Here is a 72089-nt window from a genome sequence, read left to right as displayed (position 1 = left end):
CACTCTCAAATACAGTTGTTCATAACACTAACCACGTTATTGAACAACTATCGAAGGATAGAGAGACAACCGACATATGCTAGGCACTGCATTAGGCAGTTGACCTTCTTTCGCCTAATTTACAAGAGTGACTTGGCATGTCGTGAAAGCACCCGAATGGATAGACATACCTTTATGATTCTACGTAATATGCTACGGTCGATTGGTTGTTTGGAACCAACAAGATGTATGGACGTCGAAGAGATAATTGTGATATTCCTACACATTCTTGCACACGATGTCAAGAATCGAGTGGTACGCCTGTCTCTTATACACATCTAGATGTGTATAAGAGACAGTTCAAAGGGTATTATAATAACTGTATACATTATTTAAACATGCGTACATGCCACAACACATATGCATGACATTTCGAAACGTGTACAAGATACTATTACCTATGTGATGCTAGAGATCCCAACGCTCACTAGAAGAAATTCGGGCTTTAATGTCAGCTTTAAACCGACATTAAAGGGCTTCAATAACACAGCCTTCAATGTCGGTTACAATCGACATTAAAGACCTTAAGTGAAATTTCCAATAGACATTAAAGACCTTCAGTGAAATTTCCAACCGACATTGAAGGCTGTGTTATTGAGGGGAACTGAAGGATTCTTGGCGCCGTATAGAGGGGAATGATACCATCTCTTCGATTGGCGTGGAGCAGGAAACGCACCGACAACTGCAAGAGAATTTTTTAACATGAAACATTCTTCAACAAGGAACGTTATCGAGCGAGAGTTTCGGTTGCTAAAGAAGCGGTAGGCTATTCTTAGGGGAAAATCATTCTACCCAATACAAGTCCAATGACGAACAATAACTGCATGTTGCCTTATTCACAACTTGATCACAAGGGAGATAGGAATCGGTGCAATGCTTGACGTGCCCGATGAGGAGAATTCTACATCAGTTGGTCTTGATGGGGATCATATTGAATTTGTTGAATCATCGAAGGAATGTACCAAGTTCAGGGATGACTTAGCGGTTGAAATGTTTACTCAATGGCAAAGAGCCTGATTATTCAATGTTCATAGCTTACTTTTCTTTTACTACTGAATGGAATTTAATTATGGAACATTCCAAGTATGTCGTGAAAATGTTTTGTGCCAAGACTCTGTGTGAACAAGTTAAATTGGAACATATAATTTCAGCAGTTTATCCTTTGTTTGTGTATGTGTTTAATTTATAGCATCTTTTCATTCAACAAACGTATGCATGCAACATAATGGCAGGTAATGGTAAGAGGTATAAACACGTATGGTCGAAGGTGGAGGACGCTAAGTTGGTGGAAGCTCTATTGTATTTGGTGGAGACCAGTTGAAGGTCTGACAATGGGACGTTTCGACCAGGATACCTACAACATTTAGAGCGAATTTTGCATGAGAAAGTGCCCGGGTGCGCACTGAATCAAAACACCATTGAGTACAAGATGAGGAGTCTGAAGAAACAATACAACGCAGTATCAGAGATGTTAAGTCAGTTGAGGTTCGGCTGGAACGAGGAGTTCAAATGTGTCTGGGTCGAGAGGGAGATTTTCGATCTTTGGGTTCGGGTAAGATTCTAGAAAAAAAATGTACGGGTACGTGTTATAATATAAATATTAATAATGTGTATGTGTATCAATGCAGAGTCATCCCAATGGAAGGGGATGTGGAACAAGCCATTCCCACATTACGATGACCTCTCCACCGTATTTGGGAAAGACAGAGCAGTAGGGCAATCAAGTAAGGACCCATACGTGATGGCGACGAATGCATTCAGAGAGTTTGAAGATGAGATTCGATTTGGATCACAGGACTATCACAGCCCTGACGTTCGCGAGACAGAATTACCATTAAATCAAGATGAAATAGATGAAGACCCAGCAGAGCAATCTACAGGTAGAACGAGTGTATCTGCCGAGTCATCTCGAGGCAGTAAGAGGAAGAGGCCATCATTCCAAGCTGAAATGATCGACATCATGAGATCGACTGTTGAAATGCAGAGCACACACATGGGTAGACTTGCATCGTGGCAAAAGGAGAAGTATGAGCTAGAGTTCGGGCATCTGAAGGAAGTAGTAAATGCCATATACAACATTGATGGCCTGGATGAGGATGATCAGGTCACCCTTATTGACCTCGTTGTCACAGACATTCAGAAGATAGATTGCTTCCTTGCAGTATCAGAACACATACGGAAGAGGTACTGCCTCCGTCTACTAGGAAGAAACATATAGACTGACCACACCCCTATATTTTGTTTATAGTTCTTTTGAATAACAGCAAATGGACAATGGACTGTCATGTCGAAAAGAATGATAACTTTTGCATACTTGAAAACATGTAATTTTTGTGTTTGTAAATATAACTAATATTATAAGTATCGAAAAGAACATATATTTTGTGAATTTTTTTTTGGATATATATACATACAAACATTCAATATGAAATATATATACCTTCAACATATATACAAACATTCAATATATATACATACAATATACAATATACCAATTAATTGAGTAGCAATATGAAATATATTTTGTTGGTATGTTTTACCGTTTGAAGAGAATTAGAATTATTACAGTTTTTGAAAAGAATATATGAAAAATAATCTATTATGTTCTACAAATTGAGAAAAAAATTGAGATTGTCCAGTTTATGTCATAAATGATTTGAGAAAATACGTGTATATTTGAAAATTAATCAACAATAGCAAAGCATAAAACTAAAAAAATAAAAGAATGAAATAAAAAACAAACAGAAAAAAAATAGAATTAATCTCATTCACAAAAAAACTGCATCAGATCCTCCAACTCAACTCTGCACAACAAACACAGACAATTTAACTCCCCATATAATTTAACTCTCCAGATAATAATTACCAACTCAACTCAACTCAACTCTATACTTTTATCACATACCAAACACCCTTTTACTGACTTGGAAGTTGTTCCAAATATGTCTTTGCCAATCACACTTTATTGTGATAACGGTGGTGCTATGGAAAATTCTAAGGAACCTAGGAGTCATTGAAGAGGCAAACACATTGAACGGAAATATCACTTGGTTCAGGAGATTGTGCATCGAGGTGACGTGACTATCATGAAGATTGCTTCGGAGTACAACATTGTTGATCCGTTTACAAAGGCTCTCACGGCTAAAATGTTTGAGGGTCATCTAGAAAGTCTGGGTCTACGGGATACGGGATACGCGGAAAATTATCTAGGGCAAGTGGGAGATGTTACTGGGGTATAGTGTTGGTGGGAATGTCCTAAAACTCACAGTTCGTAAATTTTTGTGTTAAACATTCTATTTATCTAAAATATTATTGAGTATTTTATTCAATAAAGTTGATGATATTACATTCTATAATGAAAATCCAATAAACATATCCATGGCTATAGTATGAATACTTTAACTTTATGTAGTGACATAAACATGATCAAGTTAATAGTATATAGCCTAAATGGTCTATAAGTATATGGATGAAATTGGGTATCTCATCCTGGTAACACTATTGGATGTGGCCCATTTTTGTATAGGTAATATAAATGATGTGATCCACAGATCATTCATGTAAAGACATGTGAGTGGAGGCATCCTATGCAATGAGTTTGCGTAAAGATTGGACCACGAAATAGTCACTTTTCTTTATAACGACCGTTTACTGTTAAAACTAACTATTTCATACTAAAGTAACCTAGGATAACTCGATTTTAATCTTGAGCTAGTTATGAACTTCTGTTTATTCGGGATTGCCCTTTGATCCCCTTGGGTGAGAGTTGTCCAACAATACTGCTCAATAAGCCCTCCATTTTGGGGATAAGACCGGATAGATAGCTGGGGACATAGCCTTGCGAGATGGAATTCACTCCTATCTATTTTAGGGTTAGCAGATAGGTTGTTCTCTTAAGTGTTGATTCTAGGTCTTGAACAATCGGGGCCCTGCCTGCTCATAATAGAGAGGGACATGATTCATAAGTAGTATTATGAATCAATTGTTCATTAGAGAGTTAGCGGGAACTTAAGGAACAAGATGTGTTTACAATGGTAAAACGGTAATTTCGACCCAACAATAATTACGAACGACCTGTGAAGGATCGACTTACTAATTATTTTACATAGACATAAATACATCTACAGTGAGGAGAGTGCAACTATCGAGCTATAGTGGTATGCCTTGATAGTTAACGAATAGTAATTAATTCGGTTTAAAGAGTTTAATGAATTAATTACAAATCGTTGGAGCTCATGATCTATAGGTCCATTAGGTTCTCTACTAGCTCATAAATTGGAATAACAAATTGAGTATTGATGTGTGAAACTAAGGTTAGGAATTTGAAATGTTCAAATTCAATTTTAGGGTTTCCATTTGATTTTATTTGATACAATTAAAAACGTTTAATTTAGTTAAAATTAAACGAAATTGGAGAATCAATTAATATTTAAATTATGATTTAAATATGGAATTGAATCATATTTGTGGAATTGGTGTTTTATTAATTTAATATTAAGATATTAAATTATTTTTTTATTAAAAGGTTTAATTAAAATAAAATAAAATCAGTATTATATAAACTAATTTTATAAAACACAATTTAAATAAAATAGTTTTATTTAAAATAAAAATAAATTTTGAGAAAATTGAATATAAAACTTATTAAAGAGAGAGTGGATTTTTTTTTCCAATTTTGGAAAAATCCACTATCTCTGTAAAGTGGTAAATCATCAAATTCCATCTAAATTTTCATTAATTCTCCAAGTTGGAGTTTCCCACCATGCAGTCCTATTGTTTTGCATGATTTCTATCTATATATAGAAGTTTCATGCAGAAAGATTATGTAGAATTCTGAGTTTACTTACTAAAGTGCTAAAAAATTGAAAACCCTACTCCATCTTCACTAGTTCATCCTCAATTCAGCTTGATTTGAGTGTTTCTACCACACATTCCTTCTTGAGCATAGTGGAGAAGATCTTGGTGGTGGTCTTCTTGAAGAATCAAGCTCAATCTTGGTGAAATTCTGCTGAATTCGTGGAAGAGATCTTCATTGGTAATATTTGTTTCAAACCCTCTTATAAATGTCATATGAATAACATGTTTAAAACTCAAATTAAATGTAGTTTAAGTGCTTATGATTCTGAATTCTTCCGTTGCATTTTATATTACTCCTTAAATAGTGTATGCCCTAGTTAATTGTATTTTGTTATTTATACATTCGGCTCCCTAAGCTTTAGGACAAGTGGGAGATTGTTGGGATTGGTGTCCTAAATCTCTTGTATTCTCGTAGTTTGTAAACGTTGTATAAACAAATTGTTATTAATAAAATAATTATTATTTTATGAGCATACATTCAATCCAATAAACTAAGATCCTAAGTTATTTTATGTAATTTAAACAAGTATGTAGAGATATATAGGTGGATCTTGTTTAAATAATAACCTAAATGGTTTGTAGTAGATGGATAAGGCTGGGTATCTTATCTTGGTGACACTACGGATACGACCCACTTTGTAGATGTTACAAGTGTTGTAAATGTTGGGGTTGATGCCCTAAATCTCGTAGAATCCTATAGTTTGTAAACATTGTTGAAAAACTCATAATGTAATTAATAAAATATATGATATTTTATTCATTGTCTATAAAATATATGATATTTTAGTTGCACTAACCACAAACCAATAAACTAATATCCAATATTATCTTTGTAACTTAAACATGTATGTAGAGACATACGGGTGGATCATATTTAAGTGATAACCTAAATGGTCTGTAGTAGATGAATAAGGTTGGGTTGAAGGAACTTGTATTGAAGAGATCCTTGAGTGGAAGCGGATTGTCCAAATTCCATTAATTATTGAAAACATAATTTATAGTAAACAGACAAGATATGCATTCAAAATAAATTACAACATGCTTTTTACAGAAAAAGATGTTCAAGATACATTACCCTTAAAAAACCTTTCTTCATGAAACTCCCTCGAACAGAAACAACTTCTTGAAGACCTTCAAGATTTTCTCGAACAGAAATAGGTACCCCAAAGAGCTTTTGATTTTCTCGGGGTGAGAACCCAGAAGTGGTGAGCTCTGACTATTTTGGTTAGGAGGGATAGTTTGGGTGTAGGAAAGAGATTGAAAGAACACACAGAACTCTGCAAATCTCTCAATAGAAAATCGTGTGTTAGGAAGAAGAAAAACTAATTTTTCTTTTATTCCTTTTACCATAAAATGATAACTACCCACTAAGATAGTTAGAGAGAAAAGATGGAAAGTTATTATTCAAATAATAATAAAATAATATAAATATATATGATAATTAACTTATCATATTATATTTATATTAAATTATATGTTATATCAAATATAACATATAACCTATAGTTTTAATATTGTATCATATACAATATAAACTATAGTTTCTTTTCTCTATTTTATGGCATTTAGTATAAATCATATTTATATTAAATTTAACAACTATGAATCACATTCATAAAATAAATATATTTGAATTTCATTCAAACATTTATTTCCTCCAATTAAACTATAATGTATCAAATACATTATCACAATTATATCATACATAATTGAAACAATTTAATTATATCATATATAATTAAATCCCTCTAATTAATTTGAACAATTCAAATTAACCCAAAAACTGATTCTCAACTAAATCATTTTTAGCTACCAAGGTGACCTTATGGACCTGTAGCTTGAAGCTCCAACGGTACATGAATAATTAATTAAACTCTTTAATTACATTATCCACCATCCGTTAACTGTTGGGCACTTCACTAAAGACCGACAGCTGCACTCTTCGCATTACAGATATATTTCTGTGTCCATTTGATATAACCAATCAACAGTACGATAACCCTTCACAAATTGCTCGTAAGTATAGCTGGGCCAAATTATCGTTTTGCCCCTATGGTTACATCTAATTCTTTAAGTACCACTGATCCTTTTAATAAACAATAGATCATAGTCCCACTATGACTAAACCCCTCTTGGGCCAGGAGAGGGTGTGGCGTCATATTGTTTAAGACCTGGAATCAGCCCTTAAGGGAGTAATTTATCTACTTACCCCTACTTCGAGGAAGGAGTGAATTCCATCTTGTACAGTTGTGTTCCTAGCTCCCCAATCAGACGAATCCCTAAAATGGTAGGCTTGTTGAGTCGGTGATCTAGCCACTCTCACCCATACAAATCAAAGGGTCGCCCTCATAGCCAAGTGTTCACAACTCACTCAGGATTCGAGTCATGTTACCTATGGTCATTCTGGTGAAATGTAAGTCCCTATTATGAACAGTGTTATATAAGGAGACTAAACATTTCATGGTCTGGTCTTATACAAACTCCTTTGTATAGAATATCCTTGCTCGCATGTCTAATACATGAATGATCAGAATCAGATCATTTGTAGCACTTTACAACAATTGTATCACCTACAAAGGGGGTCATACTCGTAGTGTCACAAGGATAATGTAATTAAAGAGTTTAATTAATCATTCATGTACCATTGGAGTTTCAAGCTACAAGTCCATGAGGTCCCCTTGGTAGCTCAATAAGATTTAATTGAGAATCAATTTTTAGATTAATTTGAATTATTCAAATTATAGAGAGATTTAATTATATATGATATAATTAAGTTGTTTCAGTTACATGTAATATAATTGTCATAATGTATTTGATACATTATAGCTTAATGGGAGGAAATAAATATTTGAATGAGATCCAAATATAATTTCTATGAATTGGATTCATAGTTGTTAAATTTAATATAAATATGATTTCTATTAAATGTCATATAAAAGAGAAAAGAAACTATAGTTTATATTGTATGTGATACAATATTAAAACTATAGGTTATATATTATATTTGATATAACATATAATTAATATATATATATATATAATATGATAAGTTAGTTATCATATTTATATTTATATTATTATTATTATTATTTTAATAATAGGAAGGGAGTTAGAACTCTCTTCCCTTCTTTTCTCTCCACCCACGTAAGTGGGTGGTGGTTATTTTTGGCAATGAGAATAAAAGAAAAATGTTTCTTCTTCTTCTTGTTGGTTGTTAATAGGGGTGAAAAAAAAGCTCAAACGAACCGAATTGCAAAACTGAACCGAACCGAACCAATTTATAAGCAAAACTGAATTTTTCGGTTCGATGCAGTTCGTTAGGCCGTTGAAACCGAATTTAAACGATTCAATTCGATTCAAAGCTTGAAAACCGATTTTCTAAATCGAACTGAACCGTTTATATATATATAATATTAATATTTATTTAATAATAATAAATAACCTAATTTAAACTCACTGTCACTTTACCTTCAGCAATCAGCACTCGAGGCTTCGAGCGCCCCTCCACCTTCAGCTATCGATTTCGCATTTCCATTTTGCAACTAGGGTTTCTACCGACTACCGCTGTTCTTCTTCGTTACTAGACCGCCGCCGTTCGTCTTTGTTATATTGTCTGGTTCTTCTTCGTTGACGACTCGACCAGACCATCTGGTTCTTCTTCGTCGACCAGGCCGTTCGGCGTTTACTTCTTCTTTCGTAGAACCAGAGTTCACTTCTTCTTTCTGCATCGTTTCTTCTTGTGCCAGAACAGAGGTAAATTGAACCGCCGTTCACTTCTTTGACGACTCGAATAGAGGTAAAAAAAAAAGCTCAAACCGATTCTTGAAACCGAACCAAACCGAATCGAACTGGTTTGGTTCAGTTTCATGTATAAACAAAAGCGGTTTGGTTCGGTTTGGCCATCAAACCAAACCAAACCGAACCGATTCCACCCCTATTGGTTAAGAGATTGAGAAAAAGTAAACGACAGAAGTGTTTTGTGTCTTTAAGTTTTTTTTGTGAAAATTCTCAATCCCTGAAAATCCAAAATAGCTAGAGCCCACCACTCTTGGGTTCTCACCTTAAGAATACCATTGTAACTTTTGTTGTAGTGTTCAGTTTTGTTTGAGGTTAATCTTAAAGAAGGTTTTCAAGTTGTTTGTAATTTGTTCGAGGGCAAACGTAAAGAAAATATCTTCAAAGGTGAGGTTTCTTGAAACCCTTTCTAAAGCATGTTGTAAGTTAGAATTAAATGCATATCTTGTTTGCTGTAAACTTTGTATTCAATGAAAATGGAATTTAGTCGATCCGTTTCCGCTCAAGGTTCTTTTCCTGTTAAAGTTCCTTCAGTAAAATGCTACAAATGATCTGATACTGATCATTCATGTAGAGACATGTAAGCGGGGGTGTCCTATACAAAGAGTTTGTATAAGACCGAATCACGAAATGATTAGTCTTATTATATAACACCGTCAATAATAAAGACTTACATTTCACAAGGATGACCATAGGTGACATGACCTGAATCCTGAATAAGTTGTGAACTTCTGCCTATGAAGGCGATCATTTGATTTGTATGGGTGAGATTGACCAAATTTCCAACTCAATATGCCAACTATTTTGGAGATTTGTTTGATTAGGGAACTAGGAACACAGCTACATAAGACAGAATTCACTCTTTCCCTAATGTCAGGGTAAGTAGATAAATTGCTCCCTAAGGGATGATTCCGGGGCTTGAACAATATGGCCACATACTCTCTTGGCCTGAGAGGGACTACGTCATAGTTGAACTGTAACTTATTGTTTATTAAAGGAATCAGTGGTACTTAAAAGAGTTAGATGTAACTACGTGGGAAAAATGGTAATTTGGCCCAGTTGTACTTACGAGCAATTTGTGAAGGGTCATCACACTATTGATTGGTTATATATAATGGACACAGAAATATTTCTGTAGTGTGAAGAGTGTAGCTATCAGTCTTTAGTGGAGTGAACGATAGTTAATGAATGCTAGGTAATTTAATTAAAGAGTTTAATTAATTATCCAACTACCGTTGGAGCTTCAATCTATAGGTCCATAAGGTCCTCTCTGTAGCTCAATAGAGTTTTAATTGAAAATTAATTTTAGATTAATTTGAATTGTTTAAATTAATTGAGGGAATTAATTATATATGAGATAATTAATTAATTAATTAATTATATGTGATATAATTAATATAATATATTTGATATATTATAATATAAAGTATTTTGAGAGGAATTTGAATATGATTCAAATACTAATTATATGAATAAGATTCATATAATTAATTTATGTTAAATACCATAAATAGTTGAGAGAAATTAAAATATTTAAATATGGATATTAATTATAAGGATGAGATTCATACAATTAACTTAATATAAATATGATTTATATTAAATGTCGTGCATTGTTGAGAGAAAATAAAACTATAGGTTATACTGTATTTGATACAATATAAAACTATTGGTTATGTGTTATATTTGATATAACATATAGTGTATATATATATTAAGGTGGTTATTATATATATATTATTTATTTCAATTAAATTAAATTATATTCATATTTAATTTAATTAAAGGGAAGGAGTTACAATTCCCTCCCCCTAATTTCTCTCAGCCAAAAAAAACGTGCAGTGAGTTGAATGATTCAGAAGTTTATCCTCTTCCTCTGGATCATAGAGAAGAGCTCTCTAGAAAAATCTTCTCCTCCCTCTCATCTTTCGTTCCTTTTCCAAAAAGTTTGTGTAGAGCCCACCACTCCTGCACATTCTCATTCCCAAAAGAATACAGAGGGTTCTCAAATGGTGGTGCCCAATTAGGATTTCGTATTTTGGAGATCGAGATCCATAACGAAGGATTCGTGATCTGTATCGAGGGATTTACACGAAGAAGATGTTCTACAAGGGTAAGTGTCAATTTCTTCCTTAATTCCTATGTAAAAGCATGTTGTAATTTTATGTTCCTTAATGCATATTTTTCTGTTCTGTAATTTTAATGAATTATGTGAAAATTGAATGGGAACAATTCCCGCTTCAGAAGGTCAACAAGCTCAAAGGCTGACCATCCAAAGAGATTAACAAGCCTAAAGGCCGATTATCAAAGAAGATCAACGAGTTTGAAGATTAAAATATATTTTTTCGAGAAAAAACATCAAATGATCATGTATTAAAGATTGTACTCACTGTACTATACTGAAATTAATATAATGCAATGTTCAAATTCCACGAATTAAATTCCTTTAGAAATCTCGTGTGAACAATTTGGTGAAGGAACCCTAAGGTCCATAGCGGAAGCGGGATTGATCCCAAATTTTATTTTCACATAAATCAAAATTTACAGTACTAAATTATGCATTAAAACAAAAACTACAACATACATTTAACAAAAGAATTTAGGGAAAAAGAAGTGCATACCCTTGAAGAACAATTTCTTCACGGATTCCCTCAAACCAGTCACGAACCTTCTTGGAAACACGAACACCCAAGGATGACACCACCAAGCGGAGCCTTCTGTATTCTCTTTTAGGACGAGAATTTCTCGGGAGTGTGTGGGCTCTGATTTCTTTTGAGAAGAGGGAAGAAAAAATTTGAGAAGAGAAAAAGAAAATTCTTTCTTTGTATCCTGTGGGAGAGAAAAACAAAGATCTACCTCCTCTTGTGTAAGACACTGGAGAGAAAAAGATCATCTCCTGGTAACCCCTACTCCCATGTCTGATGAGAGAAATTTAAACTAAAATTAATAAATTTAGTTTAATATATATATATATATTATATATATATATATATATATATATATAATATATATATATATGTTTTATTCTTTCATTAATGCGTGGTATTTAAATATAATTCATTTTACTAAATTTAATTATATGAATTCAATTCACATAATTAATATTTTGAATTATATTAAATATTTATTTCATCTCCATTAAACTTTATATTATAATGTATCAAATCACTATATAATTATATCATAATAATTAAGTTAATTAATTGTACCACAATAGAATTAATTCCTTTCAATTAATTTGAACCAATTCAAATTAATCCAAAATCGATTCTCACAAATCCTTGTTGAGCTACAAAAGGGACCTTATGTAACTATAGATTGAAGCTCAAATGGTACTGTGAATAATTAATTAAACTTCTTTAATTAAATTATTCAACATCCATTAACTGTTGGTCACTTCATTAAAGATCGACAACTGGATTCTTCGCACTACAAATATATTATCTATGTCCATTGGATATAATCAGTCAACAGTACGATGATCTCTTCACAAATTGCTCGTAAGTACTTCTAGGCCAAAATTATGATTTTGCCTCTACAGTTAACATCTAACTTCTTAAGTATTACTGACTCCCTCTAATGAACAATCAGTTATAGTCCAACTATGACCAAACCCCTTTCGGACTAAGGAGGATTGTGGCGCCACATTGTTTCAAGCCCCGAAATCAGTTCTTAAGGGAGCAATTTATCTACTTATCCAGACGTTAGGGAATGAATGAATTTTGTCTTGTGTAGCTATGTTTCCAGTCGCCTAATAAGACAAATCCTTAAAAATTGGTAGGTCTTATTGAGTCCGGTGATCTTGGCCCACACTTACCCATACAAATCAAAAGACCGCCTTCATAGGCAGGAGTTCACGACTCAGTTAGGGTTCAGGTCATGTCACTTATGGTCATCCCGGTGAAATGTAAGTTTCTATTATGAAGGGTGTTATATAATGAGACTAGTCATTTCGTGGTCTGGTCTTATATAAATCTCTTTGCATAGAATACTTTCACTCACATGTCTCCACATGAATGATCAGGATCATATCATCTGTAACATTTTACAACAAAAGTAATATCTATGAAACGGGACGTATTCTTAGTGTCACTAGGATAAGGTACCCAATCTTATCTATCTACTACAAACCATTTAGGTTATCACTTAAACATGATCCACTTGTATATCTCTACATACATGTTTAAGCTATAGAAGATAACCTTGGATGTTAGTTTATTGGTTTGTGAGTTAATTATACTAAATGTTGAATAAAAAATCTCATATTTTATTAAATAAAGAAAATATTTGTACATTACAATTACAAACTATAGAATCCACGATATTTAGGGCATCAACCCCAACAATTAGCACGTCTAGTGGGACCATCTCTACCTTTCATCCCTTTCTCTACAACAAAAAGAAGTCATGACATCTAAAAGCAATACTTCCAAAACTTCAAGCGATGTTTACACGAGAATAATTACTCGAAGTCGTTCCAAGGAAATTCAATGATATAAGGAGCTGCCACCCTTTAAGGTTGAGAAGAATATATGGGAACAACTATCAAAATCAACAAATAGTAAGATTGTCATCAAGGAGAATCCATTGTCTAATGAAGCCACTTCATCTTCTGAACATTCAAGCAAAAAAGCTTCAGAACCCAATATAATGTTAGTCATGATGACAAGCGTGGGTACAAATGAAGAAAGAATGGTTGAACTAGAAAAGAAGGTAAGCATGCTAATGAAGATGATCGAAGAAAGAGATTGTGAAATCGTGCCTCTAAGGAATCACATCGAAAGACGTGATGCTGCTGAATCAAGCCAAAAACCTGTTGTCAAGGATAACGACAAAGGTATGACAATCCTGTAAGAAAACCAACAACAACAATCAACTTCAATTGCTTTGTTGTCTCAACAGTTGTAAGATATGATCACAAACTCTATCAGGGCCCACTATGGTGGTCCTTCTCAAAGTTCCCTCTTGTATTCTAAATCATATACAAAGAAAATTGATAATCTAACAATGCCAACTGGATACTAGCCACATAAATTTCAGCAATTTGATGGGAAGGACAATCCAAAACAACATGTTGCTCATTTTATCAAAACATGTGAAAATGCTGGAACATGAGGGGACTTATTGGTCAAACAATTTGTTCGAACATTCAAAGGAAATGCCTTTAACTGGTACACTGACATGCAGTTTGAGTCAATTGACAGTTGGGAACATCTTGAAAAAGAGTTTTGAAGCTGCTTCTTCAGCATTTGACGAATAGTTAATATGTTCGAGCCCACGAACACCAAGCAACGAAAAGGTGAACTCGTTATTGATCATATAAATCTCTGGAGAGCTACGAGTCTAAATTGCAAAGATCGTCTCAATGAACTTTCTGCTGTTGAGTTGTGCATTCAAGGCATGTATTGGGGACTTCTTTACATTCTTCAAGGTATAAAGCCTCACACCTTTGAAGAGCTAGCAACTCACACCCACGATATGAAGTTAAGTATCGCTAGCCGAGGAGATGAAAATATTTTAGTCTCCAATATAAAGAATGAAGAAAATGGTGTCGATATGACTTTAGTAGAATCTATGGTTATCAAGACAACACCTCTTAAGTCATCTTTCAAAGAAAAAGACAAGAAACCCGAAAAATATCGAGAATATGAATTACACCGCTTAACTTTGAAAGAAAGACAAGAAAAAGTCTATCATTTTCCTAATTCTAACATTCCTGACATTTTAGAGCAGCTACTGAAAGCACGAGTGATAAACTTCCCGAGTCTAAACGACCAAAAAAGATGGAAAAAGTAGATGATCCAAGCTACTGTAAGTATCATCGAGTCATGAGCCACCCAATGGGAAAATGCTTCGTTCTAAAACAAAGCTAATTCTAAAATTAGCTAAACTTTGATAAAATAACTTAATCAAATCATGTTGTGGTAACAACAAATAGTTGCAATCAAATAAACTTTACAAATTCATATCATATTAATGTTGAAGAAATCAACGATCCAAAAGAAATCAAACAAAGAACTTCTGTCTTCGATCGTATTAAGCCTTCAACTACTCGATCTTCATTTTCCAAAAATTGAGTATGGCCACAAGAAAAGAAGTAAATTAATGTTTAACATCCATTTCCATATCAAAGAGAGATTGAACTTCGTCATCTATTTTTTATCGTCTCAAAGTGACAAGCGATCAACATGAAATAAAGATGAAAACCTTGAAGGTAAAACCATTTCAGGAAGCAAACAATGAATTCTTAGTCTTGTCCCTTCAGGCATGAAGAGGAAGTTATCTATTGTCATAAGTACAGAAGGTTCCTTAACAGTGAAGCCAAAACTTAGTATTGAAGAATCCTACAAATGAAGAAGAGGATCAAAGCCATGATGAAAGTAAAAGCTTTTAAAATAAATAAAAAAAAGTAATAGCTCCTTAGCCCCTTAGCCCAAGAGCCTAAACTACATATTGCTTGACCCATATGAGCTTAAAAGGTGAATGAAAAAAAAAAAGAAAAAAAAAGAAAAAATAAACTACATTATGACTTTATCCCTTACTTCAAGGATACATAGGCAACTTAAAGAAATTTAAGTTCCATCCATAAAATATTATCACAAAAAGTAAGAGTGCCATAAAACCTAGCTATGACATTACAAAATTAATATTGTTCATCTTCAATGCTAAATGAAACTCCAAGTTGAAGATTTTTATCTTTAATGAGGGCATCCCAACAAATTGAGAGTATCCTAATAAATTGGAAACATCCCAACAAATTAGGGCAGAGCAAAAAATTTAAGATGTCAATCTCTAGTAAGACGAGATATAGTAAATTGAAGAAGTACGTTACTTTGCGTGAGACTACACAAATAAGATGCATACAAAAAGGGGCCTTCACTAAAAATATCAATCCTGTCTTTGTTATCTTAAATAAAGAAGCTTCAAGTGTTGAGCATCGCTTGCTTCAAGTTCAAGTCATCGTTTGCCTAAATTTCAACACTTCATCTTCAACATTGGGGCTTCCCTCACTTGAAGCAGCATTCCATCTTCAAAGTTCAAGATTGGAAGTTGCTTCACTTCATCTTCAAATTCAGTGTAGATGAAGATGACTGCTTCATTTTCAATTTATGGTATGGTTGGCTTCGCTTCGTTTGCTCAAGTGTGGAGGCTTCAACGACACATCTTCGAAATCAAGTACAGAGGATTCGTCGATGCTTCATCAAACTTATCATCAAAGAGTTCGTCGATGCGTCGATGCTTCATCATTATCATTGAAGAGTTTGTCGATGCTTCATCAAGCTCAAGTTCAGAGGATTTGTCAAGGTTTCTTCAAGTTCAAATGCGAAGGATTCGCCACAAAGCCAAGTCTGATGCGGGAAGTAGAAAGTCAAGGTTGAAAGTTTAAGACCTCTCTAAGGTCGAATTAAAATATTGGTGCAGTCGGTAAATCATTTAGACCACCCTTAAAATATTGGTGCGGTCGGCAGACTTTTCTGGGTCGAAATAAAATATTGGTGCGGTAGGCAGATAATTTAGACCTCTCTACGGTCGAAATAAAATATTGGCACGGTCGACAAATCATTCATACCTCTCTAAGGTCGAAATAAAATACAGTTTCGCTCCTCCATAGGAGAAAGTTATTAAAAAAAATGTAAAAAAAATGCAACAAAAAAATCTTCTAAAAAAAGAAAAGTGAAAAAAAAATATTATAGAAAGAAAAAAAAGGAAAACAAAAGAAAAAAAGGTTAAAAAAACCCAAAAAATAATAAGAAAAAAAGAGGGGAAAAAGGATAAACAAAAGAAGGATATTAGAAAAAAATTTGATAAAAAAAATTTAAAAAAACATGAAAAAAAAAAAGTAAAATAAAATTTAAGGGAAAATACCTTTTAATTGATTAATAGAAATTGACGATTGAAAGGATTTAATGAAAAAATGAGATTCAAAATGTAAAATCTTGAAATTTATGGACCAAATTGAAACATTTTGACAAAAAATTGTAACATTTTGACAAAAAAATGTAAGGAGCAGATGGAATCCCCCGAGAAGGGTTAGAATGACGGTTCCTGCTCCTTCGAAAGTATCAAATAAATTATTACATTATTTGAATCGGGGTTTTGAGCATAAAGATTCCAATTACTTATAAAAAGTGGTCCTAATCCTTGGAGATACGGCAATACATCTAAGACGAGCATATTGATATAGACTAAATGTCATGTCCAAGCCAATAACATCCGAATAGAAACTAGAGTCAAAACTTAAGGACCAAAAAGTCCCTAAAATTTATGTGTATTATATTTTTTTTTAAAAAAAAAAACCCTAAAGTTTCGCCATCTCTCTTCTTGCAGCCACCCCCTTCCACACGATCTCCGTCCCTAAACTTTCTCTCACTCATCCAACAACGATGACTCAAAGACGGCAACGTAAAAAAAATTGGCAGCACCCAAACAACCGGCGGATTGATTCCACATTGACCCATGATGGCGAACTCCTGCAGCGGTTCCATGCCAACCCACACAAACATGGATCGGCGAATTTTTTCGGTGACGAAGCTTCCAGTGGCTGAATCAACTATCTGACAACACGACAGAAAATCGAACAAAGTTCAACTTTGCGACTCTGCACCTTACTCCGACGATGTTCCACGACTTCCAGCATAGCAGCAGTGGACATCGAAGCACAGAATGTCGGAGACTACAACGCGTAACCCACAATTGAAGCGGCAGCGAAAACTCCCTATTCTGCACAAGCACCATCTCCAATAGCAACTCAACTGTGATTTGCAACGACGCACAACCTACAAGGGACGTGAGAACAAAAAAACAAGAAAATCAGAGCACGATTCCGAGATGATGAAAACGGTGTGTGTTGCCTAGTATATATAGTTAAATTTTGACAAGGTTCTTTCCTAATCTGTTAAGATTTGATGAGATCCTGTAGTATAATTTGAAATCTAACTTCACCTTGGATTTATTTGAATTCAAAATATTAATGGTTGGGTTGGGATTCCAATTCTAGCTAAAAGTTCGCTAAAATTCAAAGAATCTCAATGAGGTGTGTTCTATTTCAAGGTAGAGAATTCCCGAAGGACAACTTTGTTATTCGGTTCAAAATTCGATTGGAACGAAATTCAAGTTAAGATCCTAGCAAACTAAGAATTTTATCTCAAACCATATTCCATCAAAAAATCAAGGTTGGAATAAAATGTAAATTTGTCCAACTCTCAAGTCTAAATTTCAGACAAAGTATAATTTATTCAAACTTCAAATTAAATGTAATTGAGATTGAAATTGCATTCAAATTTAGAGTATACCAAACTTCAAATTATCCAACTATGGATTTTTTATGCTAAGCCAAATTGAATTGTGATAAGACTTCATTTATCTTATCATAAACTTTGACAAATTCCAAAATTTATCCCAAGTTCAAATTGGTTCCTTATCTTCGAACCAATTTTAAATTGAGTGTAAGACTTTGAATTTATCTAATATTTGAACATATTCTAAATTTTTATTTCAAACTAAAATCGATCTAAATTCAATTTCACTCAAAATTCAATTTGCAATAGAAGTAGAATATAAATTCTACTTTAGTTTGTTCCCAAATAAGTCAATCGCTAAAATTCATCTTTTGTTTACCTGACGTAAAATGTGTCAAGTAAACAAAGTTTAAATAAAAATTTTGAGCTAAATTCATATTTTGTTCAAGATGACGCATCAAAAGAAGTCAAAATTATACTTTGATTTTAAATTATCTTTTTCTAGATTCACCTATATAGACGTGCATAAATCTCGAAAAGTGGGACATTTGTTGAATGAGAAATTTAGTTCGATTAAATTTTGCCACATCATCATAACAAAAGCTTAGGGGTGTTCAAAAAAATCGAAGACCCGAAAAAATCGAGCAACCCAACCCAGCTGGTTTGGGTTGGTTAAAGAAAATGGTTTGGTTTGAGTTTTTTTTTAATGAACCCGAATAGGTCGGTTTGGTTCTCGGATTCGTAGGAAAATCGTTCGGTTCGAACCGAACCAACCCAAGAAGAATAGGCTATACGATCGCCTATCCAATACTATAATAGTTGAGCTCCGCTACACGATCACTGAGTAACAAAATGCTATACGATCGTCTACCCAATGCTAGATGATCGCCTACCAAATGCTACACGATCGCTAAACTCGGCTACATGATTGCTGAGCTCGGCTAAAGGATCGCTTAGCTCTGCTACACGAACGCTGAGTAATAAAATGTTATACGATCGCCTACCTAATGCTATACGATCGCTTACTTAATATTATACGATCGCCTACCAAATGCTACACGATCGCTAAGTAACAAAATGCTATACGATCGCCTACCCAATGTTATACAATTGCCTACCAAATGCTACACAATCGCTAAGCTCGGCTACACGATCGTTGAGTAACAAAATGTTATATGATTTCCTACTCATTGCTATACGATCGCCTACCAAATGCTATACAATCGCTGAGCTCTGCTACATGATCGTTGAGTAACACTAGACGATTGCCCACGAAGACCCCGCGATCACTTACCCAAAACTACCAAATGCTATATGATTCGCCTACTAAATTGGAGGCTTATCAAATATCCGAAATATTCCGTCAATCTCCGTTTTTTTAACCCTTTTACTTAACACGAAAAAAATGTCAAGTAAGAGCTTCTTATACTTGACACGTGAAACATGTCAAGTAAGACCTTATATTACTTGACACAAAAATCGTGTCAAGTAAAGGTTCGCGTGAAAATATCCGAAATATTCCGTCAATCTTCGCTTTTTTAATCCTTTTACTTGACCTTTTTTTGTCCAAAATTATATTACTTGACGTTTTTTCCACATAAATATCAAGTTATTAAAAACTACAAGTGTCAAGTAATGAAGATTTTGTAGTAGTAGTTTTTTTTTTGTGATTCCAAGCTTTTTTTAAGGGAACCGATGGAACCGAACCAACCCAACCCATTTTTTTGGGGTTGGTTTGGTTTGGGTTCATAATTGAACAAAGGTTAATTGGGTTAGAAAAATACACAAACCGAAGCATAGGGTTAGGCCTAAAATATCCCTAAATCCAACCCAACCCAACCCACGAACACCTTTAACAAAAGCTCATACCCAATATGGAAATTATAAATGGATTGAGTAGACCTAACTCAATTCAAGCCTATGATAGAAATTTAGGTTAGAGGAAAGATTAGGTCCAAGCCCACCTTTAGCCCAAGCTCAAAATTAAATAGGCCCAAGCCCATATAAAGCTATAAGGAACCATTGTAAATAGATGTCTTACTTCTTCATTTGGAGGGATTGGAAGCTCGGAGGATAGGAAGCTCTGAAGATCGAGGTTCTGAAGAATTAAAGACCGAAACTCTTAAGATCTAAAGAATTGAAAACTGAAGCTCTTCAAGCTCTCAAGTTCTCAAGCTCCCAAGTTCTTAAGCTTCAAAGACCGAAGTTTTCAAGATCTAAAGAACTGAAGATCAATGCTCTTTAAGTTCTCAAGTTCTCAAGCTCCAAATACTGAAGTTCTCAAGCTCTCAAGCTTAAAGGCTAGAAGATTGAAGCTCCAAAGGCTGATCTAAAACAATCAACAAGCCAGAAGTAGATCCAAGTCGATAAACAAGTTAGAGGTCGATCCAAACTAATCAACAAGATCAACAAGTCAGAGACTGATCCAAACTAATCAACAATATCAACAAGTCAAAGCTCGATCATCTAAGAAGATCAAAAAGCCCAAAAGCTTATCCTCCAAGAAGATCATCAAACCCAAAAGTTGATCCTCCAAGAAGATCATCAAACCCAAAAGCTATCCAAGATCATGGCTAATCATCGAAGAAGGTCAACAAGCCCAAAGGTCGACCATCTAAGAAGGTCGAGATGGTCAGCAAGTCTAAAGGTCGATCATGCAAAAAGATCAACGAGAATGAAGATTAAAGTTTATTTTTTTCGAGAGAAAAGATCTTGTATTAGATCTTGTATTAGATCTTGTATTCACTAAATTGAAATTAATATAAATGCAAAGTCCAAATTCCACGAATTAAATTCATTCGAAAATCTCCTGTGAACACAAATCATAATTGAAATCACCTTATTTGATTCCTTTGGCATCCAAACAAATGAGTTCATTTCAATTTGATTTGAAATCTTCTCAAATCTAGTGGCTACAAGCGGGGATTGAAAGCTTGAAATTAACTGCTTTAGAAGGGCAAAAGCTTCCTTTGGTAGAAAGGAAAGGAAGAGAGAAAATGATAAGTAGTTGGACTCTGGGCCCTACAAACGTCCAATACGTCGTCGTTTAACGCCACCGACAGAGTCCCTGACGAATTTCAGATCTTGAATTCCCCTGATTTATCATTTCCGATTAACGGCTACTAATTTGCTCAAAACTGTTTTTCCCTTTTCCATTCCAGCTTTTCTTCACACAAATCCTTGTTTTCTGGTGTTAATGGAGAAGTCCGATTCGTCTTCCGACGAAGACGACGATCGAGAGAATCTACTCCACCAAAATGAGATCAACCACTCTCCTTCACCTCACTCCGCCGCCTTCCACGTCGGCGATGACCTCGATCTCCGTTCAACCTTCCCTCGACGTCGTTTCTCCTTCAAAAGGAGGTATCTCTTTGCCATTTTTCTTCCTATCTTCCTTCTACTCCTCTATTTCTCCACCGATATTAGGAATCTTTTCTCTGGTCGGCTCTCTTCGTCGTTCAAAGTCTTTGATTCTCTCGGTAATCGAATGAGGGAATCTGAATTACACGCATTGTTTTTGTTGAAGCAGCAGCAGTTAGGTCTTTTGTCAATTTGGAATCATTCTTTTACTTCTCACTCCAATTCCACATCCGAGGACCTCACCTTATCGTTACTTATGCAGATTTCGCTGAATAAAGAGATTCAAAACGTTCTTTTATCTCCATATCAGTCGGGGAACTCATCCAATGAAGTAAAGGATGACGGCCTCGATCTTGTTGGTTCTGGTTTCGATAGGTGTAGAAAAGTGGACCAGGAAGTTTCCAATAGACGGACTATCGAATGGAATCCGAAATCGAATAAGTTTTTGTTTGCGATTTGCGCATCAGGACAAATGTCGAACCATTTGATTTGCTTGGAGAAGCATATGTTCTTTGCTGCCATTCTTAATCGAGTTCTGGTTATTCCTAGTTCCAAAGTCGATTATCAGTATAGTAGGGTGTTGGATGTAGATCACGTCAATAATTGCTTGGGTAGGAAGGTTGTCATTTCTTTTGATGAATTTTCCGAGATTCAGAAGAAAAGATTGCAGATTGATAAGTTTTTCTGTTATTTTTCAAAACCCGATCACTGTTATTTGGATGAGGAGCACGTTAAGCAGTTAAACAATATAGGGGTTTCCACGGCTAAACTTGAATCTCCTTGGGATGAGAATATTAAGAATCCGATTGATAGAACAGTTCAAGATATTGAGTCGAAGTTTTCTTCCGATGCTGATGTTATTGCCATTGGGGATGTTTTTTATGCTAATGTAGAGAACGACTGGTTTGTGCAACCGGGTGGTCCTATTGCCCACAAATGCAAGACCCTTATTGAACCAAGCCATCTTATTATGGTCACTGCCCAGCGTTTCATTCAGACGTTCTTGGGGAGCGATTTTATAGCTATTCACTTTCGTCGACACGGATTTCTGAAGTTCTGGTATTTCATCCATCCCCCAGCTCCAATTTGTATCAAGTTAATGTTTTGTTTTTCATTCTATTTCCTAGCTAAGAAATATTATGATACACATCTTAAATTTACTCAACATTATCTGCCTATATCTATTATGTTGTTGCTGTTTGTGCTGTTCTTGGACTGCTTGATCTATTTTTAACTTTTGTATTGATGTTCATAATGCTGCAACTGTTTTTGTTGTTTTGTCCTCATTATTATTATTTGGTATATACGTTTACTATACCTCCTCCTAGTGTGAAATATTACAACATTTGTGCTTTATGAAAGGTCTTTACGCTGAGGAAACTCATAGTTTTTCTTTCTTGGTTATTTCCAGTAATGCAAAACGGCCAAGTTGCTTCTACCCTATTCCTCAAGCTGCAAACTGTATTGCAAGTGTAGTTGAACAGTCCAATTCACCCGTCATTTATCTTTCCACAGATGCTGCAGACAGCGAAACTGGATTGCTGCAGTCACTTGTTGTAGTGAATGGAAAACCCATACCACTACTTAAACGACCTCCTCGAAATTCAGCTGAGAAATGGGATGCTTTACTTTACAGGCACGAGATTGAGGGAGATTCTCAGGTAACTTATCTTTAATTATTCAAATCTGAATGATCTCATGCAATTATGTAGAAAATTTTATGCATCCTCACCAAGCATTGCTCATATTAAACAACTTCATTAGGCATCAGAGAATCTTCTCTGGTTAAAATTGTTGATGTGGACGTCACGAATTGATATTTAATCCAGAATATGGTTACGAATCACTGTTCATAACTCCTTTTTGTTCATTCTTTGGACATCAAATAGTTGTTACTTTTTTTTTTTTTTCTTCATTGTACTTTAGTAATCCCCCTGTGAATAGTGAGTAGGTTATGCTGAAGTATTCCATCCTATTGGGGTTCAAGTTTTCCTATTAGTTCTTCTCATTTTTTTCTCAATGCAAGTTCATAAAAGTTCATTTTTTTTTTTTTTTTTTTTTTTTTTTTTTCATAAAGAAAAACGTTTTCTTCTTGATTCTTGAAAGAGTATGCATAGAAGAAACTATGTGGGAGTTGCATATAGTGTTCATGCGTTATGTCTAGCATTTGAATTTTGCCAACCAAGAGGGTCTTACATGAGGAAGATAAGTGGTTAAATCTTTGGAATAACCTTATCAAAGTGAGTACAGCTCAACGATAATTGGCATGTATTTCGATGTTGGAGGTTCAGGTCCTCATAGCCCCACGTGTACGATCTTTGTATCAACCTTGGTAAACACATATATAATATTACTTACTGGGGTTTTTGTGTTTTGAAATGATGTTGAAGGTGGAAGCCATGCTAGATAAGACCATATGTGCTATGTCGAGAGTGTTCATTGGAACATCGGGTTCGACTTTTACTGAAGACATTTTGCGTTTAAGAAAGGATTGGCGATCAGCATCTCTTTGTGATGAATATCTCTGTCAAGGTCAGGACCCAAACTTTGTTGCAGAAAATGAATGACCAACACAGAACTTCATTGCTTTTGTTTTTTAGAGAAAAGAATTACAAACCGATTCTTTGATTCAATCCATTTTTATTCTCTGGATTTGATTTTCACTTGAAATTCCTCGGCATGTATCATACATAATGTTAGATCTTTGTAGGATTGAGAGTGTGCCAAAAAAAAAAAAAAAAAGTCTTGAAATTGTAGTGTTGTGTATCATATTCAGTTTTTTTTTTTTATTATTTTTTGAATGGATGGAGAATGCAAACGTAGGATATTTGTAATGTTACTTCTTACTTCCTATGAAATTTGATCGTTGGTGATTGTTGGATCATTTAGGGACGCGTTTCTGTTTTATTTTATTTATTAAGGATGGATAGGGTTGAACATGAAATCATGCGTTAGACATAACTGATGTGTTTGCTCCCATGCATCTGAGGTCATGCATCGGAATGATGATACGTTAATCTTAGCATGCAATGACCACGCGTTCCTATCACAAGTTTTCTTACACTTGCGCCAAGTATAACACAAACGCAAGTTTCTCGGGTAATCCGAGGTCGAATACGGGGACTTGTCACTCAATAATGTTTGTGAGGTGATGCGTTTGAGGCGATAAATAAGAATAAAAATAAAGCGAAGAAGGTTTAAAATGATTTACACACTACTCTACTCCTAACTAAATAGATTGAGCAATAAAAGACTTGCAATGAGAATGGGTAGAGACACAACAAGCATTAACGCATAGTAATGTTTACTATCTTAAATCGCCCTAGTAATCCCAGCTCGTTGCACTAACGTATCACACCTCTAGATGGTCAGTCGCATGACTATATCTCTATAGTGCATGGTTGCGTTGAGCATAAGATTGTGCCTATCTCTAGGAACAATACAAACCTTGCTTAGTGCGTTCTATCCCTTACCTTCTCAGGCAGTTAGATGCGGCTATTTAACTTATGGACAAACAATGCAACATCCCATAGACAGCCTTTCACCAGGCAAAGAAGATTAACTTACTTATACTTGCACAACGCACACCTCTCGGTGGGTTGCTACATGCGTCCTATCTCTAGGCTACACGATTAAGCATGCGATTGACTTTGATAAATAAACGCTGAAGAAAAACTATGATAGAGATGAAGATGATGAAAAAGACGGTAATGAAGGAATTAAGATTTGCATTGATCACAAAATATCTTAATATCTCAAGCTAAAATGTAATACAATACAGAGATTAAAAGGGAGATGAAGGACTCTGCGTCAAGGCTACCGGTGGTGCCATGGTTGAATGGTGGAGATGTCTCTCTCGAGCTCTATCTCCGGCGAATGCTCCGATCGTCACTCGGTCTGGGCTGTGGAGATGAAGAATTCTCACTGGAAATCTCTTTCAAGTTCTCATATGTGATCACAAACTTCTACCTTGAGGCAGAAGCTCGGATGTCTCAAAATGAAGGTCTCAAGGGCTATTTAGAACTTGGACACCGACAGCTGTAATGATGGAGGTATGGCTCACTACTGCTTTTGTCGCAGTATGGGCATTGTCACATCGCCTTAACTTGTTGATACTCCCAAGGTATGTGTCTGAGCTGAATTTAGCTGAAGTTATCAGCACATTCTACCCATCTTGCGTTCTTCTATTATGGCTGTCACTCCGTGGCCGCAATCTCTATTTGTTCACCGCGTTCTCCATGCGTTGGACGCATGCGATTACTGCAACTTCCATGCGTTGGACGCATGGGGTTACTGCAACTTCCATGCGTTGGACGCATGGGATTGCCGTATGTGTTCGTCTTTTGCGGTCGTCTGGCTTCAGTGCATGTGTTTGTCTGTGATTTCTTATTACAAACGCATGTGTTTGATTCCTGTGATAGCTCCAAAAATAGACACTTTAGCACGGAATAACTCATAATATTGGGTCAGTGAGGTTTTAGGTGCTTATCGACGCAAAACTTCAATTTTTCACAAATTCTAAGTATTATCACTGCGTACTCTACCTGTTAGCCCTCATAATTCTAAATAAAATGCTTATAATAACTGGCATTTCTGCCAGTTATCAGTGATGTTTCAACAGACTGATTCTCGACACTTCTAAGTGAATGTATGTGTTCTTGTTTGGGTGAATTTAGCTTAACGGTAATTGGAACGGCCTTCCTCTCTAAAGATTGAAATTTCAAACTCTCACCCCCTTACTATACTAAAAAAAGTATGTTTTCTTTAATAATAATAGAAAAAAAATTGTGTTGGATTTTTTAGTACATAAGAGTAGAGAGATTCAAATCACAGACTTCGTGGTCGCTAATACAATCATACAATAGTTGAGCTACGCTCATTCATTTTGGCCCGTGATTTGAAATCATTGGAACTAAAATAAGTGTGTATTTTTTTTATACAATATATGAGGTGGGAGAATAAAAAATAAGCACCCTTTTAAATACTTTAGGCATCTTTAGGTAAATTGAGAGGAAATAGACTTAATTTTTAAAAACAAAAAATAAAATGATTATCAAACGAGGTCTTAGTCTTTCATACTTAGTTTCCATTGAAAATCTCTATTGTAATCATCTTTGTGTGCTTATTTATTTCATTCTATCAATGAAATGTTTCTTATCCAAAAAACTATATGTGGGGTAGGAGAATCGAATCTGAGTGTTGCAATTATAGGAAGTATTGCTGATTATACAACTTATAATAATAATAGTTCTCACTAATCATAATAAAAAAACTAAACTAATATTATAGTTTTCATTAAAAAAACTAAAAACTAAAAACTAAACTAATATTATAATTACACCATTGCAATTTGCACATGAATTTTTCTTATATGCTTAAATTCTAAGCAAGACTTTGTTAGGATTGTTCTACCTTTTAAAATAGATACGAGTAATTTTACTTTTTTAAACTAATATTTGGTGAATTGCAGTTTTACGGTAAAATACGAAAAAAATACGAAGTTCCCTTTCTTACTTTCTTAGTAGTTTTTTCAAAATAATTTTACTTTTTTGTATTTTTTTTTTTTTTTAAATTGTTCTTCTTGTTGAGACTTGAGTCTAGACCTTATTATTATGGTATGACTTTCACTCTATTAAATTTTAATTTTGGAAGTGTTGATCAGTTCTTTTAAATTTTTTATTTTTCTTGAACTTTTTTAAAAATGTCTAATAAGTTCTTAAGCTCTTAATTAAAATTAAGTATCATGGATTCTCAACTTAAGTCAAGACCAAGTTCTACGATCAAATACGGAAAAAAAAAAAAAAAACAAACAAACAGAAAGTCCAATGATAGAATGAAGATAGAACAAGTATTTGATTTTTTTTTTTTTTTTTGGTTAAAATATTAGATTTTGTATTCAAGTTTGTTTCAAAATATAAAAAATCTAAAATTATTTTGACAAAAAAGTTCAACGATTAAATGGAAAAAAAAAAATATTTTTTTCTTTTTGTTAAAAGATTAGTTTTTTTTTATTCAAGTTGTTTTCAAAAATATATAAAATCTACAATAATTTTGATAGAAGTCTAACGATGGAATGACTATCACAACTCAAAATTCTTATCGAATTTTCTTCATCTTGTCTAAGTGTTGAGACATGCTTGTCCCCTCCGGATTCTTTCATTTTCATGTAAAGACCCTTTCCTGAATGAGTACGTTCACCTACTCCTCCAAATACGGATACACTTCCATGAGCTTTGGCAATGTTGTTGATCAATTCCATAATGAGTATTGTTTTACCCACTCTAACCCCTCCGAATAATCCTAGAGTTGATTACAAAATTACTAGTTTGAAAAGGCTTGTGGAATTGATCCACTACGGGATTCATTTCCTTCGACAACCCTTACTTGATAGTACCCCATCTCAAGTCAAGCTTCGTAAACCAGCTAGCTTCCCCAAGTGAATCGAACAAGTCCACAATAATCAAGAAGATAGATACTTGTTCTTCATTGTTATCTTGACCCTATAGTTTTTACATCTAAAACGATAGCAACTCATGAACGAAGTGCTCGACCATTTGAAAACAACTTAATCTTATTTTCTTTGCTTCACCGATGGGTTAACCCTTTCTCTTGAAATTATAAGATGAAAAGGGTTGTATTTGCAGTATTGGGAGATAGAAAATGTGTGTGTGTGTGTGTTTTTTTTTTTTTGTTAAAAGATTAGATTTTGTATTCAAGTTATTTCAAACTAGATTAGGTATTTTTTTTATTATCTTCAAATTAGATCGTGTATTTTTCATTTTTTTTCAAATTATATTTTCAATTTTAAAACTTTTGAAAATTATTTTTTTTTAATTTTCTATTCCCTACTAATTAGATCATGATTTATATATTATATATATATATATATATATATATATATATATATATATATATATATATTATATATATATATACCTTTTATTATTATTATTTTGTTTTTGTAAAATAGATTTTATGTAAATCTATGTGAACTCATTTATGTATTTTTAATATTTATATTTATTATTGAAAAAGTATTGATAGGATGGTTTTTAACTATTTTTTTTTATTTTGAGACATTTAGAAGGTAAATTTAGTATTCTATTGTTAATGTTTTGGCTTATGTATGAAAAATATATTTATATTATTTACAGATATGGATCATCGTACTTTGAGATTGATGAATAATATCGTGACAATGTTAATTTTTGGTATAGAATAAATAATAAATTAATAAAGATTAATTTGTTGAAAAAAAATAACATATAAAAATGAATTTCGATTAATAAAAAATCAAAATATGTATTATAGATTCGAATTATATTAAATTAATGAAAAAAATTGCGTGAATAGACGTATGGGCATTATTGGAAAAGTATATAAATTTAAGACATTCTCATGTACAAATACTGCAAAACAAACATAATTATCAATAATTCTCAAGCATCTATAGAACATATTCCTACGAAACAAATATTTCTTTCTAAAGATTATGAGCATATGCAATTTCAGCTATCTAGAATTTCGAGCATCTAAAGATTCCGATAGTTTATATTCCCAAAAAACAAACGGTTCCTTAAGAAAATTCCTATATCAACAAACTTCACATTGGTTCCTCAAGAAAGTGAAATATATATATATATAATATATATATATATATATATATAAAAAATGGTTGATTAATTAGTCAACTTTAAAAATGAGATAGGATTTGGTTTTTACAAAAATAGATGTCCATTGCTTAGTGTCCCAAAGATCATGTTGTCCATGTGTCTCATAGCTATTCAAATATATTCATGCTTGGTCTCCATGTACCACATCCTACTTGCCACTTTGCCTATAAATAACGCATTTGGTGGATCTTAAAATCACACATACATTCATGAGAATTCCACTTCCACTAATCTTCATATTATCCAATTCATGATTTTTGTTATTTTATTTTGTATTTTTAGTTTTTATTTATTATTATTATATAAAAAATATTATTATATTATATTTTTCATATATATATTTTCGTTGTGCTCCTCAATTTCATAACACGTTATCAGCACGAGCTCCTGTCGTTTTCCCCACTAAAGGTAGGTCCTAGAAGTATGTTGGTTTTTCCCTCTTCGTTATGATTAATAAATTTTATGTTTATTTGCACATTCAATATCTATTAAATTTCTAACATAAGTATAATATTTTATGATAGTGCGTGCCATGCAAATCCTCACAAAATTAGAATTTCGTCCTTGATACTAACAACAATAATTATTTGTCATGGGTACTTGATGCCGAAATCCATCTGGATGCTATGAATCTCGTGGAGACTATTAAAAAAGGAAATACGACATCCAATTAGGACAAAGAAAAAGCTATGATTTTCCTTCGTCATCATATCCACAAGAGATTGAAAATGGAGTATCTTACAATAAAAGATCCCCGTATCTTGTGGAAAAATTTGAAAGAGATGTATGATCATAAAAAACAGTTATTCTTCCTAAAGCCTGTTATGAGTGGATGTACTTGAAGCTAAAAGATTTCAAATCAGTAAGTGATTACAACTCTGCATTGTTTAAAATCAGTTCAAAACTTTTGTTATGCGGAAAGAAAATTATTAATGCTGATATGTTAGAGAAGACATTTTCTACATTTCATGTCTCAAATATGTTCTTGCAGCATCAATATCGAGAGAAAGATTTTAAACAGTATTCTGAATTAATTTCATGTCTTCTCGTGGCCGAACAAAATAACGATTTATTGATGAAAAATCATGAATATCTATCCGCTGAAACAACACAATTCCTTGAAGTGAATGGTATGAATTTTAATAAGAATTATGGTCGAGGTCGTGACGGTGGCAAAGGAAGAAAAAATTATTATTTTCACGATGGTAGTTCTAATCATTAAAAGTTCTATGTGAACTTGAAGTTCAGAAAATAAGCTCCACAAGATAAAAGTTCAGAGAGTGTTGAAAATAAATGCTTCTGATGCGGAATGACTAGACATTGGCACGTATTTGTCATACGTTAAAACACTTAGTTGACCTCTATCAAACCTCACTGAAGGAAAAAGATAAAAATTTGGAAGCAAATTTTTCATACCAAGATAATGACATATTTGACCCATTCCATATGATAAATTTGGATGTGTGGGACTTCTTTGAATCTCTTGAAGAGATGATTGACACAGTTGGCGGCACATTAAGTGTTTCTTTTGACTTTGAGAATATCTAGATTTAATGTTGTTGATTTTTTTTTTTATTTATCTTCACTTTTTTTAGTAACTTTTGTATATTTTATGTGTTGTTTTTCTTATTATAATTATTTTCTTTTAATGAAGAATCATAAATCATTTTCATATGTTGGGTAACTTAAAAATGAGCAAAGAAGATCTATGTGAACTTGAAGTTCATAAAATAATTCCTTTACAAAATATAATAAATCAATTACTAGATGCATTTATAAATGCAAATAAAGTAACTAAGTCACATATACCAGCTGCAAATGTTCCATAAAAAACCTGATATCCCAACACAACAAGTTGTCACTAATGAGTCTGGAACACGCTAGAAGTGCGGTAGACCAATGGGTTCCAAAGAAAAAAATCCTCGAAAATGAAAAATAATTAATAGTGAAAAAGATTTGGTTGAGGATGTAAATACCTATAAAGAAATCCTCGACATGCCTAGCGAGGTGAAATACCTAAAGATAATAATGAGATTTCAATAAACTATGTCATTACAGGAAAAAGATGGAATAGAACTAATGTAATTTTTAATAACATTTTTACGTATAATGTTGCTATTGATATTATATCTGAAAATGAGGATCCTGAACCAAAATCTATCGAAGAATGTCGACATAGAAAAGATTGGCTTAAGTGGAAAGAAGCAATCAAGGTAGAATTAAACTCACTTTCAAAATGTTAAGTTTTTGGACCTATAGTTTGAACACCAGAAGGTGTTATGTGAGATACAAATGGATATTTGTGAGGAAAAGAAATGAAAATAATGAGGTCCTAAGATAAGTAAGACTAGTTGCACAAGGTTTTTCACAAAGATCTGGTATTGATTTTGAGGAGACGTATTCTCCGGTGGTGGATGCAATTACATTAAGATATTTAATTGGCTTGACTGTGTATAAAAGTCTGAATATGCATCTTATGGATGTAGTCACAACATATTTCAAGATTTAAGGTACCTGAAACATATACATCAAATTTTCGGGAATGGTATTCAATAAAGTTACAGAGATCACTATGGATTGAAACAATCAGGACGGATGTGGTACTATCGCTTGAGTGGATATCTATGGAAAGAAGGATATCAAAATAATCCAATATGTCCATGTGTTTTTATAAAGAAATTACAATTAGAATTTGCTATTATAACTATAAATGTTGATGATTTGAATATAATTGGAACTCTTGAAGAGCTTTCAAAGGTAATAGAATATCTTAAGAAAGAATTTGAGATGAAAGATCCCGTAAAAACAAAATTTTGCCTTAGTTTGCAAATTTAACATTTGGCAAATGGAATATTTATTCATCAATCAACTTATACAGGACAAATTATGAAAATATTTTATATGGACAAAGCACATTCATCAAATATTCCAGTGGAAGTCCGTTCATTGGATATAAAGAAAAATATATTTTGACCTCGAGAAGATAATGAAGAATTCTTGGTCCTAAAGTACCATATCTTAGTACAATTGGTGCACTTATGTATCTTGCTAATAATACAAGACCGGATATTGAATTTTTAGTAAATTTATTAGCTAGATATAGTTTTTCTTCTACAAAAAGATATTGGAACAAAAGTAAGCATATACTCTGTTATCTACGAGGAACAATCGATATGAGTTTGTTTTATCCAAATAAATCAAATTTTGATCTACTTGGTTATGAAGATTCTGGATATTTATCTAATCCACACAAAACTAGATCTCAAATAAGTAATTTGTTCACATGTGGAGGAACTGCTATATCATAGTGATCGGTGAAACAGACAATAACGGTTACTTTCTCAAATCATGCTGAAATTCTTGCAGTTCACGAGGCTAGTCGAGAATGTGTATGACTAAGGTTAATGACTCAACACATTCGTGAAATGTGTGGCTTGTCTTCTAATAAAAACCTTCCAACAATATTATATGAATATAACACAGTTTGCATGGCCTAAATCAAAGGATGATATATTAAAGAAGATAGAATAAAATATATTTCACTGAAGCTTTTCTACGCTCTTGATCTTGAAGTAAATGACGACATCACTGTACGACAAATTTATTCAAAGGATAACCTGACAGACTTATTTACAAAGGCATTATCAATCGCAACTTTTGAAAAGTTGGTGCACGACATTAGAATGTGATGACTCAGAGATCTTAAAAGTGATGTTTTCATGAGGTAGAGTAAATATATTGTATATTTTTAGGAGTATGTATTATATGAAATATGTACTATTTTTCCTTCACTTAGGGTTTTTCCCAGTGGGAGTTTTCCTAATAAAGTTTTAACAAGACATATTTCATATATATATATAGGCATCTAAGGTATAGTATTATGAATATTATAATAGAAAATAGATGCTCATTACTTATGTCCCATGGGCCATGAATCACCATTCATGCTGTCCATGTGCCTTCTAGTTATTCATGCTTGGTATCTATATAAGTCCACATCCTACTTGCAAGCCTATAAATAGTGGCATTTGGTGGATCTTAAAATCACACATACATTGGTGAGCATTCCACTTACACTAATTTTCATATTATCTAATTTCATGATTTTGATTATTTTATGTTTTTAGTTATTTTATTTTATAATTTTAGTTTTTATTTATTATTATTATATAAAAATATATTTATATTATATTTTTCATATCTATATTCCCGTTGTGCTCCTCAATTTCATAACAAAATTAATCTCAATTTCTTGTTTGAGTTTACAATAGGGGTCGGGAAATTTGAGTTGAACCACAAACTTAGTTATATACATATAAATGCCCATTGATTTATGTTCAAAATTGAAGATTGAAAATTTGTTAGTCAATAAGCTAAGGTCCCATTTGGTAATCATTTGATTTTTTTGTTTTTGTTTTTAAAATTAAGTCTATTTCATCCATATTTCTTATAATAATTTGTATTTTTCTTAAATACAATGGTTAAATGCTTAGTCAAATTCCCAAAACACAAACAATTTTTTTAAAGCTACTTTTTCTAATTTTCAAAATTTGGCTTGGTTTAATTTTTTTAAACCATTGGTGAAAAAAGATAATAAAAAAATAGAGGTAGAAATAGTATCGATAAACTTAATTTTTTTTAAAAAAAACAAAATGGTTAGTAAACCGAGCCAAAGTTAGTTGGAAACCAATTTTAAAACATGAGTTCTAATTAATGAATTCCTTCCCAATTAATTTTACCAAATACAAAAGTAAGATTCTCGTACAATAACTTTTTAGAGCAAATTTGGGGACTAAAAGCGAATTTAATAAAGTAGAAAAACTAAAAGAGAAGATTCAAAAAAAAAAAAAAAAAAAAAAAAAAAAAAAAAAAAAAAAAAAAAAAAAAAAAAGGGTCAAAATGGAATGAATATAAAAATAGAAGGGCAAAAAAAAAAAAGAAAAAAGAAAAAAGGATTTCAACATTTCATTCATAATCAAAGTGAGTGATGCGGCGGAATTTTTCTCCATCTGCGTTCTTGCATTACTCGCAACAGCACGTATTTAACTCTCATTTCCTTCACTTCTCAGTTCTCTCGATAATTTTTCCACATTTGATTCAGAGAAAACCAATTTGCTTAGGGAATTAGGGTTTATGTGAGAGAGAAGGTATTTTCTCCATTGGAATTTTGGAACGATGAGAGCCAGATTGGTAGTGTTTCCAATCCGAGGAAGAAATTGGTGTTTCAGCAGATCCATCGACCCTGCCGCTTCGGATTCTGCTTCTGCTCAGACTCCTTCCACTTTCAAAGATCTTTGGACCAAAATTTCTTCATCTTCTTCCTCCAAATCCGACGCTGTTTCCAGCAATGCGGAGATTGTGACCGATTTCATCTCTTTTAAGGTTCTTCATATTCTTCAAGTTTCGTTTCGCTTCTTTGTTCTGGTATTCGTTTCGTTTGAATCAAATATGGCGATGCCATCGACGTTCTATTTGTCAGATGAATAAAGCTTGGACTGCTCTTGAGAAGGCTCCTCATGGATCGTTTAAAAATAAGCTTCACGGGTAAAATCTCCTCGCCAAGATTCTATTAGTCTATGGCGCATATCTAGTGAAATTAACCAATGCTGATCTCTTGATTTTCTGCTTGTAGGATCGGATTGAAGCTTTTGTCTCGAGTTAAGCCGTCTGAGATATTCTTGAAGTCTATAACTAAAGATGTTACGAGCGTCGAAATAACATATCCGTCGAGGTTTCATCTCTTTCACTTTGTTAAAACGTTTTTATAACAATTTCACGTTACCGCTGCTTATTTTTCGTCTTGAAATTCATTTGCCGATGTCTTTTTCAATACGTAATGTTATATAAAATTGGTTCCAAAACTAGTAGGAGAAGTCGATAAGGATTTGTTATGATTATTGCAATTTGTTATGTTATTTCACTAATTTCTTGCGACATTACAGTTTGAATCCACGGCTCGTTCGCAGGAGGTTACGACATATTGCCCTCAGGTGCATTTTCTTCTTTCATCCGCCAAGTTTGTTCAAGTATAAATATCGAATTTTTTTTACCCTCTAGTAATGCATCGATGATTCAAGAATGTGTTATTCTCTGCACCGAAGGATTTGAATAGACGTCTATAGATAATGTATTTTCTTTGGACGCTTAAGATCTGGTCATGAATCACGATCTTAGTAAGACCTTATCAGCACAGCCTCCAACAATACCAGTCTGTGGTTCCATGACAGAAAGTTTATTATGATCTCGAGTCCTTTTTGTTTCCAGAAAGCTATTCTTGTTACAAAAGTTAGAACTATGTCCCTTACTGACGTGAACTCTTTGTCTCGTGACCAGGGGAGCTGCCATCCACAGGAAATACTTCTATGGTTCAGTCTCGATGCTTCCATTAACAAGTGCATTTACTGTATGTTTGTGTTTATTTTGGTAAATCAGCCATACTTTTTTCCTGCATAGTTTGTTTTTCCATGTTGATGTTCTCATGAGTTGTATGCCTTTGACAACACGTCGTGCGGTTGCTACATTTCAATTCCCATTTCACTTAATGCATCAAGGAAAACTATAGGACTTATCTTGATTTCTATACTGGTTCACCTTATCATAGGTTTTACCTCTGCCAAACATTCCTTTCTTTTGGGTTTTGTTTCGCACGTATTCTCATTGGCGAGCTCTGCAGGTACATCGATTTAGTAGTTGTCACTTGACCCCAGGATTTTATTAAATTGTTTAAGAGTTCATCACACGTACTTAATGTTTCTGCATTTTTTTCGTTAAACATAAATATATATACTTCTAGGGAAGTGAAAAGCTCCTTCAGTTGGTCTCGGATAGATCTTACCCATGTGACTCATCCTCTGATGATAAGAAAACCGAGCACAAAGTCCAACAATATCCAGGTTCAGCACTGGTAAGTTCAAATTATTCTTATCTTTGAAGGCCTTAACAGGTTCACACTTCTATTCTTGATTGGAGTTGGAAAATGATCTTCTTTGATTTATCTTGTTCTCTTAGATGTCTTGGCAACCAGATAAATTTCCTATAGCAATTTTTTTACTCGATCCATGGTGTGCCTCCTGTGTAAATAAGCGTCTTTGGTAATCAAATGAAAAATTCATTTTGCATCTTAGTTATCCCAAGCTGTAAATTTATGAAGGAATAAAATGACGAGTACTATGAGTGAAGTTGGCCCCTTATTATTTCTAATTTCTAAATTTCATAGGCTATCATGTGAATATTTCCTTTGTTATTTTACATTTGATGATCCAATCCTTTTTTCTTTGGTTGATTATTATCTTCAAAGACATAGCAAATGCCATATTTTTCAGTCAGTCCTTGTATCATGCTTTAAAGGATCATGCATGCAACTGCAATCGCTCTAACTTGGATAGTGTTAATTTTATTTTATCTTTATGATTAGGACATGGAGCCATCTAAGGAACTCGACAAATTTTTGAGCCAAATGGAGGCATCTGGTGATATAACTGCAATTAAAGATATCTGCAAGATGTTTGATTTGAACATGACTAATGTTTTGAAGTACAAAGATACATTGTGATCAGTGTTCCCATCTTCAGACGGTGGGAAAGAAGGTGCAACATTCAATCAAAGGAGAGATGTGCTCATTGATATTCATGGGGTGAAAGAAGATCGACCAAAATCGTGGAAGATGAAACATGAGGCCGGTGGTTTGTTATGCTTCTTCTCAGTTTTTACATTGTTCTACCATTATAAAAGGAAGTGCATAGCTTGATTCCCCCGTTGGGCGGGGTGGCTTTTTAATGTGTTGGCTAATGTGAACTTATCCATTCCCACGGACAAGAATCGGAACCGTAGAATGCAACTGAAATGTCGTTGGCACCAGATCCCATACTGGTCAGTAACTTAACTAGCTTTCTTTGCTCGTAGAAACGAAGTCTTCTGTTTTATTTTTTGTTTTCGTGTTTGTAATTTAATAGCTTATCCTTGCATATCTTATTTTTGCAATAAACTATTTGATCTAACATTGAATGTTTAGGGAAAATAATGTATTTAAGGTTCTTTTGAGCCTACTTGTCTTCTGGTTTCCTTTTTCTCTCACTCCATTATTATCCTTAAAATTTATTTGAGAGTTGCATTCATTAAAATTCTTTTTTTTATATATATAAGAACCGATTTAGACAGTCCATTAGATTTTATTCTAGAACTATTAATATATAGTTCACACACATATATAAAGGCTTAGCAAAATATTATTGAGAAATGCTAGAATTAAATTGAGTAGCTGGGTTTTTTCTATAAAAAATTTAATGTGTTTCTTTTAATCCTTTCTACATCGATTTTTTTAATGAAAGATTATGAAATAATTTGTCATGTTACTGTAGTTAGATTATGGGAGAACAAGGGATTTTGAGTTTATTTTTGAATTAAGTAAAAATAGGTTATTAATTCTCTAATGTTCTAAATTGATAAACTTATAAAAGTTTAGAGTTACACCATAACTTGCTTGAAGTGGATGTTTGAGATTGATTTTGAAATGGTTAAATCACTTGTCATATTATTAAAATAGTGCATGTGCTATTTAATAAAAACATGTGTATTTTTTTCTTTGTAATTAGAAGAGAAATAATAGCTTGTCATGTTCCTTTCAAGTGTGTTTGTTTTCCTTCTGGCAGAATAGTTTGTTTTTTTTAGAAAAAACACCAAAACGGTTTTAACTTGAGAACATCTTGGTTCAAGTTAAAACTAGTAATGTGAATTTGGGATGAAGGATTGTTTTTAACCCAATTTAAAAGATAGCATTTGACAATAATTAAAAGTGGTTTTTCATAAGAAGATGACGATACTTGGACAAAACGAATCTTAGTTCAATGGACATGCTCAAGTACGTTTAACTGAGTATGTACTTGGTGCTTTCAGCTACCAGATATGAAAAGAACGAAGAAAAGGTAAGATTGAAGGTTTAATTCACCAACTCCAAAAGTTACTCGACAAACTTTCAAACAATAAATAATAAATTAATAATCAAAAACAGCAAGTAGAATACAACAGATGTTCATACAGTAATCACCGCCAATTATTTCTTCAGAATAAATGTATGTTGAAAATGAAGGGAGTATTTTACTGATTTCTATCAAAATACTAAAAAAAAACCTATGGAATATGAAGACCTAAACATCAAACGTGTAATATTAACAGACAAACATTATTATCGCCATTAGATAGCAATTCCTGGTTTCCGCCTCCTCTTTCTATATTAAGAAAGAATTACCAAGAAGAAGGTAAGATTTTGGCCTTACAAACGTGTCTCTGTTGTTTATGGCGTGTCCTCCCCACCCATTTCACCTCTCGGAGATGTTGCATTATCGTTTCCATATGTTCTCTTACTCATGTTTGCTCGTTGCACCAAACGGACCAACGCTTCCACCACCTCTGACATTGGAGGTCTGAACTCAGGTTCCGTCTGTTGTAAAATAGAGGAAGAGCCATTAAAGGCGTCGTATTATTTTAAATTNAAAAAAAAAACAAACAAACAAACAAACTTGTATAATATATACCATACCTGTACACAAAGTGCAATCACATCTGCAAATCGGGAGAGAGATTTAACGGGATAAAGACCTTTGAGTTCGGGATCAACCATCTTGGTCAAAGCATCAATGTCATGAAGCTGAGGTGTTGCCCATCGAACCAAAGATTGCTCCAACCTCGGCCTTGAACTGTAATTATAACAACCATATCATATTTCAAACGCACTTAAAATGTCTTGTCAGAAAATATGAGGAACAAAGACAGAAATGGCAAGTGAAGTAACTAGATGAAAGTGCATTAAAATATTCACCTATCGAATGGTTTACGTCCAGTTAGCAGTTCCAACATGACTACTCCAAAACTGTAGACGTCGCTTTTCACAGTATATTGACCGGACATGGTAACCTCCGGGGCAGCATATCCTGAACTTGCACTCCCATCCACTGCCTGCACATTATAAGGTACCAGTTAAGTTCATTAATAAACTGACCGCACACCATCTGATGATACCTTTATTTTTCCTACCCATTTTAAGGTTCTCTAGTTCGAAACCCAAGTGCTTAATCTGTACATATTTCTTTACAACTTCACAGAAATAATGCCCTCACATTATGAAATGACGAGTGGAGTTGTGAACTCCTGAGGCCCATAGTATACGAAGTTAACAAAACATAAAATTCATGACTAAAAACATGGGGTCCACATATTCCTTAGCCAAACAACCCAATTCCTCGGGCCAAACACCCTCGGGAATTTTTTTGATACAGATTCTGTTCTTGAAAGACGTGTTAAGAATAAGTGGGCATGCATTACATTTGTGTGTATTTGTATATCAGTATATGACAACATGACAAGGTAAAAATAAGATTTATTATGTTTAAGATAACCTGATCTGCATTTGGTACAAAGCTTTCCAGTCCAGAATCAGAAAGGTGGGGGCTGAGTTCGGCATCCAGCAATATGTTAGCAGACTTGACGTTTCTATGAACAATTGATGGGGAGCACGCTTCATGAAGATACCTGAAAAGTTCCTCGATAAGTACCATCATCGCATCTAAGGAACAACAAACCTTAATCTTCAAATAATGTCAATTATGTTCCCACTAGACCCATATTTCTATTCATGCTCAAACCCTTTATGTTCACTCAAACAAGGCTTGGTGGTAACTTACTCTAACGCACGTGCTGTTCCCAAAGCAATCTTAACACGTGAATTCCATATCAGAGGTTTGTTGTATTCATCTGATAGATGTAAGAAGTCATAAAGCGAGCCATTTTTGTGGAACTCATACACAAGCAAATATTGCCCATGCTCTAAGCAATAACCCACGAGTTCAGTTATATTGGGATGGTGTAACTGAGAGACTTTAGAAACAATGTCAGTGAAATCTTCAGATAATTCCCTCGGTAGTGCAGATGAATTTATTTTTTTCACTGCAAGAACCTGCATCACAAAACATCAGTAGAAGTAATAGATGAGTTTTCAAAGCGCCAGAAGCAGTTTGGAGGAAAAATACAAGACAACCAGCTAGGTCTATGTTAAAGTGAATGTGTGATTTGTTAAATCCAGCACATTCAATGTGAGAGAGATCTATCATTGTATTAGTTAGGGAGTAACCTTCCCGTCATCAAACTCGGCCCGATATACACGTCCAAACGATCCCTCACCAAGAAGATTTTCAACATTGAAGCTGCCTGTAGCCATTTGAAGGTCTGCTATTGAATATGACTTTACATTAATGGGAGCTGCAGCACTAGCCTTCTTGACTGCGGCTCGTTTTGAGAAGTCGTCTTCATCAAATGATTTATGACGATCAATAGGTGGGGGTTTGAGATTAATTGTAGCAGAAGTGTCAAATGATGTTGGATAAAATGTGGAGGAAGTCTCTTCCGACTTTGTTTCTGCATAACAATGTTTGAAAACACTGGCTAATGTTAAATGTACATTTTGATGGCATAAAATTCCAACTTTTCACAATCATATGAAAACAAAGCAATATGAAATAACATCAAATTCAAATATCATGGATCAACAAGGGACTAGAAAACAAAGAAGTTGCCGTATGACATCCTAAAATTTAAAATTTATAGTTTCTTTTTAAGCACCAAAAATCAGACTGAATGGCTACGAAGCAGGAAACTCAACTGTAAACTGTAAACTCAAATGTTCTTTCTTGACCGTCTCTCATATCCTAACCAAATTATTTAGAATAAGAAATGATGGAAACTATAGAAGGAAAAACTAAGGCATGGATATTTGTGTTGGATTTTCTAATAATCGTAATAATGGATTGAAAATATTAGTTGTCAATATTGTCTTTTTTCTTTTCTTTATTTATAGCAGTGTTTTCTCCCATACAAAAAGACGAGGGATGCACAAATTTGAATCAAGACAGACTCTCTAAATTAAGAATTTTCAATATTAGTATAGATGCCTAATAATCATTTGAACTCGGCACGTATTAAAGAAATATAGAGAATATGAAAAAGAATGGCATAATGCAAATAATAATCTCATAATGTATAATATGACCTTGTGCTGCAGTCATTTTCAGAGGTTGCAGGGGTTGATTGTCGAGCTTTTCAATATCTGTGGATGATCTCTTGGATCTCCTCCTGACGAGGAAGAATGCTACTACAGCTCCAACAACGAGCACAGAAATGATAATTCCTGCAATGGCACCACCACTAATTCCTGATTTCTGATCTTCACTAGAACCACCATTTGATGGACTGCCACCTGAGTTGCGATTGCGGGGTCTTCTGGTGGCTGGGGGTGTACCAGGTGGAGGAGGGGGTGCAGGACCGGAGTTCCAGTTGTTGCCATTTTTCCTAATAAAATTGTCAATCATATTTAAGCTTAATGGAGTCACAATCTGTATTTGATTAAGAAAAAATTACAAGCCCAGCCAATGAAAATGTCAGATATACTCACTGCAGGTTGATGTTCTTCAGTGGTTCAGGGATCCATCCAGTGAAACGGTTATTTTCAACATTCCTTAAAAAATAAAAACCAATACATTCAATAAGAGTGGGGAAAAGATGCATCCCTTCCAACGTTAACGTAAATAATTTAAACTCACAGGTTATCAAGAGGAAGAGTTGCAAGAACATCAATTGTGCCGGTGAACTGATTGTTTTGCAAATACCTATTCAGAAGTTAATCAACAGATCAGAAAAAAAGACAATACTACTTTAGGTGTTAATAGCGTAGGAACTAATTTGGTGAAGACTTACATAGAGCTGATGCCAGAAAGAGAGCTAAAACTCTGAGGCAGGTTGCCTGGCATAGCATTGAAAGACAAATCCCTGATTGAAATACAAAATTCTGATAGTCACCAGGAGATGATAACAAACTCGAACATTTTCATACTTTCTCTAGAAGAATATGTTTCATGCATTACTGTAAATTTCTCATTGTAGAACAAAGTATCATGACTACTTTCAATCTTCCAGACTCTAGATGGGAAAAAAAAAATCAAAATTGTTTGGCCCACCAAGTATAAAAATGTGCATACAAACAATGTAAACAGGGATTGAATATTTGAAAGAATCTGGGCTGAAAAATCTTTGGTCAGCTCAATCAGCAGTCATTTAAATTCTCTTCATCAGAATCGAATAAGTAGGGGAAGATATCTTACAATGTGGATAGGGAAGTTAGCTGCCCATACACATCATTCAGTGGTTCCTGAAGCTGATTATGACTGATATTTCTACAATTTCAATAAATGAGGGAAAACATCAAAATAACAGCTAAAGTCTTGGGTAAAACAAACATACCAATTGATGGTTAAAAAAAAGAAATTGCTTACAAGTATTGAAGAGAAGTCATCAAGGAAATGGAATAAGGGATGCCTTTATTGAAGTTGTTTCGTCCAAGATTTCTGTAGATAGAAGAATAGGCATGAGAATGTCATGTAAGTTGTAGTCATTGAGCACATATGCAATAATTAAACTCAAAATATGCTTCATAATCTATACGAACAATCCACAAGCTTAAGTTTTTAGGAGACGACTTTGTCATAAAAATTTGTTTCCGTTAGTCTTTTGGTTGAAACCTATCTATCCTTCACTATTAACTTTCTGTGGTGGTTATACACTACCCTATCTTATCTTATGTACTTGATTTTCGACCTTTGGAATACAGGGTTCGGTTCATTTCCTAGTGACTAGTGAACAATTCATGAGTTTATGTAAAACGCAGAAACAAAAAAAAATCATATGAAGCATACAGTCTTTTCAGGTTAGGTGGAAGGTTGTAGACAATCTCGCCTCCAAGATTGTTATTACTCACATCCCTGCAGCATAACAGGATAAACCACATCAATAAAAAGTAGAGAAGAAACTAGTTAAAAGTCCATAACAAGGCTTCTTGACCTTACAGGTTGGTTACCGATGTCATACTTCCAAGCTGGTATCCAAGCGATCCACTGAGTCCAAGGCCAGATAAATTTCTGACAAAAAGAAATACAACATTCATGAGCATCAGTGTGAAATCGAATGAGGGAAGAGTTAGGGTTAAAAAAGTTACATTTCCGTAACCCGTGAGCCGGAGCAAGTAATCCCCTTCCATGATTGTCCACAAGGATCATCACCATTTGCGTTCCACTGGGTTAACTGAGATGGAGAGTTTAAACTGGTGTACAAAACCCTTAAAGCAGAGGCTGTAGATCAAAATGGGCAATAGTAGACAGGCCATTCAGAATGAGAATTCATCCACAACCGTGCAGTGTGAATAAGGAATGCAATAAGTAATCAAACACCCATGTCTGTAAAGAATGTAAGTATGTGGAAGTAAAGATGAAATGGAAAGAAAAGAAGAGTAGAAGCGAAGGCAAAAAGTGAAAAGAAAGATGCAGATAGCAGAGGAAAAGAAATGGAGAAGGCAGCAGCTGACCATCTGTTGGATCTGTGGTTCCTTGAATGCAGCTAGGCTTCCACCCTAGAACGCAAAGAATGATGAGAGAGATGAGCTCCCTCCATCTCCAATCCATCCTTTTCCGAACCTCGCCTCCCTCTGCCCTGAACAGGATTGAGAGCCTCAAATCAACCACCCTCTTTTCCTCAATCAATCTCACTCCCTCTCTCGCTTTCTGTGAAACTCGTAAATACTCGTTTATCTAATTTTTAATACTCTGTACAGCCACGCTCAAGTGAAGCTGGCAGCCACGATTAGCCAGGAAGAATCAAAACCCACACAAAAAAAGGCTGTCTCCATCTATCACAGTTTTCTCTTAGTTTATTATTATACTTATATTTTCTTTTCTGCAGCAGGTAAAAAGACAAAATTAGCCTTGGTAGGTGCAAGTAATCTACTTTCCATGGAAACAAATTTTTAAGAAAATAAGGTGAGAAAACGGTCTCTTTCACACCTTTTTTTTTTTTTTTTTTTACTTAATTTGAAAAATGTCTTTCACAAGATTTGAATTCTTAATTTCAAGTATCTTTCACAATATTTCAAGCTTTTGATTAATTAACAATTGAAATTACAAAGTTATGACTCTAAACAGTCTAAGCCTCCAAGGCAAACCAACAGTATTGACGGTAGTACTGTTAATAATTCAACATTGAATTGATAAAAAATAATTTATTTTTTGCATTACATGGCGTAAAAATGTTGCCCCTATTTAATAATTGTTGGTTGTACTTGTGCATAACTATATTAATAATTAATAATTAATAATTGTTCTTGTTTGATGTTTAGATTGATAAAATTTGAATGAGGCATTGATGTTGGATTTGAAGAGCTTGGAAATATGGTAAGTAAAATAAACTTAAACCCATTAGTAATATATGGGTTTGGTGTAGTGAGAAGCGTGTGATGGGTGTTTCTTTCATAGTTTGTTAGAAGAGGACTTGGATGGAAGTGGAAGGAAGGCAATATCAGAGTCTAAAGCTAAGCAAAAGGGCCTCTCATTCCATTTCCCAACGCCTAAGCATCAACCACTTCGCTTCAATTAATCTATTCTTTTTCTTCCTTCTTTTTTCTAATTGTTTCATTTTTTCACATTGCAATCTTTATTCACTATTTCACCCAATAATATCCAAAAATTCAAACCGACCTATCATAAATCTAATTATATTAATCATACTTATCGTTAGTCAAACCTTTAACATAATTTTTTTTTTTTTTGAAAAAATTATTTTCTTTGCAATCAGCTGCATCTTTGATTTGTTATTTCCTCTGAGATAATTGACTTTTCTGTGATTCAGACGTCCGTAACCTTCTTGAGAGTGAGGAAGAACAACATCGTCTGCATCTACCTCTTGAAGTTTGCTCCTTCGAATTGGAATGGACGATTGAGGTTGGAGGACATAATATTGTTCTGAGTTGACAGGGCCATCACAGCAACAACAGATGGATCGCGTCTTAAAATTGTTGAAAGGGCTACCTCTGGTCGACAGAAGACAGCGGCAATCGAACGGTGTTGGACGTCTGAAATTAACCTGCAAAACAAAAAAATGTTATAGGCTAAGTCGCGAAACTCACTCTCTTTAAGATGTTTTACGATCGTACCCCTTGTTCAACAATGACCAAGTCATCCCTAGGATAAAACAGCTCGGAAAACTTACACTCTTTCTACTATTTTTGCTAGTGAAACAAGAATGAATAAGAGAATAGAGAGGAGCGGAGGCACTCAAATTATCTTTTGCTTCTTCTGAGGCGGACAATCACGCCGCCAATAACAGGAGACTAAATGAACGGATGGAAAATAATTTTTGTAATAAGATAAATAAATAAAAACAATAAAAATAAACCCACATGCGCCTTGCCCAGACGACAACGAGTGTGGTTGCCTATCTCCTCACCCCTCTAAAACATGATTATCCTTGGGGCTCAAACTCACGACTCAAGGTGAGAGTTTGAAAAAGAGGTTCCACTTGTTAAATTTAGCAACGTAGGATTCTAAAAAAAACTTATTTTTCATTTATTAAAGTTTTTCACCAACATTATATATACGGGCATGTTCATAAGAGTGAATACAACCAAAAATATGGTATTTGTATTTATAATGTTAAAAGTAGTAATGGTTGTATTTGTATAACTTTGAAAATTAAATCATAACAGCGAATAAAACAAAAAATATTGCCATAATCGGACAGGAAGTAGAAAATAGAGAGATGTTCCAAGCTTGGAAATTTACATTGCTTGATCATCCTTTTTCCTTTCACTTCACTCTATTTGTTTGTGTTTTTTTAGGGTCAATAAGTCAGATTAAAGAAATCATGGGGTTTACGTCATCTCTTATTCCATCCCAAAGTTCACTCTATTCACATTAGTTTCCTTTTACTACTTCTTGGATCAGCAAATGCTGTTTCGGACAACAACTAACACCCTACAAAATAATAATAGTAATAATTAAAATATATATATTTTTTTTATCGAATGAAAATGTAACATGGCAGCATTTCATCAGGACCCATGTTGGTTTGTGGGAAGTTCTGATGTTTGAAGAGTTTTGATCGAGTATAATCGAGTATGTTCAAACACTAGAATGATATACGATACACAGAAGAAAAAAAATGATGAGATACGAAACACGTTCCGAAAATGGCCCCACAAACAATTAAAATCAAATCGGTGGGATAGGATAATGAGCCTCCAGACACTGAGATGATATAGGATGTGGGGATATACCATCTTTTCATGTCAACTTCTCTTCTCGTAAGCACACCGCTAGTTCGATAAAGCACAACCACGTATTTCTACAATGAATATATTTTGTTGTCTTCTTTCTTCCTTCAAATCTTGTATCTCTACAATGAATATATTTTGTTGTGTTTTTTAGGGGTCAATAAGTCAGATAATCTCTTCACATTCTTTAATCAATGTAAGACTTTAATTCCATTTTCAACACACTTAATACTTAAGAAAATTTTGTTCTCACATATCCATCATTTTCCCTCCCTAACCCCTACTGTGGGATTTTGTTCATATCCCCAACTAAAATCATTCTTCTTCATCACACCTTTAGGTGACATGACACTAGCTCAACATGATCTTTCTCTCTTTTTCATCTCTTCGATTGCCTATAAATGGTGATGTCTAGCAGCCTTTGGTGTCCCACTGGAAGAATTTGAGACCATAAGAATTATGGGCAATAGAAGACATTTTTACGAGGTGAGGTATAATGTTTCGTTCATTCATACGTATCATTCTCATCTTTAATTTTAGCACAATATATATTAATTAGTATAACTGGGTGGAGGATTGAACTTCCGACTCAGGTACAGAGGTCACGCTAAGACCACTAAACCAAGCTCGCTTTAACAAACATTTATATATATCGAATTACAAAAATCATCTTCATTTTGTAATATATTTTAATATTGAAGAGTAATAATTTATCAACTTAAATACAACTTAACTGATTAAGATATAGATAACTTTTTAAAAATTTTATGTTTGAATATTTTCCTCATGTTTAAATGTAATATATATATATATATATATATATATAAAAGGACATGTGTTGCCCAAAAAGCTATTATAAATAAGTCCAATTATGATAAAAATAAAAATATTTGAAAACTCACATATATTCCCAATTTTTCCTTGTCACAGGTTTTGTCAATGTATATGACACAAGCAATCATAAATGGATCACAGATTCACAACTACTACATTGAAAAAAAGGCAAAGAAAGGATTAAGTGTTTAAAAATTGGTCTAATAATTGGTAGATAAATTAAAATATCAAATGCTTTAATTAAAAATATATTCTAATCTTAGTAGTTACAAGTGACTTTCACTCAAAATATCATTTAAAAAAAAGAAAGAAAAAAAGGAGGAATTATATTGGAATATTTACCAAAAGAATAATGATGGAGTTGTATAGGTGTCCATTTTCTTATATAAAAAAAATTGTCATTTCCATTCCTATTGATATTGGCAGGAAGCGTGAAGAGGTCAACAATCAACAATGTATGCATCTTGAGCGAGCTATGACACTTAAATTAAATCATTTGATTTTTTATTTTTTATTTCTAAAAATTTGTTCTATAGATATTATTTTTATCTTCAATTTTTTATTTATTATCTATTTTATATCCGTGATTTAAAAAATCAAGTTAAATTTTAAAAATTAGAAAAAGAAAGTTATTAAATGTTTTTTTTTTTTTTTTTTTTTGAAATTTGACAAAAAATTCAATCATCATAATTAAAAAAGATATAAATCATTTTAAGAATGAAGAAAAATAGGTTCAATTTTTTAAAAAAAAACAAAAAAATTACCAAATAAGGTCTTAGTTTTTTAATTTTTTGTTTCTAAAATTGGTACTAAATTCCAGAATCTCTCTGTTATGTTTCCTTAATAAAATTATGTTCCACCTTAGATAGATTGTCATGATTGAGATGTGGAGCTTTTGTTATAAACCATATTTTTATCTTATTTCTTTTTTTTAATAAGATTTTTTTGTTGTCTTTATTTCTTAGTTGTTGAAAATTGCAATATGCATATTATTTAAATTTTAAATTTTGTATTTATGTATTTTTTTTTTAAATTTAGACATTATTTGAATTTTCGGTTTTAAATTTGCAATATGTATTTTATCTAATATTTAAATTTTAAACTTTTCCAAAAATATATTTATATAGTATTCTAATTTTAAATTTAAAGTTTTCAATATTTATTTTTATATATTTATGCAATACAGCCTAAAATCGGAAATTCAACTGCCTCCACGGAAAAAATCATATAAGCATCACCTAGAAACTGAAAAACTGAAATAAAAATTTAGAAATCAATTTGATAACCATTTTGTTTTTTAAAAATAAATCACACAATTTTCGCGTTTAGATTTCTTTATTTATTATCTTCTTTTTATTAATGATTTAAAAAATCGAACTGAAATTTGAAAACTAAAAAAATATTGACCATATTTAGTAACCATTTTGTATTTGAAAAGTAAGCTTATGAACATTACTTTCACGTCTAAATTTCTTCATTTGTTATTTATTTTTCACCTATGATTTAAAAAACCAAACTAAATTTTGATAACTAAAAAAAGTAGCTATCAAAAATTGTTTTTGTTTTTTAAACTTGACTAAGAATTCAACCATTATATTAAGAATTGTGCAAATTATTGTAAGAAATGTTGATGAAATAAGCTTAATTTTCACCAAACAGAACCGTAAATTTTAAAATTTTGTTTTTGTTTTTTAAATTTGGCTAAGAATTTAATCACTATATTTAAAAAAGATGTAAATCATTGTAAGAAATTAGAAAGGAACATACTTAATTTAAAAAAACCGAAAACAAAAAACGAAATGATCAAACGGAGTCGAAATGATTGACTTTCCCAAAAAAAATGATTATAATAGATGCGGAATAAACAAAAGTTCACTTGATAGGAGAAATTTTTGTAAGAAAAATATATGTATTCCAAGAACATAGGATTAATGAGAAGAACAATGCTATTTAGAAAAAAGAAAATAAAAAAACTAATGGATTTGGCAAAATGAACCAAATTCCCTAGAATGATTCAAATCTTCTCTTACCTCAACCGAGTCAATGCCAGCTTGAGCTTTTCTGGTGGCCACGATCTATTGACTCTGCTTTTATTGATTATCTCATTTCCTATCAAAAGTCAAATTTTACGAGCCAATTATCAATTGAGAAATAATAAGGGTCTGTCTAGATAAAAAGTTAGTTATTATAATTGGATTATAATAATTTGTATTTAAGGTATAGATTATTACCGTTTTGATTATAATAGCATGTATTTGAGGTGTAAACTATTTTAATTTGAAAAATAAATAGTAAACAAATGTAGCAAAAAATAAAAGTAAAAAAGATAAAAAAAATAGTAAATATTGTAGTAAATTAAATAATATTTACTATAATAAAAGATAGTTTTTATAGTCTTAACATAGTCCTTGTTCCAAACGCTCTCTAATTGGCTATTAACAAAAACAAAAGTAGCGGATTACAGTTTTTGTAGTGTTAACCAGTCTAACAGATTAGTTCAGACAGTTGGGCCTATTAAAGCGTAGAAAATAATGGGCTTGAACGGTCAATGAGCTTCCAACGACGACATCCATATTTACTAACCAATACCTTAGCCCACGGGATTCCCATTTTCCTTTCCACCGGGAGAAGTTCCGTAATTTATTCATAACAGTTGGGTGCATCCCAATATGCTCTACTCTCATTACTAATTAAATAATAATAATAATAATAAAATAAAAATATTTTAAAAAGAAATAAGAAATGTGCTTATTTTAGACTTGACGAGTAGCATTTCTCACAGCATCAATGGCATGGACATTGCTACATATTGGTGTTCTGGCTTGAAAGCAAGCTAAACGCACTCACAAGAACATCTCCAGCCTTATACAACATCAGTACCTTCTTCTTTCATGTTGTGATCTCAGACATCTAGTTACCTCTTTAAAATATGATTATTTACTTCTTGAATTAAGAAAAATACTCCAAATTGTATATTTCCACTGAAGAATTTAAATTAGAGAAGCAACTTATTGACGTAATTTTCTTAACGTTAGCAACCTACAAACTTTGAAGAAACAAATACAAGTTCACATTTAGCCATCAATTATTTTTAGTTATATTATATTCAAAATACATATGGGAGAGTGATATAGAGGTGAAAAAAATAATTGGCTCAGAAGATCTCTCTCTCAATTTTCTCTACAATTCCCTTTTCCCCCTATCAGAATACAAAAGAGATCCCACCATGTCACACCCCGTCCCATACTACTCTCTGAGCCTAGGAAAAGATATGACTGCAGCAGTTATCAACCCTTTTGTTGACACTTACTGCCTAATAAATATAGCGAAAATCTCTGATACCAACATGTAACTCATACACACCGGGTGCCTCTTAGGCAAAATTTATTAAGTTTAAGACATAACATATTTAGAGTGATTACATTACTAGTTTCACAAGTCCCGATGACCAAAACCTTAGTCCCTATATGAACAACTGTAACATGTGTACAATATTTACATTAACCACCTAACCGACGGGTTACAATATCTTTGTCCTTTAGTGGCATAGCAGATGCAGAGTTATCTCCTGAGGATTTGACCGCTACCTAGGGAAAAGGAAGACATTTGAAAATGGGGTGAGTTTGCTAGTCCAGTGAGTGACTTAGGAAAGAAAACTGATTCTCATGCAAAAGTCTCAATAAAGAGATTAAACTGAAATATAAATTTCTACAGTAACCTTGTATTGCAGTATAAACATTTCCAAGCATAAAGCATATCAAGCTATTTTTGTCAGAAAACATTAAAACTGTTCCTTAGTTGAGAATAACCCTGTTGTGGTTAAATCCCAACGTCAACTGCTAGTCAAGAGATAACTCTTTTGCTCAATCTCTGACCTTAACTACCTACGTGCACATGGCCATACTAAGTACCGTCATGCCTTAGGTACTTTTGCTCAGATACTTTCTCAAAACTTGTCCTTTAGTATCAAGCTACTTGGATATCTTCTCAAATGTCCTTCGATATCGAGTTGGTCAGATACCTTTTAAAATGTCCTTTGATATCGAGTTTCAAGTAAAACTAGTTATAAAATGACTTTCTCTTTAAAGCATGTAAAGCATAATGCATAGAAAACATATATTTAAAGATACTAACGCATGCTTGGTGTATTTAAACACACATAAATAGTTTTTCAATAAACTTTCATACATGACATGCGTTTAAAACATAACTCATGGTTTACTTGGAAATTACTTTGTAAAACTAGCTAGCATGAAAATAATCTTTCTTTAAAACACGATTTCTTTAAAATATTGTAAATATTTAGTCACTCACCTTGGTCGTTTAGGAACCTTTCTCTCTAGAAGTTCCTTGATTACCTCGGGCTCCCTTTTGAACCCTAAGATCCAGATTCAATTTAAAGCTCAGATTACTCATAGTTCTATGCCTTATCTTGAGATACTTCCTTCTGTAAACATGCTCTAAAATGTCTCAGGAATCTTACCTTAAAATCTTAACTCAGAACTTCTCGTGTTTGGCTGGAATCATTAAATCCCCAAGACTGGCCCAAGCTTACCCGACAGCTTGACCCTTCTGTCTTTTTCTCACTTTCTAGTATGATTCCTTGGAGCTTCTTCTTCGGCAACCCTATCCTAAAAACTAGACTCGCGGAGCTTTCAGATGGCTTTGAAATCACTCCAAATGCACCAGTATGCTGGGAGATATTCTCGTCCCAAGTTGATGCTATTTCTAGACTTCACTATCCAACAACGTCTCCTCCTCTTGAAACTTTATGACCGACGCATGGTTTTTCTACCAACGTATGCATTCTTTCATCAACGCATAGTTTCCTCACAATCAGCCTTCATACACTCTTCTTAATGTCCTTTGAAGAGAATTTGAGTTATGATCTGAAGAGAAGTCCTTGGCCTTATTTATAGGCGTCCAAAATCTCTCCAAGGCTGACACCTTCTACTTGGCCCCATGTCCAAGTGTCTTTTCCCTACACTATTGATGCAACCTTCATGCCATCGCAATCTAAGGTGTCCTCCTCTTTCTTAGCCAACACATAATGCTTAAATTTACATGTCTTCTTGTGCATCCACCTCATTTACTTGAAGCTCAAGATTTCTTCCCAACAAGCCACACGTTCGGATGATTTAGCATCACCATCGACGCATTCCACACTCTCATGATCACAAGCCATCTTGGCAAATGCATCCATCCAATCACAAATGCGTCCATCTAACCAAAAATGCATCCATCCAACCACAAATGTGTCCATCTAACCACAAATGCATCCATCCAACCACAAATGCGTCCATCTAACCACAAATGCGTCAATCCAACCTCATATGCGTCCATCTAATTGTCGCAACATACCTATGTTTGGATACCACCCCTTGGTGCATGCATCCATCCCATCTTTGCGCCCTGAGGTGTCTTTTTAAATCTCAACATAACACCCTTCAAGTCATTGTTGCCTTGCATCTTTCCCCATATGCGACCTACAAACCTCGATTGTGCCATTTCAAATTAAAGCAACCTTACCTTCTGCATCCGATTGACGCAACTTGGTCACATATGCTAGATGCTCGCAAGGCTCATCCTGACCTTATTGCTTGGTTGTGCATGTCCTTTTCTCGGTTAGTCATCATCAACTCGTGGCTTTCTCATCAACGCATCACTTGAGTAAAAACTCAAGGCATCGCATCCTTGGCCGCATACCTTCCTCTCCCGCATGGCTTATCTTTGGCCTATGCGCTCAACTACGATTATGTCTAGCACTCTTCCAACGCATACTATTGATGTGTTATTTTATGAGATGAAATTATGGAATGAAATGCAGTGATGGAATTGTGTTGAGCAACAAGTTTTCTCAGTGGAATCCAAGTATAGACCCCACTGAGTTTCCTTGTAAGTCCAGGGGCGAACTCAGGGACTAGGGAAAACGGTATGCAGTGGTAATTTCAAGAAAACTTTGCGGTAACCAAGAAATCAAATAGTTGTTTTGGGTTGTTGTTTGCGGTAATAAAATAAACGAATGCGGAGGATTTGAGAAAAGTTCGATTATGCGGTAGATACACTAAGTATGCGGAGAACGGGTTGAGAAGGTCTTTCGCTAGCATATCCCGGGAATGCGTCAAACTATGCAATCATGCTACACTCATGCGACATAAAATCATTTTCCAATACAAATGCGGTGCTCCTAGTTCTAGGACACATGTGTTGAATGCAACAATGTCCATAGAGCTTATTCCTAAGTCTCTGTTCTTTTCCTATGTGATGATGTGAGATGCACACAAAGACAAGGTGACTGCACACAATCATATCCTATCTCTAGGATGAATGCGATGCGTTAATAGCGAACAGTGCTTATTCCTAAGATCTTATCTCTTAATTATGCGTTCTAATTTGACTCTCCCGAGCCTAGATTCTAACCTGACTTTTCCAAGCTTAGATCTTGTCCTTAGACTACCCTTCTGAGTATCCCTAATGGACGAATGAAGCATACATAATACAAGATAATCACAAAGAGTGAAGATCCCTAGTTATGCTAGCTAAGTGCTTCTCAACCCATTCGACAGATTTAGCTACACATACGTAATAAACAGAGAGTGAACAGATATAAAGAAGTAAATTTCATTTCTATAGATGAGTTTAAGTACAAAATGACAATGGAAGATAAGGTTAGAGAGCCTGATAGCAATCTCTTGCTTCCCAAGACTTTTACACCGTCAACTCTATTCTGTTCAAAAGATATTCCTGCTTCTACAGGAGTTGGCACTCTCTCTGATCTTGAAGCTTCCGGCACTCTCCATGTTCACTGGAACGACTTATCGGCACAATCTCGCTTTCTCTCGCTTCCGCCTTAAAATAAAAGAAAAACTAAGAACAATGCAATTCCTAACTATGGAGAAATATTGTCTAACTATTGAACTCCCCCCACTCCTTTGCTGAGAGGTTGTCTTGGTATTTATTAGAGCTTCGGGTTGAAAGGCAGCTTCTTCTCTTATGATTGCACAGATGGGATGGCTTTAATTCTCTGACTGCATCGCGACCGAATATTTTGTCACCGAAAAGCTAAGTTGTACTGTTACAGTTATACCGTTAGCGGACTTGTCAACTTAATTCGGACTCGACTGTCATCAACTTTCTGTCTCATCGTGATTAATTATGCTTTTCACCCAGATGTGCCCACCAAGTTGCGCTGGCTCTATGCGACAATCCTTCTTGAGCAAATGTTGCGAGCACAAATCACTGCACAACTTGTGGTAACGCTGCGCTCATCCGTTGATTTCTTGTGATCGCGCTTTTCGCCTTGCGTCAACGCATATTTCTGCATAAAAATACTAAAGTTAACTACTATTTTTATGCGATGGACACATGTGGCCGCAATGTTGCAAACTTAATGCTTTTGGACGCAATCTTATATATTTTATCAACGCCAAACCTGCATTGTTTAATAACTTAGCATTTGTAATAACGTGCATTTATGCCCGTTATCAACTGTTAGCTTGTCCTATGCGACCTATGCCCTCGGATGTCTCACGCATATAGCAGTTTGCATAGTTCACACCATGCTTTCAATGCCAATGCATAGTATTAGCCTTGTCCTATGCGCCCACAATGCCCTCAGATGTCCTCGGCCATAGCACATTACCAACGCATAACAACCTTATGTACCGTAAGCCTTAGCAACGCAAGACGTTTCACCATGCGTCCACCATGGCTTGTCTCATCGCCTAGCTCATCATCTAGTACTGCTATCGCATAGCACCATCGCATAGCGTCTGCGCCTATCGCATAGCACACAATCTACCGCCAGCTCTTGCTCATTGTGTAGCGCTGACGCCCATCATCTACGCACACGGCCATCGCGTAGCGCCATCGCCTAGCGTCATCGTCTAACGCTGATGCCGATCATGTAGTTCCACGCCCCATCGTTTAACACTATATACGATCGCCTGGCACCCTCCTACACCATCGCCTACCTCATCGTTTAGTGCCGCTCACTTACTAGACGATCGCATACCCAATCGTGTAGTGCTGCTCATTTGCTACACGATCATCCAGCGCCCGTTCATTACTACACGATCGTCCCACACGCATACCTCCAACGCCCAACGCCCATGTCCATCCAACTTGAGGCTGCCACACGTTTTGCTAATCCCTCAAGACATCGGCTACCGCATGCATTTCTCTTGGCCACACTTTGGCTTCCTTCACCGTCTAAAATGAGCAAGGCCAACACATGGAACAACACTTAGCCAATTTTCTAGCTTCCAACGCATGGGTTACATTTAGCCAATTTTTCCAAGCTTTACCTAATTGTCAAGCTTTCAAATTCACACTTTTCTTCTAATTTTTCACCCTTTTCTCTACAATTACACATTAATTTCCACATCAACCTACTCACCACACTGGTCTCAGTAGGGAACATACTCAAGTAGAGAAATTAGGTTTCAGGGTTTACATTTACCTCCCCCTTATGAAAATTTCGTCCTCGAAATTTTGGTACAAGTCCGTCAATTAAACAACTGTAGATACTTGTTTCTTATTTGCTCTTCAGCTTCCCATGTTGCTTCTTCAGTGCTATAGTTTCACCATAGTACCTTTACCAATGGTCTTGTCTTATTCCTTAAGACTTGTTCTTTTCTGTCAAGAATCTCCACTGGTTCTTCTTCGTAAGACAAATTCTCTTTCAACTACACTGGTTGCTCAGGTAACACATGGGTAGGATCTGGCACATACTTTCTTAGCATTGCCACATGAAACACATCATGAATACGAGATAACTTTGAAGGTAAATCCAACCTATACGCCATTGGGCTAACTCTTTCTATTATCTCGTAAGGTCCAATATACCTCGGGCTTAACTTCCCTTTCCCACCAAACCTGAGTATTTCTTTCCACGGAGACAACTTAAGAAGTACTTTATCACCAACTTCAAATTCCAATTCTCTTCTCCGCTTATCGGCATAACTCTTTTGCCTGTCTCGAGTTGTCTTAAGATTTTCTCTTATAATCTTAACACTGTCTGATGTCTGCTGAACAAGTTCTGGGCCTAGTAATTTTCTTTCACCGACCTCATTCCAACATATCGGAGTTCTACATGGTCTTCCGTATAGTGCCTCATACAGTGCCATTCCGATACTCGAATAGTAACTGTTATTATACGCAAATTCAATCAACAACAGATGCGTATCTCAACTGCTCTTGTACTGCAATACACATGCTCTCAGCATGTCCTCTAGTGTCTAAATCATATGTTTAGACTGGCCATCCGTCTGTGGATGAAAAGCTGTACTGAAATATAACTTGGTGCCCATAGCTTTCTGTAAGCTAGACCAAAACTTTAATGTAAACTTGGAATCCCGATCTGATACAATCGAAACTGGAGCCCCAAACTGAATCACAATTCGATCAACATACATCTTAAATAATTAGTCTAGGCTAAAAGTAACTTTAACAGGTAAAAACTTAGTTGTCTTTGTCAATCTATCCACAATTACCCATATACCATCATAGCTCGCTGGTGTCCTAGGTAAACCTAACAGGAAATCCATTGTAACATGCTCCCATTTCCATTCTGGTACTGGGAGTGGATTAAGCAATCCTGCTGGCCTCTGTCATTCAGGCTTAACTTGTTGACATACTAAACATCTGTCAACATACTCTGCTATTTCTCTTTTCATACCAGGCCACCAGTACGATCTCTTTAATGTTCTGTACATCTTCGTACTGCCTGGATGTATAGCATAAGCCGAACTATGTGCCTCTTCCAGAATAGCCTATTTAAGTGCTAAGTTATTAGGTACACATACCCTACCTTCTTTTAATAGCACTTTATCTGCTCTTAACTGGTAGTTCGTTCTCAAACCTTTACCTACTTCTTCAGCTAACTTCTGAAGATCGGAATATTTTAACTATTCACGTAGAATATCTTTTACGAGAGTAGGACGTACTTGAAATGAAGCTAGTAAACCTTCTGTTTGACCAATTGATAATGTTGCCTTAGTATTATACAACTCATGTATCAGTACACCTTTCACTGAACAGATAACAGCTCTGGCTGATCTGGTCTTTCGACTTAGAGCATCAGCCACCACATTCGCTTTACCTGGGTGGTAATCAATTGTACAGTTATAATCTTTGATCAACTCAATCCATCTTCTCTGTCTCAAGTTTAGCTCTTTATGATTAAAGATATACTTCAGACTTTTATGATCAGTGAATATATGACAACGTTCACCAAACAGGTAATGTCTCCACAACTTTAGAGCCAACACAACTGCTGCTAACTCTAAATCATGCGTAGGGTAGTTACATTCATGCTTCTTTAACTGACGAAAAGCATAGGCTACTACCTTTCCTTTCTGCCATCACAATAAACCTCAAACTCTTTACCTAGTGTAGGTAAAGTTAACACTGGTGTTGACACTAACCTCTGTTTCAACTCTTGAAAACTGTGCTCGCATTCTGGCGACCATTCAAACTTCGCATCTTTTCTGGTCAGGTTTGTCAATGGTAGAGCTATTTTAGAAAAGCCCTCCACGAATCTCTTGTAATAACCTGCTAAACCCAAAAAACTGCGTACCTCTATTACAGTCATGGGTCGTTCCCAGTTGACTATTGCTTCTATCTTTTGGGAATCTACGCTAACTTCGTCAGCTGAAACTGTATGCCCAAGGAATACGACTTGGTTTAACCAAAAATCACACTTACTAAACTTTGCATATAACTTATTTTCTCTTAGCATTTGCAACACCATCCTCAGATCTTCCTTGTGTTTTTCTGCACTACTAGAATATACTAGTATATCGTCTATGAAAACTATCATAAACTAATCCAGATAAAGATCAAATATCCTATTCATCAAGTCCATAAATATCGTAGGAGCATTCGTCAATCCAAACGACATTACTAGGAACTCATGATGTCCATACCTAGTTCTGAAAGCAGTCTTTGGAACATTTGTTTCTTTCACCTTCTGTTGGGAATGTCCTAGAACTCGCAGTTCGTGTTAAACATTCTATTTTATCAATAACAACGACATGTTGATTTTACATCTTAATGAAAATCCAATAAACGCATCCTTGGCTATAGTCTGAATGCTGTAATTTTATGTAGTGACATAAACAGAATCAAGTTGACAGGATATAGCCTAAATGGTCTAATAAGTATATGGATGAAATTGGGTATCTCATCCTGGTAACACTATTGGATGCGACCCACTCTGTATTTGTTACAAGAAGTTGTAAGGTACTATAAACGATGTGATCCACAAATCGTTCATGTTGAGACATGAGAGTGGGGGCATCCTACGTAATGAGTTTGCATATAGACTGGACTACGAAAATAGTCACTTTTCTTTATAACGACTGTTTACTGTTAAAACTGACTATTTCATTTATTATATAACCTAGGTTAACTCGATCTTAATCCTGAGCTAGCTATGAACTCCTGTTTATTCGGGATTATCCTTTGATCTGCAAACGGTGAGAGTAGTCCAACAGCACTGCTCAATAAACTTACCATTTTGAGGATAAGACCGGATGAATAGCTGGGGACATAGCCTTGCAAGATGAAATTCACTCCTTCACTATTTAGGGTTAGCAGATAGGTTGTTCTCTTAAGTACTGACTCCAGGTCTTGAACAATCGGGGCCCTGCCTTCTCATGATGGAGAAAAGATTTAATTCATAGAGATTATGAATCAGAATTGTTTATTAGAGGATCAGTAAGAACTTAAGAATAAGATGTAGTCACAGGGGTAAAACGGTATTTTTGACCTAGCTGTGATTACGAACAAACTCTGAATGATTGACTTACTGATTATGGTTATTAAGTGGATATAATATATTTACAGTGAGGGAAGTTCAATTATGGGCTATAGTGAAGTATCCCATTAGTTAACGAATGGGGTTAGATCAGACTAATGAGTTTAGCCAATTAATCTCGAATCATTGGAGCCCATGATCTGTAGGTCCGCGAGGTCCCCCTATAGCTCGTAAATGGATAATCTTTAGGGTAACTTGAGAGATTATTTTGAAACGTTCAAATTAACGGAGCAAGAGAATAAATATTTAAATATGATTTAAATATATAAAGATGATTATTGTGCAAAAATTAATTTAATATTTGATATTAAATTAATTATTTTTTAAAATTAATTTATGAAATTAATTTAAGAAAATCAAATTTTGAATTAATTTTTTTTTTTGTTTTAAAAAGAATGGAAAATCGTTTGCATGTTGCACAAAAATGGAAAATGGGTTTTTTCCATTATCATCATCTTATGCTACAGAAAAAACATTATCTTCTCTACTTTGATTCTCCAAACATGAGCTGCAAGCCATGCATTCCATCTCTTTGCATGTTCATCAAATATATATAAAGAAGACTGGAGTTGTTGGAGAGAAGAATAATACAGAATTTCGAGAGAAATTTTTCTGAAGAAGAAGTTGTCTTCTTCAGTCAAGCTGTTGTGAGTTTCTCTAATTTCTTCACATGTTCAAGCTGTTCTTGAGTCCCACAACTCTGCCTAAAGCTCCAAGAGCATAGTAGAGAAGACTTTGAGGTGGTTCACATTGATAACAAGTGAAGACAACAGCTGAACAAGCGTTTTCTTGGAGAGTTCATCAAAGGTATGTTCATAAAACCCACTTTTTGAGAAGAGCATGCTTTAGTTTTTGCTAAAATTAAGGAATTAGAAAGCTTATGGATCATTGATACTTCCACTGCATGTTGTTTTACTCTTTCACCTTCAACTGGTGATAACCTAATCTCAAATCTATCTTAGAGAACACTGTGGCTCCCTTTAACTGATCAGAGAGATCATCTATAGGAGGCAATGGGTACTTATTCTTAATGGTCACCTTATTCAACTGTCTATAGTCTATACATAATCTGAGAGTACCGTATTTCTTGACAAAGAAGACTACCACTCCCCAAGGCGACACACTGGGTCTAATGTACTCTTTATTCACAAGTTCCTGTAACTGAACTTTTAACTCCCCCAGTTTTGTTGGGGCCATCCTATATGGTGCCTGGGATAACCCTAAAAGAAAATATATAAACACATATATAATTTTCAAAATTCTTTCCTTTTCCCTCTCCAATCCCATATACCAAAATCTTCTTGAATTTTAAATCTCAATCCCTTTTGCCAACAAATTTAAACCAATTATCTATAAAAATTAAAATTTATTTCTTTGCCAAATTATAAACAATTTCTAAGTCTTCTAATTCTAATTCAATTTCCTAAATTAAATTAAATTTTGAAATAAAACAAAATTCTCCTTAAATTAAATTTAAAATTCCAAATCCTTCATTTCCAACAAATTAAATTGAATTATCTTCAAATCGATTAATCCACCTCAAATATATCCAAAATTTCAAATCTTCTCTAAATTGAAATAAATTCCCACCAATCAAATTTAAATTGAATTATCTTAACCTAAATAATTCAATTTTTGCCTCAAAACTTAAAATGAAACCTAAATATTTAAGATAATTAAATTAAAAATTACCCCAAATTTTATGTTATTACAGAAACAGTACAAAGCATGTTAAGACCTATAGAACCTTAACTAAATATTTTAAAGTTGTCCCAAATATGTTCAATTTAGAAAAAGTGCAACAATTTTTCCATTAGTAATAGTAAGTTCAATCCCAAAAATAGAGATGAAAAATAGTAAAACAGAAAGGCTACGTCACTGATGAAGATGGAGGGAATGAGAGAAAAAGAGGAAAATGAAAAAAAACTAAAGATGAATGAGGGAAAAAGGAAAATATAGACGTTTTTACTTTTTAAATTATATTTCATTCTTTTTTTTACAAAAAAAATACAAATCTTTTAGTGATGCAGTAATATGTTGTTAAAAACTATAAACTTTCGGTGACGCGGTTTAATATGTCATAGAAACTTTTAGTGACATCGATTTAGACTTCACCGCTAATCATAGTTTTTTGTAACATGTTTTCTGACGTGTCGTTATAAATTAGCATTTTGCAACAAATTTTGGCTACGTCATTAAAGAATTGTCACTAAAAATGATTTTTCTGGTAGTGATCGAAGCCCTTTTGCTTTGTTTTGAAGGTTCTCTCTTTCCTAAATAACAAATTCACGATTATTATCACGTGGAGGCCAGGTGTAATGACCTTGATCAAAATTTGGTATCAACATAGTACATATTTTATACTATTTTGGCCCATCTAAACTTTTTTTTTTTTTTTTTTTTAAGTTCAATTATCTAAATAAATTCATATATATTAAAAAATTTCTAGAGTAAATACACTATATATTTTAAAAGTTTGATGTCGAAAATGAAACACAGTGAAAAGTTGAAAGAATAAAAATGTGATTTTAATTGAATTGCTAATATTATTTAAAAAATGTAAGCACGTAAGTGAAGTGAAGCAAGATTATCGGATGAAGATTGAGTTTGTCTGCGGTCTGTATCGACCAGCTAAGCCCCATTGCCGTTATATTCCACAAAGATATAGATTCTGATTACCCAAATCTCACCATCAACTTTGTTTTAACTAATCTTTAACCTAATTTAACATATATTAATTAATGAGCCCTTTGTCTTCATGGGGAGGAGTTTAGTTGAGCACATTGTGTCGTTATTGCCCTTTGCCTCTTTTGATGCTTCTTGTGATATTTGAAACTCATAAGCACGTGGAAAAGATTGAGCTTTTGCTTTTGAATGATGTGCTAAGATAATATTGTTTAAGCCCGAACTAACTAGCTCATCCAAATAAAATGGAGTGTAATCCATCCAAATCTAAAATTCTCTAATGGAATATGATCGATTGTCAATCAACACTAATGATCGTTGTAGTTGGACTCAATTAAATTATTTATAAACTAATGTATACAATATTTAATGTATAGATAAGAACATTACAAGACGTAGCTTAACAACACATTTTTTAAGATATGTCTCAACTATCTAAGTTATGTTCGATTGGCAAAAGACCTTGAAGACTTGATTCTCAAGAGTCTTGAGCATATGTTATATGAATAATACAACATAATATCATAAAAAGAAAAATATTAATTTATACTCCTAAATTTTGGGTTGTATCAATTTAAATCCTAGACTAGTAATAGTATCAATTTAAACCTTAAATTTTGGGGTTGCATCGATTTAAAACTCTAAACTTTGGAGGTTGCATCGATTTAAATGCTGAATTTTACAAATTGTATTAATTTAAACCCCAAACTAATAATTATATTAATTTAAACTTTGAGCTTTCATAAATGTATCGATTTAAACCATGAACTTTCATAAATATATTAATTAATATTCTGAACATTCATGAATTCATCCAAATAAAACATAACAGGAGATTTAAATTGATACAATTATGAAAATCATGTTTAAATTTATACACTTATAAAAGTTCATGGTTTAAATCGACACAATTATTAGTTTGGTGTTTAAATTGATCCAACTCAAAATTTTGGGTTTAAATTGATACAATTATTTGTTTAAAGTTTAAATTGACATAATCCCAAAGTTCAGGAGCATATATTGATATCTGCCCAATCATAAAAACACATAATCTTGTACACCTGAGAGAATCTGAGTCCATCGAATTCACGTGGTCTCTTTAAAATAATTTTACTCGCTCTAGTGCCTAAGTTTAAAGAGTAATTGTCTTTTATGATAGAACGGATTACCTTTCTTATGGAAGTAACACATCGTCCACAAGATCCAACAAACTTTGTTTTGTGAAATAAATCGAACTTCAACGAATTTATAAATGGGAGAGATTAGTTGGATGGGAGAAAACTACTTATGAAAAAGTGAAAATTCAACTTGAAGAAGAGACATATTTATAAACTAATCAACAACCATTGGAATAGTTCATGTATCTTCTTCAAATTGGTTAAAATTTGAAAAGACATATCAATCCATGAAAGAATGCAACTCTAAACAGAAAGTCACACGTATCATTTATTTCAACAACATATACTTAACAGTATTATTTACATTGTAGATTTGAGCTAGTCTCCACCACTAAGCCATATTGCAAAATACAATCGAACTCCTAAAATAAAAATCATTAATTCAACAAGATTGTCATTGTTAGATGAATATAAATGCTCCCAAAGAATAAAAAACACTTTTACAGTTACATGCTTATACATTCAATTATGATGACTCACGACGACTTGCTTAAATAAGTAATTATCTCGAGAATAAAATCTGATTAATATTTATTACGTAGATAATTAGTATCAAAGGTGAATCCGAATCTCATAAAAAGAATATAAACTAGTTGGGAAGAAGGAAGAAAAAAATGGTTGGATGGATGGAGGAGAAGAGTAGCCAATAGTAAGAAGAAGGGAATCAGAAAGATGGAGACAGCTGGCAAAATGAAAATTAAAATTAAAATTAAAAAGAAGAAAAAGAAAAAGGAATGAAACAAAACCAACGTCTGTCCTAAGGATTGAGGAGAGTTTGGCGGTTCCCTGTTTGGTTGATCCCAATAATACAAAAGATCTACAATGCTTCGTCCTCATTCATACACTCTCCCCTTTTCATGCTTCCCCCCTTGGCTTCCCCACTCCTTCGATCAATAAAATCCCCCTTTTATTTTCGTATAACTCACTCTTTTGCCCCCCCACGTTCATTCCCCCTTTCAATTTCCCAATTAAATAAACAATTCTCCACCTTTCCAAAGCCCCTTCATTTGTTGACATTTACGCACACCAATTAATTCTAACCATCTTTCCGAAATTACGCTTTTAATCTTACTTTTTGTCTTAATTTAATCTCTATGTTTTAAGATTTTTACTTTTAACCTCGACTTTTCGTTGAATAATCATTTGGGTCTTCAAATGACCCAATAATCTAAAGAACCTAGACTATCTAACTCAAGCTGTAAATGTTGAGTTCAATTAGTTTTAATTTCGGATTGGCTTGGGTTGAATTTGTTATGATTTTTTTGAGTTGAGTTGGGTTTGGGTTACAATTTTTAAAATTCGGGTTGTCCCAACCTAAATCGAATTTCTAATATTATTACATATGTATACTTTTATGATGTTTGTTTGAAGTTTGTAACAAATATCTTGGATTTTGATATTTTACGTTTAAGTTTTATGAAATTTTAGTTATTAATATGTTATGTACACAAATTTAAGTATTTTAAATTAATAAAAAATGTAACTAAAAAAATAAAAAATAAAAAAAACAAATAGCCTAATCCAACTCAATCCAACTCGAATTTTAAGGGGGGTTAGGTTGGGTTGGAGACCCTATTCGGATCATTCGAATAGTCAACCCGACCAAAGCAAATTGATTAAAAAAAAAAAAAAAAAAACCTACCTAGTCCAACCCAATCAATTTACATCCCTACTTTTAATTTTGGCAATAATGTTCATTAATTAATTTAAAATAATTATGAAGTAAAATTTTAAATTAATTTTAATTGCGATTGAAGAATAGTGAAACTTAATTAAAAACAATTCATTTAAATTAATTAATAGACACCAACACTAAACAATCTTAGACCGTTTGGGGTAAGGAATTGGTTACTATAGTCCTAGGTTATTATAGTTAGATTGTAATAGTTTGTATTTGGATTGTAGATTATTTTAGTTTATGTTATAATAGTATGTGTTTCAGGTGTAAATTATTTTAATTTAAGAAGAAAATAGTAAATATTGTAGTATAGAATAAAAAATGATGAAGGTAAAATAGTAAAAACTGTAATAAATAGCAAATGTTGTAGCAAATGAGGATTTTGAAATAGCGTTGACTACAGATAATTGAGAAATACAAAATAGTATTTATTGTAGCAAGAGATGGTTATTGTAATCTTACGATAATTTTTTACCTCAAATGCATCCTAATATTTAATGAAAATCGAGATTAAAAGTGTAAATCTTAAAATTTAGAAACGAAATTTAAAGAATAAAATTGTAACATTTGAGAGCTTATGAACCAAATTAAAATCAAACTCTAAACTTAAATCCTGAATGTAAGACCAAATACAAAATAAAGTCAAAACTTATAAAATAAAAAAAGTAATTTTCTCTTCAGCAATATTTTTCTCTTGACCAAATAGATGCACGGTAAAGTAATATTCATTTTTATTTAACACATTAATTGCTTAGCTAGCTGTGCGTATAAATATGTGGTGGGATTCAGATTCTAAGCTTCAGAGCTGTTTAATTATCCCCACCTGCTTTCGGCAGCTAGGGAAATTGAAAGCCAAATAAATAAATAAATAAAGAAATAATGGAATCGGCGATTAAGAGATCGTCAACAGGGCGGCGACACGGGGGATTCTCACGGCGGTGCGCGTCGTTAGTGAAGGAGCAGCGCGCCCGTATTTACATATTGCGGCGGTGCGCCACCATGCTTCTTTGTTGGTACATTCAAGGAGATGATTGAGTAGGGGCAATAATGCTATTGTATTGCCTTTTTCTGGAGCTTAAATTTGGGTTGGTTCCATGGGTGAATGCTTATCTGCGGCTGTATCATACCATTTCAATCCTCTGCTGCCTTTTTTTAACTCAATCATTTGTTATTGGGTTTCTAATTAGAGGATTGAATTTTAAAAGCTGCGGTTTGTATTACCTTTTTCACCAACCCCTAACAGTTCCCTGCTTCCACTTTCAAGGACCTGCCCCAACCCAACCCTAAAACTTTTTCAGGCACTTTAATTTTTTTTTTTTTTTTTTTTTTTTTATAATTAATTAATATTAGGATCTAATCTATAACTATAAGTGGGGTTTTTTTCTTCTCTATAACCTGTAATTTGCATGTACACACCGAAAGAGTACTGCTGAGTTTATACATATATGTTGTGTATTGAACAGCTACCCACTTCCTTCTTCTTGTTGCCTTTTTTTCCCCTTTCAAAGAGAAATAATAACGATAATAATTGAAGTTTATATATGTATGCCCTTGCCCAGCCTTTTTCTCTTTAGATTTATTCTTTTGGAATTTTCAAATATAGAAACCTAAATAAAAATATTTACACAAATAACACAATTTAATTATAATTGTCATATTGTTATCAATGTCTTTATCAGCATCTATTAGTGATAAAAATTTATACAAGTTTATCACTGATGAACTCTAATAGAAGTCTATCTATATCTATCAATAATAGAAATTGATAGAAGTCAATCACTAATATACTCTAATAAAATTCTATCCAGTTCCGTGTTTTTTTTTTTTCGCTAATTTATCAAATTGGTACCGTTTGAAATGCATCAAGATGGCACTCAATTTTTTTTTTTCCTTTTTTTTATTGGCTTGGAGCTTTCCAATAGTTAACTCAAAACTGTAAAAATAAATAAATAAATAAATAAATAACTCTAAAGAAGAGCATTATAAATGAGTTCATAATCCCTGTTATTAAACTGAAAGGTTTAAATCCCAAGTTAGCATATAAATCTTTATAAAAGTAATAATTAAAATAGTTAATTGTAAAAATATTAACTTCTTGATAGTTGAAAGACAAAATATAATGAATTTGATAAATTAGGTTTAGAAACTACAACATATAATTTAAACCTAATTTTAAAAAGTAAAACAAAATAATATTATAAATTACTAAAATTTTCTCAGGGAGATTTTCAAAAATAGAAAAATAAGAGAAAATATTTACATAAATAGAAAAAATTAATTATAATTGTGGTAGACATTGTTATTAATGTCCGTCACAGATAGATACTGATAGAAATTTATCATCAATGAGGCTGATAGAAGTCTATCAGTGATAGAAACGGATATAAATCTATCAAAGGGCACTCCAAAAAAAAAAGGGTTTCAACAAAAGTGTTTTTGTCTATTCTCCACTATATATATTAGAGTAATATAAAGAAAAGAAAAAAAAAAAAAAAAAAAAGGCAGACCCCATTGAAGCTTAGCTCAGCATTATAGCACATAGGGCTTATCAGTTATAGAAACTTATACAAATCTATCATTGATAGAGGTTGATAGAAGTCTATCGGTGTTTATCAATAATTTCTTTTTTCTATTTCTATAAATAGTTTGACATTTTTTTTATTTACAAAAAAATTCTTTTTTCTTTATCTAGACTTTAGAAAAAAAAAAAAAAAAACTGAATTCAAGTAACATTGTATATATTATCCCATCATTTTTGTTAAAAAGAATCCATGTTTTTATTTTCCAAGGAAAGAAACCACGCTATCTGCTTAAGCAAGAGTAGACAAGAGAATTTGACATGACATCTAGTTGAGAATTATAATATATTATTGTTGGAGATTTATGAAATAATTAATCGTATTTTTTAGGGGTCTAATTAGTGACATGTTTATAGCATAAGGTTACTTTGTACAACTACAACATGTGAGTTGACAGTTGTATTAAAACAAATTAAAACCATATGTTATTTCATCAATCACACATGACTCAACAGCCTACCAAAGCTTAGCTTTTAAATTACTTGTTTAATCCTCAATTAGTCGATATGCCTATAACTGTAAATTACACTTTATATAAAAAATAAATTAATTAAAAAAAATTGTTCATATTATTGAACAATTCATTAATTACATAACACAGTTGCATGGAAGGTGCCCTTTGGATCTGATAATTATGTTGAGAAGTTTCATTATGGATCATCTTTTTTATTTAATTACAAGTAATCTCGTATATGCCCTAAATCCAATGACTTGCTTGAAAATATACTTTTAAAACGAGTAAATATAGAATACAAATAAATCACGAATGAATAACAAACAATGATTAAGTTCAGTTTAAACTGTATCTATTCCTATACAATCTTCCTTACATACATAATAGAAAAATAAAGTTAAATTTAAAAAGAAAAATAAACGAAAAAAATTATTTATCATGTATCAAATTTTAATTAGACAATTATAGGTAGGACTACACAAATATGAACTCTTTAGTAGTGTTGTTTCTGGTATGTTTTAGTACATTTTCACTTTTTTTTTTCTTCGATAGGTACAGTTGCTTTTTTTTTTTCCCATAAACTTTTTTTTGTAGTTATTAGAAATATATATCATAATATTAGTTTTAGGTTTATCTAATATTTTGGTCAGGTAAAGGGAACATATATAACTCAATCGTCTGAATGAGTTAAGAACTTGAGATTTGTGATTTGAATATTCTTATTTCTTATTTGAATATTCTTATTATTATTACTATTATAGATTACCCTTAAATCTTGAAGGTATTTTTTAACTGTTCAAAAATAGTTTTTTTTTTTTAAACACTAACTATGAATTCATTTCATCTACAAATAAACTTTTAAAAGTTTTACTTTTAAATCTCGAAGTTTGAAATTTGATTCAAAATAATTCTTCAAGACTTTTATGTTAACTATATGGACAAAAAAAATTGTACTTGCTTAAATGAACAAATTTAAATCACATACATACATGAAAAAAAATAAGACATGAGAAACATATTTGAATTATACACGTTTTCGTTTTCTTCCTTTCAACCTCACATTCCCAATTTTATATTCTTTCGTTCATGATATTTTTTCCGCTAATCCTAATCTCTAAGGCTCCATTTTATAACCATTTCGTTTTTTGGTTTTGGTTTTTGACAACTAAGTCTATTTCCTCCCCCATTTCTTACAATACTTTATAATTTTCTTAAGTACTGGTCCAATTTTTTACCAAATTAAAAAAAAATAAATAAAATAAAAGTTTTTTTTTTTAGTTTTCAGAATTTGACTAAAATTTTAAATTATTGATAACAAATAAATAACAAATGAAAAAGATTTCGACGTTGAAAGTAGTGTCTACAGATTTTATTTTCAAAAATAAAAAATCAAAATCAAAATAGTTACAAAATGAGGTCTAAATCAAGTTCTCCTAATATATACACATACTTAAATAATACACAAGTAGATACAATTTTTTTTGTATATGAATTTGATGATAAAAGCCTCATAAGGTATTTTTTAAAAAAATCAAACTTCAAGAGTTAAAATTATTTTTAGTAATAATAATTTAACCTTAATAATAGGTACCCTCGAGTTTTTTTTTCTTTTTTTCATCCCTTTTTATTAACGTCATTTGTATTAGTTCAGTGTATGATTAAAATTGAAGACACTGACATTTGACAAGTAAAAGAGAGTATAAAAGTAGCAAATGGTGCAGTTAAAGGAAAGAAAATAAAGTTTATTTATTTATTATTTATTTGAAGGATAGGTCAGGAAATTGTACGGAGGAAGCTACGGCAAGGTTAGGCGTATTTGGGCTTTTATCTTGCAGTTTACTCCTGTGTTCTGCAACCTTTTACTCTAACCTAGTCTCCTTAGCATTCTCTTCATGTTCTTTCAATTCATCCTCCTCGATATCGATAAAAATAACTTGCATTTCCCCTTTTTAGTTGAATTTAATTTAGATCATAATGAAAATTAGTGTAATCATAGTCGAATTTTATTAACAAATCAATTATAATGGGGCTCAATCGTAAATATAATTAGATCGCTTTTGATCGCATTTATCTAAAATTAATAATTTTGTCAAATTTACTATTACCGTTATGTTACTTCTATCTCTGAGAACCAAACTGTAATGATAACGGTAATGGTAATGGTAAATATGTCAAAATTCATAGTTTTTTTCTTTGAAACAATAACAATAATGATAACCAAACCATAACTATAACGATAACGATAAGAATACATCGTAATTTTTTTAACACAATTTAATTGATCACCTCATGCTCGTCATTCGGATTACATTATTTGATTGTGGATTTTTAACTCGAGTCCATCTGTCAATACGAATGTAGAATCCGGTAAATACTAACAAACATAAAAAAAAAAAAAAAAAAAATCCCACTTTTCAAATTACCATTCATTTATTAGGAAAGCCTTTTATAAACGTGGCCTTAGCCATTTCAAGTTTAGTTTTATCTTTGAAATTTGTGTTGTTTTTTTTTCTCAGTTATTATTTTAAAAGTTGTAGTTTAGATTCTAAATATCAATTTCATTCCTAGTACATTTGTGGGATTTAAAAAATTCAAATATGTAGAGTGGATAGACTAAATTTGAAAAATGAAAGTTTAATATAGGTCCCACTTGGATAACCATTTCGTCTTTAGTTTTTGGTTTTTTGAAAATAAAACCTATTTTCTCCCAATTTCTTATCGTGATTTGTATCTTTCTGATGTATAATGGTTGAATTTTTAGCCAAATTCTAAAAACGAAAACAAGTTTTTAAAAGCTACTTTTTTAGTTTTCAAAATTTAGCTTGATTTTTAAAATCATTGATAAAAAATAGATAACAAAGAAAGAATTTTGAAGGTAGAAGTAGTGTCTATAGGCTTAATTTTTTTTTTTTTTAAAAAAACGAAGTAGTTACTAAACAAGGCCTTATGGATCAAATAGATACAAATTTTAAAGTCCAAAGATAATTTATAATTTAAAGAATTCATGGACTATATAGTTACATATCTCGAAGTCATGTACTACTTAATTTGTAATTTGACCTTCAATTTAGATTACATCATAAGTTTAGTCCTAACTTTTAGGTTTATGTCGAGTATATAATTGAACTTTTAGCAAAGTGTATAATAATAGATTTCTTTAATTTTCAATTGTATTCTAATAAGTTGTTAAGGGTTTTATTTAATTGGTAATCCAAATTCTGTTTTATGTTTTCAGGTTAACTGAATTTAACATTTGAGCTACCACTGGGCTCCTTCATGAATCCTCTGAGTTATCTCTAAGCTTCTCATAGGTCATCTAAACTATTACTAGCTCCCTCGTGAGTTATTTGAGCTACCACTAGGTTTTTCATGGATCACCTGAACTACCACTACCCTTCTCATGGTTCTCTAAGTTATCATTAGGCTCCTTCATGATCCAAACCAATCTACTCGGACTACTCACCTAAAACTATGGGTAGCCATTGATAGGACGTGGGTCAATATGCTAACATAGGCTTCCATCTTTGTCCATAGACCTCGTAAATCTACCCATAACAAAATGTAAACTCAAATATGGAAGTTGAGAGTAAGTTTATGATTTAACTTTAAATTTTTGGCATATCTAAAATGTGCAAGGTGATTTTTAACTAAACTAGTGCCACTTTGTTAAAGAATAATCATATAATAAATAATGTGGCAATTAAATGGATAAAACAAATGTGTAAATTAAGCATACCAATGTAAACGAATTCAAATTTGATTATATTAGCAATTTATGGCACCGCTCACTTGAGCTGATTTTCAAATTGGTGTTATTACTTTTTAAATCTTCAATTTAGCCTCGAAGGGTTTAATCGTGTAGTCTTACAAACCGTCTTCCATTATCACAATTTTTTTTTTTTTTTCTTTTTTCTTTCTCTTTCTCTCTCTGCAATCATATTATCATTATTATAATGCGTGAAAAGAATTAATATAATTCAACTAGTTAAAACATATATAATCTAAAAGAATAAATTAGAACATTTAAAACTCAAAAGATTAAGTTAAACTAACTATATATGAATGGGCTAAATATATCTTTTAGTCTATGGTGACTTTCATAATAATCTTCCAAGTTACATGGTAATATTAGAGAACAATAGAAATTTAATACTCACTCAATCTTCCTTAATCTCTCCACATCTAAACTTTCATTTCCATTCTAAAATTACTATAAGAAAATATATTTTTAGCGATAACTTTTTAAAGTAATTTTTGTTGGTAAAAGGTGACTTATAGCAACACATTAAAGATGTGTCACAAAATATCAATAGTAACAACGCTTTTAATCCGCGTCATCAAAAGAATTCGCAACACGTCAATTAGTACTACTAAATATTAAATACTTTCAGCAACATATTAAAATGTTGCTAAAAATAGGACCAAATTATTTTCCTCCCACTTTTCGCCCCGTAATTTTATATTTTCCTTTTATTTTTTTCTTTCCTTTTTCTTTATTTTTTTTTCTTATTTTCTCTCTTCCCCCCCCCCCCCAATTTTACTTTCCCTTTTGTTTTGCCTCTCAAGAACGTTGAAGCACTCCCTCCATGCAAACGGTTGAAGCCCTCCTTCACAATCCATGAGAATGTCGGCACTTCTCCACACAAATGTCGGTCACTCCATATGAACACCGACATCTCTCCACATGAACGTCGGACACTCCAAGCGAACGTCGACCTCTTCTCCCGATCGTCGCCCAATCTACTGCTTGAGTAGGA

At 33.2% G+C, this 72089-nt stretch overlaps 3 protein-coding genes across 9 annotated transcripts; 2 read left to right on the top strand and 1 right to left on the bottom strand.

Moving 5' to 3' along the window:
* Positions 1-20984: 20984 nt before the first annotated feature.
* Positions 20985-24174, top strand: LOC120087158 (O-fucosyltransferase 36-like). The gene is made up of 3 exons (XM_039044060.1): positions 20985-22349; positions 22702-22951; positions 23681-24174. The coding sequence occupies exons 1-3, from the start codon at positions 21127-21129 to the stop codon at positions 23855-23857; spliced, it is 1650 nt and encodes a 549-aa protein (XP_038899988.1). The 5' UTR covers positions 20985-21126; the 3' UTR covers positions 23858-24174.
* Positions 24175-33903: 9729 nt separating this feature from the next.
* On the top strand, positions 33904-37029 carry LOC120084733. Of its 3 annotated transcripts, none has more exons than XM_039040556.1 (8): positions 33904-34345; positions 34443-34507; positions 34596-34694; positions 34906-34953; positions 35297-35386; positions 35565-35636; positions 35757-35867; positions 36378-37029. In XM_039040556.1, the coding sequence occupies exons 1-8, from the start codon at positions 34139-34141 to the stop codon at positions 36412-36414; spliced, it is 729 nt and encodes a 242-aa protein (XP_038896484.1). In that variant the 5' UTR covers positions 33904-34138; the 3' UTR covers positions 36415-37029. The 3 variants fall into 3 exon arrangements, with proteins under 3 accessions (XP_038896484.1, XP_038896483.1, XP_038896482.1); XM_039040554.1 differs by having other exon boundaries at positions 33905-34345; positions 35297-35366; XM_039040555.1 differs by lacking the exon at positions 35565-35636 and having other exon boundaries at positions 35297-35366.
* A 903-nt stretch (positions 37030-37932) lies between these two features.
* LOC120086444 (protein STRUBBELIG-RECEPTOR FAMILY 7-like) lies at positions 37933-43684 on the bottom strand. Of its 5 annotated transcripts, none has more exons than XM_039043098.1 (16): positions 43365-43684; positions 42999-43236; positions 42845-42921; positions 42700-42765; positions 42280-42351; positions 42109-42180; positions 41705-41776; positions 41551-41616; positions 41403-41465; positions 41001-41299; positions 40086-40369; positions 39640-39911; positions 39355-39487; positions 38778-38914; positions 38499-38655; positions 37933-38399 (listed from the first exon to the last, which is right to left on the bottom strand). In XM_039043098.1, exons 2-16 carry the CDS (start codon positions 43038-43040, stop codon positions 38253-38255), a joined length of 1959 nt encoding a protein of 652 aa, XP_038899026.1. In that variant the 5' UTR covers positions 43041-43236; positions 43365-43684; the 3' UTR covers positions 37933-38252. The 5 variants fall into 5 exon arrangements, with proteins under 5 accessions (XP_038899026.1, XP_038899025.1, XP_038899027.1 ...); XM_039043097.1 differs by having other exon boundaries at positions 42999-43131; XM_039043099.1 differs by having other exon boundaries at positions 42999-43084.
* Between the last annotated feature and the right edge of the window lie 28405 nt (positions 43685-72089).

This window comes from Benincasa hispida, chromosome 9 (genome assembly GCF_009727055.1).
Source record: "Benincasa hispida cultivar B227 chromosome 9, ASM972705v1, whole genome shotgun sequence".
Taxonomy (NCBI): domain Eukaryota; kingdom Viridiplantae; phylum Streptophyta; class Magnoliopsida; order Cucurbitales; family Cucurbitaceae; genus Benincasa; species Benincasa hispida.
The sequence above is the reverse complement of the archived record's forward strand: the minus strand, read 5'-3'. Positions and strand labels throughout refer to the sequence as shown.

What these genes read in the sequence shown, in the direction of transcription:
- LOC120084733 (XM_039040554.1), top strand. Translation starts at nt 34,139, where the DNA reads ATGAGAGCCAGATTGGTAGTGTTTCCAATCCGAGGAAGAAATTGGTGT. An exon ending in TTTAAAAATAAGCTTCACGG is followed by an intron (nt 34,508 to 34,595) that starts GTAAAATCTCCT and finishes TTCTGCTTGTAG; the next exon opens with GATCGGATTGAAGCTTTTGT. An exon ending in AATATCCAGGTTCAGCACTG is followed by an intron (nt 35,868 to 36,377) that starts GTAAGTTCAAAT and finishes CTTTATGATTAG; the next exon opens with GACATGGAGCCATCTAAGGA.
- LOC120087158 (XM_039044060.1), top strand. Translation starts at nt 21,127, where the DNA reads ATGGAGAAGTCCGATTCGTCTTCCGACGAAGACGACGATCGAGAGAAT. An exon ending in CACGGATTTCTGAAGTTCTG is followed by an intron (nt 22,350 to 22,701) that starts GTATTTCATCCA and finishes GGTTATTTCCAG; the next exon opens with TAATGCAAAACGGCCAAGTT. An exon ending in AGATTGAGGGAGATTCTCAG is followed by an intron (nt 22,952 to 23,680) that starts GTAACTTATCTT and finishes ATGATGTTGAAG; the next exon opens with GTGGAAGCCATGCTAGATAA.
- LOC120086444 (XM_039043095.1), bottom strand. Translation starts at nt 43,461, where the DNA reads ATGGATTGGAGATGGAGGGAGCTCATCTCTCTCATCATTCTTTGCGTT. An exon ending in CCACCTAACCTGAAAAGACT is followed by an intron (nt 42,352 to 42,699) that starts GTATGCTTCATA and finishes TTCTATCTACAG; the next exon opens with AAATCTTGGACGAAACAACT. An exon ending in CTTTCTGGCATCAGCTCTAT is followed by an intron (nt 41,617 to 41,704) that starts GTAAGTCTTCAC and finishes ACTTCTGAATAG; the next exon opens with GTATTTGCAAAACAATCAGT.